This window comes from Phoxinus phoxinus, assembly GCF_949152265.1.
Source record: "Phoxinus phoxinus genome assembly, chromosome: 8".
NCBI classification, from domain to species: Eukaryota; Metazoa; Chordata; class Actinopteri; order Cypriniformes; family Leuciscidae; genus Phoxinus; species Phoxinus phoxinus.
Window position 1 is genome coordinate 13,542,606 of NC_136883.1, and position 72,089 is coordinate 13,614,694.

A 72,089-nucleotide genomic window follows, 5' to 3' on the forward strand; every position below is an offset into this window, starting at 1 on the left:
GTCATTGTCACGCTTCATTAATTCACTGACTCTTTCTCTCTCCCTGTGTGTGTGGGGGGGTGTGGCCACTGATTACCACTGATCTGATCATCAGCGCCAGCTGTATCTGATCAGTCTGGTCTATTTATAGTCATTGTCATTCGCCTTGTGTTTGTCAGATCGTTTGGAGTTCCCAGGGTCCGTGACATGTTCCCGGCTGTATTTTTGTTCCCTGAGTTACGTGTCTGGATTACGGATTGTGTCTTCCTGATCGCTCTTCCTTCTTCCACGTAGGATCGGGTTGCCCATTCACGTCCCTGCACTGCCGAGAGAGACTTTTTCCGGGCACCATCTCACCATCTTCATCTGACCTTCGGTGTCTACTCTTACTTTGTTCCTGAATAAACTTTATTGTTTGCACACTCACTTCTGAATCCTCTGTCATTTGTTACCTGACAGTCGTGACATGACGAAGCAACTGTTATATAATCAGGGGCAATGTTCTTCTCTCAAGGGTGGTTGGTACACCAGCAGACCTCACATACTGCATCACTAGACAGTGGTTAAATTAACGAAAAAATAAATCTTCAACACCAGACGTTTCCAAGCAGCAAGGTAGTAATGACGGCATTATGTATTATGTCCGGGGGAGTAGTACATGCAAATTCCACTAGCCAATTCTCATTGACCTTTACCTTTTTTTAAGTATCAGAGGTGTTTGGGGCTCCCAAGTGTGACCCCTAGTGTCAGTCCTTGACACCATGTCTCATTCCCTCCATAAGGGAACGAAGGTTATAACCATAATTGAGATGATTTCCATGCAGAAAACGCGGACAGAATCAGGGAATCCAGACACAAATGGAACTTACTGTATAAAGCGGATTGTCATGGACTTTTGGATGAATAAATCAAGTACAGCGCTGTACAATAAATAAAATAACAATATAGACTAGTGTTTGTGAATATTAAAGTAAAAAAAGTCTATTGAAGTCTGCATGTTCTGCATGTCTGTGTGGATGAGCACCACAGTTTTGTCTACTACACACATACTTAAGCACGCGTGACACTTGTGGTGTTTTCAGATTCTGCCATTGTGGAAAAAAAACTAAGAAATACCAGTCACAGCAGCAATCGTTCTTCCCTACCGCCATGTTTAAAATGTATGGCACACCCAAATCGGGAATCAAAATGATCTTATTTATTGTTTTCCAGTAGCAAATATGACTTGAGAGGGCATTTATGTTCCACTATTTCCTTGATAATTCTGATAACCCGTTAAGACAGGATTCATACTTTTGATAGTATTTTTGTCCCGGTTTAAGTGTTCATGTCTGTTTATAGGGTGGTTTTCTTGTTCTGTTAATTAGTTTGTCAATTCCGCTTTCAGTTTGTCACCATGGTGTCTGATTTGATTAGAGTTTGAGTTCAGGTGTGTCTACTTAATACGTTTCATTAGTTCCTCTGTTTGTAGTTTACAAAAGCCCTTTGTGTCTTTCTGTTCATTGTCAGTTCTACGTCGATTTATGTTGGTTGATATGTTCCTGAGATTCTGTTTTGTTAAGATTTGAGTTCATTTATAAATAAAGACTGCTGAACTTAGATCCTCTTTCATCTCTTCTGCAACCAATGCTGACAGAAGAACTGGCCTTCAAGGGGGTCATATTAAGCCCCTTTTTACAAGAAGTAAAATACGTTTCTGATGTGTGTATGTGTTTTAGCTCAAAATACCCCACAGATAATTTTTTATAGCATGTTAAAATTGTCACTTTTTGAGGGTGAGCAAAAATGCACAGTTTTTGTGTGTATCCCTTTAAAAGCAAATGAGCTGCTGCTCCCGTCCCCCTTTCAAGAAGAGGGCGGCGTTTCAAGAGCTAGTGTAAGTAGCTCCGATTACCTCAAGCAGACACACACTGAAAATGTCAGAAACTGTTCAGGTTTTAATGTTCAACCGGAGTCAATAATGACAATGATGGCGAGACTCACGAAGAAGTGACAACATATAGAATGCAACAGGATGTAGCATTCCTATGCACCATATTTCAGGATTGCTGGGATATTGAAGTGTATGTGGAGGAATTTGTAAAGTTTTGCCATCTAACGTCATGGAACAACCGTGATCTGATAGACTGTTTCCTGAGTGGTCTAGATCAGAGGTTTTCAAACTCTGGGTCCTGGAGAAATAAAAAATGGGTTGCCAGCATTATTTAAGAAATATTTTACTAATTTAATTAATTAAGTTTTCTAATAATAATAATGGTAATAATAATCATTTTGAATATACTGAAAAATAATTAAAATACATGCAAAATAAATACTCCACCTATGTCACCTGACCCCTTCATACAGGTTCTGGATGAAAATGCATCTGAAAAGCTAAAACCAATTCCTCTTAGTGACAATACAGTGTATTGCAGTCAGAATCCCACCTGAGCTTGAAGTAGTGATAACAGACATTGTCAAAGTTGTGAACTACATTAAAGGCAGTGCTCTTACCAGCCGACTTTCGAGGCCCTGTGTATTGAAATGGGAGCCAAGCACAAACATTTACTCTTTCATACAGACATGAGATGGCTGTCGAAGGGCAGGGTGATCAGCCGAGTGTACGAATTGAGAGATTAAATACATGCTTTTCTAACTGACAAACTGTCACCTTTCAGAAGCTGTCTTACCTTGCTGACATTTTTTTCTGATCTAAACTAATTGAATTTAAAACTTCTTTGAGTCCTTTGCAACTTCAGATGTCGTTCTGCCAATATCTGGCGCAGGCCACAGCTGATGGGGTCGGTTCAGCCAAGTCCTGGGACTGAGGAGCATTTTTACTGAATCTGCCCTGTTGAAAGTTTTAAATGACATCTATCTTTCCACGGACACTGGTGACTCTGTGGCTCTTGTTCTTCTGGATCTATCAGCAGCTTTTGATACTGTCGACCACTCTATCCTGATATCCAGACTAGAGTATGATGTGGGGCTAAAAGGTATCGTCCTCCAGTGGTTCCAGTCTTATCTCTCGGGTCGAACTTTCAGAGTAAAGCTAGGAAATTCCTCCTCTTCTGTTGCACATCTAACCTGTGGTCTTCCGCAAGGATCTATCTTAGCGCCTTCGCTATTTTCTCTCTACATGCTACCACTGGGCACTATTCTAAGAAGACATGGGGTATCCTTTCACTGTTATGCAGACGACACTCAAATGTATGTTCCAATCAAGAGAAATGATCCCTCCGCCCTTTCATCATTACTAGGCTGTCTAAACGAAGTAAAACTTTGGCTGGACCAAAATTTTTTATTTTTAAATGAAAACAAAACAGAGATCATTGTTTTTGGGTCCACTGCGAATCCCCAGGCTGCCACATTCGACCTAGGCAGACTATCGGCTTTTAGATCTTCAAGTGTACGGAACCTGGGCGTTCTACTGGATGAGTCTTTAAATTTTGAGAAACAAATTTCCTCTGTAATAAGCTCTAGCTTTTATCAACTTCGTCTGTTGTCAAAAGTCAAACCCTTCCTCAATCCTAAATCTCTTGAGATGGCTGTTCATGCTTTTATCACCACACGTGTAGATTACTGCAATTCACTTTATTGCGGTATCTCGAAAACTCAAACTGCTCGTCTTCAATTGGTGCAAAATGCCGCCTCAAGATTCCTCTCAAATAGTTGGAAAAGTGACCATATCACCCCAATTCTGAGGTCTCTTCATTGGCTGCCCATTAATCTCTGAATTGATTTTAAAATCCTTTTATTTGTGTAAAAATCTCTATGCAACCAAGCACCGAGCTACCTGTCTGAACTGCTACAACCATATACCCCGTCAAGAAGTCTGAGATCAAGTGACAAGAATATGTTATTAGTCCCGCACTCCAGACTAAAACGCAGAGGGGATCGAGCATTTTCTGTGGCTGGGTCTCGGCTGTGGAATAATTTGCCCTTAGAAGTCAGGATAGCCCCTTCCGTGATCTCTTTTAAGTCACTTGTTTTCTTTGGCCTATAAATAAGGCTGTTTTATTTTTATTTTTTATTTTCTCCTTCGAGTACGAAGCGGTATTTTCTATTTATCTAAGTCTGATACTACCATTTCTGCTTATTATTGATGAGTCTGACACTGTTTTGCGACTCCTGTTTAAGGCTGTTCTTAGCTTGATGTACTTATGTTGTTTTGCTGTTACGCATGGTATTATTGCCTTTTAATTTTTGTAGTTCTGTAAAGCACTTTGGTCAGTCGGTGGCTGTTATAAAATGTGCTATATAAATAAAATGAACTTGAACTTGAACTTGATTACGGTTTCCAGAAATCACTCAAACTGCGTAATCACTTGCTGCGTATCAAAACATTGAGCTACTATATGTTGCCAACAATGATGAAACACATTAAAGAAAATGATGTGTCCAAGAAATCGGTCGCTGGCCTGACGCGTCTCATTTAGTCACATCTGGATGCACTGATGGGAAATTTTTCTCGCTACTCTCCCCAAGAGAGTTCAATTAATTAAAAGACAAGCAGTGGGTGAAAAATCCCTTTGAATTTGAAACTACAGATTCAATTGCTGATCTGAATTTAACTCCTTCTGAAGAATCAGAAATGCTGCAACTAACCAGTGACAGCACTTTGAAAATTCGTCACAAAACAGAAATATTGTCTTCGTTCTGGATTGGCCTCTCCTCTAAGTATCCCATGCTGAGCAAAGCAAGCATTTCATTGCTACTACCCTTCACAACTACCTATATGTGTGAAACTGTATTCCCTGAATCCGTTCAAGTGAGAGAAGTTCACGAGTCTGTTCCTGTGAGAGAAGTTCACGAGTCTGTTCCTGTGAGAGAAATTCACCAGTCTGTACCCGTGAGAGAAATTCCAGAGCCCTTTCCAGTCCTCAAGTCAGTGCCTGAGAACACAGCGCTGACCATCATGGCCACAGCCATTTTGTGTGTGTGGGCTGCACTACCACAACACATGATGTAGTCAACGGGATCTGGGCTGTATCCAGAGCAGATGGTGGACCTGCACCTAGACACGACCACAATGCATCCCTGAAGTGTCTGCTGAGATTGTGTCAACTAGACTCTCCCTTGTGAAGGCCTCATCGACATGACAGCCAGTGGCACTAATCCTCAACAAACCCGTCTCCATACCCGTGTGATGACGACCTTCAACCAGATGGAACTGGATAAATATTCTGAATGTTCCAATCCAATCTGTTCTTACCCTCCAGAGGTTGTGGAGCAGCGGAAAGAGTTTAAGATGGTCATGTCGGAGTTGTACGAGCGTGGATTCAAGCCGGCCCTGCTCTACCCGGTCAGGCTTTATATAAAGATGGAGTCGGGAGGTAGGAAACACTTTCCCACGGTAGCTGAGGCTGAAACTTTCATTGTCTCCTTGCCTTTGCGGAATAACTAGATCATAGTTTGCAAATCCATGCAACGAGGGTAACAGACCTGCAGGCCACGGCTTACTGTTGTTTGAGCTCCTATCTTTTTCCGTTCCCCACTGATAGCGCACAGTAGTGAATTCTTGCCTCTAATTTGCGGTTTTGGGCGACAGTCTTTATATGACTTAATGTTCATAATAGCCTAACGTTACTTTCCTTTACGGGAACCTTGTTCTTAAGCGGTGAGGTGAGAGACATTTTGCTTTTCATTACTATGAAACCACCTTCATTTCTTTCTTCTTCTTTTTTTATTTTTTTATTATTATTATGTTTCTTTTTTTATTTTGTTTATTTTTACACTTTGCGAATTGGCGCGGACGACTGCGGCGTGGTACAAATTGTTTATACAATGGTACTAGAATATTTGTGTGTGTGTGTGTGTTGTGTATGTGCGTGTTTAGGTTGCTTCGAGTGTGTATTCCCAGAAAATTCCATGATCAACTTGTATTGCTTATATTATGGGTTTTGATTATTTCAATATTGTTGGAGATTCTCAGCATTGCATTGACATGGATGGCAATACTACTTATAATAATTTTGACACTGATAACTTAAAACAATTAAATTATATATATATAAGTATTCACTGTTACACTTAAATATCAGAAGTCTAAACAAACATCATTCTGATTTAGTTTCTTTACTATCAAACTCAAGCTGTTATTTTGATGTCATTGGGTGTAGTGAAACCTGGCTTAATGAATTTTCAAATGCAGATTTACTTAACCTTGATGGATTCAATCTACTCATTAAGAATAGATCAAATAGAACAGGTGGAGGGGTCTACCTATATGTTAAGAGTAGCCTCCAAGCAAATATATCTGTGATTTTTGCTTGGAGGATGATCATTGTGAGTCTTTATTCATTGAGATTAACAATTATGACAAAACATTTATCGTCGGTGTAATTTATCATCCACCAGACTCTGCTCTTGACACTTTTTTTTGTAAACTGGAAGATCTATTACATAAACTGAATAATCAAAAAAAAGACTGTATACTTCTTGGTGACTACAACATAGATGTTTCTAGGGAAGATGGGGCAAAACACGACTTCATGAACACATTGCATTCCTCCTCTTTTTTCCCCACCATTGATAGATTTACTAGAGTAACATTAGTAAACTGATTATGATTATTGACAATATCATTACTAATATTCAAAACATCAAGCTGGAGACGGGAGTCGTGCAGGGGTGCGTTTCCCGTACAACTATATAGCTCACTGCTTAACTACCATAGTATGATGCATCGTTGGAGAAATCAACTAGCTCGTCACGACTGTTTCCCGAAACCATATGTCGCAAAGTATCGTTCAACCACGCTGGTTTATGACGTCTCGCACGTGGTGGACTAATAAATTATTTTAATTAATCTGTTTGAGATCGAATTAACGCTAGATTTTGTCATATAAGTTACAGACATGGCATCTGAAGACCATTTCTAATTTTTCTCAGTTATTTTGCTTTATTACCAGACTCAATATTTGGCTCGTTCTTACATAGAGCGCGTTCGCACATGCGCAGTCTTCAAAAACGGTGTTTTAAATCTCTTGACAAACTAAAAGACGTAAATTACATTTGTATGTATTCTAAATAAATAACACGGGTTGTACTGAATGTCAGCTTGCTTATTTTGCTAAAGATAAGGATTTATTCAGTCTACATCTCATGTAAACTAGAAACTATGCTTCTAACCACAGCTCGAGAGCTGTCGCTCCAACCACACAAGTTTGCGATGCTGTTTGCGAACGTTCGTTGGAACGATGGTTTCGGGAAACACCAAATCGTTGAACTATGCTGATAACGACAGAACTTGCGACCATAGTTGGCTAACGATGCTTTCGGGAAACGCACCCCTGGCTGACATCACAGATCATTTTCCAATTGCAATATTTTTTGGCTCTGGCAAATCAGTCTCTCCTCCACCCTCTAAAATTAAATTCAAAATCCTTAATGAGAGAACCTTAGCTTTTAACTTGTAACTTACAGGCCAAGTTGTGGGTGGGCTACTGTTTATGACAGTTGGACTCCTGATGCTGCATATGACAATATGATAAATATCATTCAAGACTCCATCAAGGACACAATTCCTGAGAAGACTGTCAAATGCAGCACTACTCACCAGAACCCTTTGATTACAAAGGTAATTTTGAAATCTATTATATATAAAAGTAGGCTTTATAATGAAAAATCCTTCTAGTTTAAATAAAGAGAAATATATTTCCTATAAAAACAAATTAACGCAGATAATAAGAAAGAGCAAAATAATGAATTACACAGAACTTCTAAAAGCTTCACAGGGGGACTGCAGGAGGTCATGGAATGTGTTAAATGAAGTTCTCAATAGGACACATAAACCGAATGCTCTACCCGATCTTGGTGATGCCAAAGCTGATCTTGCACAGAATTGTAATAATAATTTTGCTTCAATAGGTGTAAATCTGTCTAAAAAGATAAGTCAACCCCAGGGAGTCACTTTTAAGCATTTTCTTCCTGGTAGTTACATTAATTCATTCGTCATGATGCCAACAGACAGCACTGAACTCCTCAAGATCATTTTGGACCTAAGGAGCTCATACACTACTGGTGTAGACGGAATATCTAGTAAGATCATGAAGGCCATTGCGAACGTCATTGTAGAGCCATTGGGTCATTGTATTAACCTTTCTTTATTTACTGGTATAGTACCTAAAATGACAAAAATCGCTAAGATAATTCCAATTTTTAAATCGGGTGATAGAAATTATATGAATAATTACCGGCCCATATCAATTCTACCCACTTTTTCTAAAGTAATGGAGAAGGTAGTATACAATAGACTTAGTGGCTATCTTGATGAATTAGATATTCTTGTTCACTCTCAATACGGATTTAGACAAAATAGCACAACCTGTATGGCAATACTAGACCTAATTGAACAAATTAATGACTGTACTGAAGAGGGAAAATGTGGTATTGGTATTTTCCATATACCATTGACTTTGATATCTTATTGCATAAATTACAACACTATGGTATCAGAGGCCTAGCACTTGAATGGTTCAGAAGTTATCTATATGAGAGGGAACAGTATGTCCATGTCAATGACCATAACTCTACTTGGGTCCCCCAAGGCTCCATATTAGGGCCACTCTTATTTATTATATATATAAATTATTTTGTAAATTCATCGACATTACTCCATAAAATCATCTTTGCAGACGACACAAATTTGTTTATATCACATAGTAACCCAATTATTCTACAAGATAGTCAATTCAGAGTTAATCAAAGTTGACTCTTGGTTTAAATGCAACAAACTGTCATTAAATGTAAGCAAAACTAATTTTATTATATTCAAATCGACCAAGAAAAAATTATTTAAAAATACTGACCATTGTCTGATTAAAATGAATGACCAATTGATAAAAAGAGTGCATTCCACCAAATTCCTGGGGGTCCACATTGATGAAGCTCTTACTTTTAAATGTCATATTGATTATCTTGTAAACAAACTGTCAAAGTATGTTGGCTTGTTTTATAAAATCAGACACGTTCTTCCCGTTGTCTGCCTTACTCTTGTTGTATAAAACTTTTTTTTGAACCACATCTTAATTACTGTAATGTGATATGGTGCAACACCTTTACAAGTCATCTTAAAAAACTTTCATCATTGCAAAAGAAAGCCATACGGGCTCTGTCCTGGTCAGAGATAAATTCTCCTACTCACCCTCTATTTTATCGCTTTGAGTTACTAAGACTAGCTGAGCTAAATAAATATCATAATGCCTGTCTTATGTTTCAAATTGTTAATAGTCTGAACTCTAGATTGAGTAGTCTTGTTCCTATCTCCAACCCCCAGCACACATACTGTACCAAACGAGAACCAAACCACTCATATTTGGGAAATATCGCCGTCATGTTCGTACCAGTATGAGCGTTGTCTATAGGGGGCCGCAGATTTGGAACGGCATTGATGATGGCCTTAAGGTGTTGCTACTGGGATGTATGTGTATGATTGTATGTGTATGTATTTTTATGCATGTACTGGTGCGCTGTTTCGTGCTTTCAGTACATTTACCTTCGTCTGATTGCTGGTGGAAATAGTGTACCTTGTCTGTACCACTTCTTTTTCTTTTCATAAACTATGGGCCCCCACCTATAAGCTTTTTTTTTAGCTTCTTTGGGGGACCCATTCACTATACCAAATTCTGATTTTGTACCCCTACTGTGTTGTAGAATTTGCTGGTAGTGGTATTTTGTGAATGAATAAACTGAAACTTCTGACCTGTAATACTGCTTGAATAATAATCAAACACTTTTTGTTCATTGGCCAGAAGAGAACTGGCCCCTCGACTGGTTTCTCCCAAGGTTTTTTCTCCATTCTGTCACCTGGCGGTCTCGGACCGATGGAAACCTGTTCAACACTGCACTCCTCCAATCAAAGACCAAGGTGCGGAAGGTTCTGATACGGGAGATGCTTTTCGCAGAAGATGCTGCCCTGACTGCACACTCTGAAGAAGCCCTACAACAACTCATCAACCGCTTTGAGGATGCTTGTAGAGATTTCGGCCTCACTATCAGTCTCAAAAAGACCAACATAATGGACTAGGATGTTAGCAGCATCCCAAATATCTCCATTGCTGACTACACCCTCGAAGTGTTAGATAACTTTACCTACCTTGGCTCTACCTGCTCCTGCCGATCAACTGTCCTGGACAGTTCATCTCCAACCCTAATCAAACACACCTGAAGCAACCAATTAAGGTCTTCAGGATCACTTGAAAATTAAAGGCAGGTGTGTTTGATTAGGGTTGGAGATGAACTGTGCAGGACAGTCGATTGGCAGGAGCAGGATTGGGCACCCCTGCTCTACCATCTCCATTAACCTCTCCCTGGATGCCGAGCTAAACACTCAGATTGGCAAGGCAGCAGCAGCTATGGCCCGCGTAGCAAAGAGAGTTTGGGAGAATTCCATGCTGACAACCCACACCAAGATGAGGGTGTATCAAGCTTGCATGCTCCGTACTCTACTCTACGGTAGTGAAGCATGGACCCTGTACTCCCGGCAAGAACGCAGACTCAACTCATTCCACCTGCGCTGCTTAAGGAAAATCCTGGGCATCACCTGGCAAGACCGTGTCAAAAAAAGGACGTCCTGGTCCAGGCGGGAATACCAAGCATGTTTGCATTACTCTCCCAGAAACACCTGCACTGGCTAGGCCATGTCAGTCGCATGCAGGATGGTTGCATACCCAAATATCTACTCTACATCGAGCTTGCTAAGGCTTCAGACCTGAAGGAAGGCCTGTTCTTCGCTAAAAAGACGTTTGTAAATGAGACTTGAAGGCAGGCAACATCAATCCAGCAGTTTGGGAAGCAGAAGCTGCAGATGGAGGCAAGCTGTCAAAACAGGCATCAAGGTGTCTGAGAAGAATAGATAGTACGAGTGGGAAGAGCGGAGAAAGCGCAGACGGCAGAGGGTTGCATCAGCAGATATAGCACCAACAGGTCCAGACCCAGGCACATACTACACCTGCAGAAACTGACACAGAGCCTGCCGCTCCAAAATCGGACTCCTTGACGCATATTCCATTGTCTCCAGAGACAGACGGATGCCAACAAGTCGCCTGGTGGAGTTTTGGTTCCTTGCCACTGTCACCTTTGTCGCCTTTGGCTTTTGGCTTGCTTATTTGGGGACACTTAATATTCAACAATATTATTGATCTGCCTGCATTGACACCATTATATGATAACTGAACTGAGCTGGACGATGACATCACTGTTTATTCCAGAGCGGCTGTATAGATAAATGAACTAAATTAATAACTTTTTTACAACAAAAATGAACCATCACTGAACTTACATAATGTATTACATCTATGACACTATTTTCTTCTAGATCTGCTGTACCGCCGAAACAAACTTTGTTGCAGTAGTTTCCTGTAATAAGCGCTATATAAATAAAGGTGACTTGACTTCTCCTAGCTTCCCACTCATATTAACAAGTTTGTGGTGGCGGACCATTAGGTCATATTTTTTTTTTATTATTATTATTTTTTTGATATAATTATTTATTTAATAATTGTATTAATGCTTTTGGTTTATATTTTTGTGTTTTGCTAAATAAATTAAATGAATTAATTTGGAGTCTGCATTCCTCATTCACTTCTGTTGCAATGCCTTTTAATTTAGTTTGGGCAAATGAGGACATAAATTTGGTTAAATTAATGCATGAATGCAATATTTGACTTATCACCAAAACTGCCTGCAGTGTTAGAAAACAAAAATTATGGCAAGAATGCCACAGAATTAGAAAACGATGACCACAGACTGTTATCAGGTAAGATTGGGCAAACATTCCACTTGCAAAACTTCAACAATTAGTATCCTCAATTTCCAAACATTTAAAAAGAGTGATTAAAAATAAAGGTGATGTGACAGTGATAAACATGCTTCTGTCCCAACTTTTTTTGGAGTGTGTTGCAGCCATTAAAATCAAAATCTGTTTATATTTACAAAATACACATAATTTGGCAAGTGAAAACTTGAACATAAGTTCACACTTCGATGGCTCGAACTCGAACCCCTTGATGTGTGGGTCACTCTTGCATTTGGAAAAACTATTTTTCTCAGAACATAAACATTTTTTGAGAGACTTTAATTTGATTTAAATTTCAAATAGAATTCATGAGAGCTACCGTAATTTGCACTGATTACATATATTAACTGTCAAAAACAGTGTGATTAATCAAACAAGTTAACAGAGCACACAATGCAGGAATTCAGTCAAATTGGAACACTGCAGAAGCATGTGTGAGGTAAGAGTGTGAGGTGATGAGCTGCACTTCCTTGTGAAATAAAAATGAAGATAAATTGTAAATTCCTTCCTTGATTTGGTAAAACTAACAAAGGCTGTAATTGAATACTTTTACAATTACATTGATGCAAGGTCATTGCATTTTAATCACAGGGCTATGCCACTCTGACTTACTGGTTTTAGTTGCTAAATAAAATGACCTGTTAAGCCATATTTAAATATTCTTGAAAACTAGCTGAGTACTTCCAGCTCTGCAGTTTAGATCAAACACACCTGATTCAAGTCTTCAGCTTGTTAGTAAAGACTCCAAGATATCAGATGGGTGTTGTGTAGTGTTTGGGGGGACTCCAGGACCAGGGTTTGGGAACCACTACTAAAGTGCAGGCAAAAGGAGATATTGAAAACCACTGTAGAATGACAAATTAATTTAAATGACAGACAGAATCAAGACGAATTGCAGCACACTGTACTGTAAACAAAATGCAATATAGGCTTTGATGAAGGCCCTGTCCTCAATGTCTCACTCTTGGTAAGCAATGTGTCACATGATACCTATTTTCAAAGATGCATCGCTGGGACCCCCTCTAAGCAGGAAATGCTCAAAGCTCTTTTTCCCACTGTGGTCTTTCACCCCAGAGCATGGCATTACGGACTGGGTTGTGTTACCCTTCCGAGGCATTCCACAACTCCTCATTCCCAACCGCTGCTCAACTATCAGTTCCCACAGAGCATGAGGATGTGCCCTTGGGTTCAAAATTATTTGTGTGTAGTCTACTTGGCTGTCATGTTGTGATTTAGCAAACTTGTAGCAAAGAAAGAAAGAAGAAAGAAAGAAAGAAAGAAAGAAAGAAAGAAAGAAAGAAAGAAAGAAAGAAAGAAAGAAAGAAAGAAAGAAAGAAAGAAAACAATTATAGAAAGAATAGAAAATTACAGCACAACCAAATCTAAACATCAGTCTCTTTAATAATGGCATCAGGTTCGATTATGGTTGGTCTGTGGTTTAGTTCTCTGAATAGCTGCATTAAAGTTGTTTTAGGAATTGTTGTTTAGGAATTTTTAATTATTCACTTGGAACTGGTCCTCAAACAAATACACTCTAATACAAAAAAATCCCCCTCAACAGAAAGAAAGAAAGAAAGAAAGAAAGAAAGAAAGAAAGAAAGAAAGAAAGAAAGAAAGAAAGAAAGAAAGAAAGAAAGAAAGAAAGAAAGAAAGGGAAAGAGGGAAAGAGGACAAGCCACCAGATTATATAAATACAAAACGCATGCAAACTGGTTTCATGCTCTCATCAAACTCAAATCACTCCTGGACAAACGAGTCCAACCTGCACCGGAATGTTGGTGGGCCTCTCTCTCTTCTCTTTAAAGTCTTCTCTGTCTGGTCAGACACACATCTGTGATGTTTCCTAAATGACGTGCAGTGTGAAGTCAAGGATAGTGCAATGTTTTATTCCAGGAGCCTAGAACAAATGCCAAATTGAGTCGCAAGACTGCCGGCGGCCATGTGTTCAGCTCCACAGATGTCTGGTCCACAGCAGCCCACCTCTGCCCACCACTGGCCCTCGGCAGAGATAGAAAATTTCAATTTTATAGTGGTCTACTGGTATTCTAGCCAGCAGATAAATTGCGATAATAGTTTTTTTTCCTCCATGGCACCCAATTATCTTAGATAGAACTCTGTCAACCAACCACAGAGATTCCTGCTGAAGGTAAATACCATATAGGCATTGACGCTCATGACTCCCAGAGACATAGGGCAGTGATTCTCAACCCTGGTTCTGGAGTACCCCCAACAGTGTACATTTTGAATGTCTCTCTTATTTGAAACAATCAGCTGATGGGTTGAATCTGATGCAGGGAGACATCTAAATTGATTGGGGTCCTCAGGGTTGGGAGTCACTGTAATACACTGTACAAAATTATCTTTATTTCAACTGTAAAAGACTGTAAAAATGCTATGGTAAAAAAATATTTATTGATTAACAGTAAGTTGCCTTACTTTATAAAGTGAACAACTGAAATAGATCTAACCTACATTCAATGTAATTGTACAGTAAAATGCCTTTACATTTTCAGTTTTTGGGAATGAAAAAGAACAATGAAGTACTGTGAAGACTCTTAAGGTATAACTTAACTAAAGGTATACCATTTCTTGGTGTGTTCCCCCCGAACCATATCTTAGGAAGCTGCTTAAGATATACCTTCATATACGTGCGACGTTACCAGGTGCTGACCATGTCGATGGTGCTAAATTGGTTGATATCGATGGCTCGAGAATCTATTATTCACTCGTGCAGGGGCTGCTTCATTACATTATGTGAGAAAGTGGTGTTCTTTATAAAAGAAGCACTTCAGAAATAGTTGAAATTGCATTTATTAGGACTCATGGGATATTATAAAAAATAATCCAAACTATAATAGCCTAGCCTACATATTTTAAAATTGTATCATATATTGCTGCCACAATAACCATTTCAATTTTTTACGTGCTTTCTTCTCTTTCCCATTTTTGTTCACTTTACATTTTATGTATTTTCGTTGAAATAACTGTTTCTTGTTTTTTTCTTATCAATTGTAGATTAGGGTTTTATGTTACATCTAATGTTGTTAAATGAATGTTTATTGCTTTACTTTAGTATCATGTGTGTTACCATGACGGTGTTTTGTGTTTGTGTGAATGGCTCTGTGCACCATTTATATATTAGTATTTACTTTCTAAGCTTGTGGAAAAGCTGCTTGTGATGAGCTTTGATTCATCAAGTGATTTTCTCATCACCACCTGTTTTTGGTGGTTGTCAGTGTATTACAAAGGCACAAAACAAACATTGTTACTTCAAAAGGTTGGTATATTAACATTATATCAGTTAATGAAATACAATTTTACAGTAAATGTAAGTTAAATTTATAAAACCTAAAATGTTGCTATCGTCTTTTTTACAGTAAATTTCTGGCAACCACAGCTGCTGTTTTTTTATGGTCAATTTTACAGTGTAAAATAAAAACACTTCTTCTTTTATGTTTTATAATGCATGTTAGAAAGGGGTAAACACATACATTCAAGACTGTATGGTTGCAACAGTAAATCAAGGTAACGTATTGTCACTATTGCACTAATTAAAGAGCATTTTTTGTTCTAATTCAACCATTCATATTATTTCTTCAATTAAAACAAATAAACATGAAATAAAATCAAGACCATATTTCTTTACCATTACGTAGACTATCAATATCCTTGTTCTAACAAAAAGTATTGCACTTTTATTTTGCATTGCATTTGCATTGTAATTTTTATATTAATTTAAAATGAATTATTAAAATTAATTAAATAATTAAATAATTAATACATGTTATATTTATTCTGTATATATGTTCAGTGTTTTTATGTAAACAGTCAATATTTAATTTATAAACTATTAATAATAATTGGTGTAAAGGCTGTATCTTTAAATGCATTCATTGTATATTAAGTTGCCAGTCCTTGTTTAGGATGCATTGCAGTGTTGTTTGAGGTTTTTATGTCTTTAATGCCTGCCAAACCCTAAACACAACAACCCACTGACAACATTAGGCTACTAATTAAATAAACTAGAGATTAGACTATTATGCGCGAGGAGGGTCCACTAATTTTAATTAGAATTAACAGAAATACCGAACGGCTAAAACATCAAGAATTAAAAATGGTTCTACGAAAAACAAACGAATTTATTGACTTTAAGTGTGTGTGTGTGTGTGTGTGTGTGTGTGTGTGTGTGTGTGTGTGTGTGTGTGTGTGTGTGTGTGTGTGTGTGTGTGTGTGTGTGTGTGTGAAGCCGATCATCTCTTCTCTTCAGTCACTTTTAAAGATTACCTTTCAATTATCAAAGCTCCATTACTTGTGACCGTCCGAAAACACTGTCGGACTCTTTATATTTTCCCATACCATACCAACATTGTACATAAAATATTATTTTATGCTAATGATATATCACATATGCCTTAGCAACTTAAACTTGTTTTACACATAGGCTACAATTAGTTCAATTACATATACATTGGTGTATAAACGATGTCTGAAACTTTGTAGCCTATTACCTGCATTTATCGTGTTTATTGCCTCTTTATAATGAACCGCTTGTTGTCCTCGTTTGTAAATCGCTTTGGATTAATGCGTTTGCTAAATTAATAAATATGGCCTAGGAAATTATTAATAAAAAAACGTGTTAAAGATTTTGTAAGCATATTGCGTATTGTGCTCGGTGTCAATGGTTTTATTTGAGATAACGCAATGAAATATGTCAAATTGTGCGGACAAATGTTTGGCCAGTCTATCATACAAAGAACACATGCAAAAACAATAGAAAACCAACAAAATATGAATAACTGATGGTCTATCAATAAGTAATATTAATATAATAATAATTACTTATAGTCAGTGTTTTTCCTGTGAGCTTTTTGCTTTTCTTTGCATTTTTGTTGTTGCTGCATTGGCTATAGCGACACACTTCAAACCTGTAGATGCTATCTTTTCCTCTAATGCTCCGATCAGTCATTGACATGTTCTCGCCAAGTAAATTAAAAAGCCGCATCTGCCATGATTGTTCTGATTACAGCGGCAAATCTGCGCCTAAAATCAATTAACCCAATCGGAGTTGTGTGTGTGTGTGTAATCCCATCCTTTCCAATTCACAAACAGCATTTCAACAAAAATATACGCACCCAAAGAGATAGTTATTATATAATATATAGTCTCGTTATTTTACGACTAAACACATTTAAATCACATATAGCCTAATGTTGAAAAAAAAAAAAGATCGTGGAAGCCAATAACAATATATTTACTGGCCTATATAGGATTATGTCTACAGCCGACACAGCTTTTATTTAGTGTTATAAAACAGTACAATACAAACATTATTTTAACGAAGGAGAAATCTTGGTTAGAGATTTGAAATTATAAAGAAATATTGTATTGTAATATTGTCCGAACTTACATTCAACATTAAAACATTATAGCCTGTCAGACAGACAGTTTCTTTTTCAGAAATATCAACAAGGCTAATTATTTTTCTTTCTTCTTCTTCTTCTTCTTCTTCTTTTTTTTTCTTCTTTTTTTGCAGAAAGAAAGGTTGCACAAAATTTGCTTTAAACCATCTACATATAATACTTATACAAATAGTCTAAGAGTAGTAGATAAAAAAAAAAATTCAGGGCACTACAATAACTACAATGATCGCTACAATATTACTTTCCATATGTGCGATTGTGGAAGTGTCACACGGCAGTGAACTTGTGGAACCCTTGACTGGTCCGTCTGTCACGCTTCCTTTCAAACAATTCATGGCCAGTTAAGTGATCCTTCAGAGTTCACCGTGCTCCAGAATTAGCTCTGTTTCCCAACCAAAAAAAAGTTAAAAATAACCCTCATATAGTTGTCTTTAAATCTGAATTTAAGTAGCCTAATTGCCTCAATAAATGTATAGGCTGAATAAAGACCACATTTCAATGTTTCATTGATGTGTAACTGTGGTTATATCCATCAAATCTTTTGTAGACATGAGATATTTAATTTTAATTGTTCCAATTTTGTCATTAATGAGATCTAGCTACAATAACGTGAGTTTTTAGGTGTTTAGCGATTCAGACAGAAAATGAAAATTAACATTAAAAGAGAAGCAAAACTTGACTTATTTATGAGTTTATTTAGATGTGTTTTTTACTTTTTACACATCCGTGACTGTATACGTTTTCCTGTAAAAAGTATTCTCTAAAATGTAACAATAAATATTGCTTTACAGCTATGACGCCAGTGTTCTAATGATGAATTTTTGCAAAACTGAGTTATGTCATGCTAACGTGACTAGTCGAACAATGTGGCTTTCCTCTTTTTAAGTGGCCATGAATTTCAAACGGGCAATGTGTCAAATATTTTATTGGAAGACGTCATGGAAAATGAAAACACTGAGACAAGACAACGAATTAGTCTATTAACTTAACTTATTATTAATATGTATATTAATTGTATTATTGATGTTGTTGCTATCATTGTTGTTCATTATAATCTTACTTACTACTACTAATAATAATAATAATAATAATAATAAACAACAACAACAATAATACTAATAATAAGAAAAACAACTAGGCTACATTTAACTTAATTTAGGTTTTCAACAATGTATCCATTTTTATAAGCTCAGTTATTGGAAGTGTTTGAGCGAGCTAAAAAAAACGACGTAGGCTACTATTTGTTTGCACATACCGAGAGAGTGAACTCCTAGGCTACTGCATCAATCACAAATGAGTTTGCGATGGCGTTGAAGAACTTTTGCATACTTTACTACATAAATCGATTAAAAATATATATTTTTTGGTATCCACAGATGTATATTCTGAGGATACTGGATTTTTAAGGGGTGATGTGAGATTAACATGGGACATCAGCAGAGTCGCGTTAAAACTAAAGGCCCTTAACAAATGAACACATCAACCTTAATTAAATGCAGAGGGCGAGACCAAACTGGGTGGTCCATAGCACTTGATAAATGTACGGGCCCCTTTCCAAGTCTTAAAACAATACCCCTATCAATGTGCATTCCTGCATTGAGCAGCACCATGGTCCAAAACCTTCAGGGTATTAGCTGATAACGGAGATATACTCCTGAATGAGCTTGCATTTCTTGTGCCATGACGGCAAAATATGTCAATAAAAAAAATAAAAAAAATTAGATTAGTCAATTGTTGTTGTTGTTGGGTTTTTTTTTTTTCAATTATTCAATTACATTTGAAAGTTCTGTGCAAATTGCAAGTTAGATATCGTATCTTATAGCCTATTAATCTATGTGCACTTCACTCTCAAAGCATGAATGCATAGAGATCAAACATATACTGTAGCCGGGCGAGAGCAAATAACCAAGATTTCTAGAAAGAAAGAAAGAAAGAAAACAAGAAAGAAAGCAAGAAAAAAGAAAGAAAGAAAGAAAGAAAGAAAGAAAGAAAGAAAGAAAGAAAGAAAGAATTTCTGCAGCAATAGTCCTGATACACTGTTACATTATTATATACTAGGCTACATTACATGACGCATTCCATGTCGCGTGTCCAAAACATTCACAATTAGACAATAATCATATGTCAGTCGTTTGATTTGATTTCAGCAAAGCAAAAACTCACGCGGTACATAAGTGAATATAGATGTGTCGTGTGAACGCAGTCTTCAAGCGAGTATCCATGAACCCGATACGACCCCAAAACCCCCATTCTTCAGTTCTTAATCAGCTCAGAAATCTTTAAATGTACGTGTAAAACTCAAAATGGTGACGTGGCTTTGTGGATTAGCTGCACTAGAGATGCTTTTTGCTTGATATTTGATTTAAAGAAGCTCAGGGGAAATGTTTACATTTTGCAGTATAAACATCCTCTCGTTCCTGCCTATCTGAGAGAGAGAGAGAGAGAGAGAGAGAGAGAGAGAGAGAGAGAGAGACTCTTGACACTTGCTTTTCATTCAATTAAGGATTTAAAAATGGTGTTATTTCTTTTTTTTTAAAGCAAGTTCGTATACGCCTTTTTGCAGCTTCTAAACATCCCCAAAACCCGCTGTCATTTTTTTATTCATTAATATGCGAATGCTTTAAAATACAAAGTTATTAAAGTAGCAAACACATTAATTCATTAATTAATCATATATACATCATTAATATGATCAAAAAGACCCAAAACGCAGTGATCATCCAGCTGTATTACCGTATGCTATTAAAAGTTGAATTTATTATTAGTTTAAAATAATTTTGTATTGTTCGAAAAAAGTCTCGATACTAATGTGGACTGAATATGCTATTTTATTTTACAATAAATAAGACCATAAACGCGCTTTATTTAATAGTGTTCTAGTTGTGCAGATGTTGGTGAAGCCCACCCCAGCAGAGCTGACAGTGGGAGGGACACTGGGCGGCCCCTGAGCGACTCTGACTCAAGAGCCCGAGAGGAGCTGATGGAAACAGATAAGTAAAAGCCCAACTACATACTGGAAGAACAAGAAGACAGGATCTGAAGCAGAAACAATCTCTTTTCCCTGCAGTTTACAGTTTTATGGTGGGTTTTTACAAGTAGTGCGCATTTACGCATAACCAGAGAAAGAAGAGATCATTCCAGCATCGCATTCCGTTATTAATGAAAGCAGCGTAAAATCGCAGTCTTTTAAAGGTGGATTTTGACGTGTGCGTGAAGAATGACGGCTGAGGTCCAGCAGCCCTCCGTGCAGACCCCTGCTCACAGTAGCCCCATGTCGGAGAAACCGCACGGACAGACGCCTGTGATGGAGACTTCCTCTTCCTCCTCCAGCACCAAAACTAAAAAGACGAACGCTGGAATTCGTCGTCCTGAAAAGCCCCCGTACTCTTACATCGCTCTCATTGTCATGGCTATCCAGAGCTCTCCAACCAAACGACTCACTCTGAGCGAAATTTATCAGTTCCTACAGAGCCGCTTCCCGTTTTTCAGAGGCTCGTATCAAGGCTGGAAAAATTCGGTGCGTCACAATCTGTCTCTCAACGAGTGCTTTATCAAGCTGCCCAAAGGTCTGGGTAGACCCGGTAAGGGCCACTACTGGACCATCGACCCAGCCAGTGAGTTCATGTTCGAGGAGGGATCTTTCCGCAGGAGGCCGCGGGGATTCAGGCGCAAATGTCAGGCGCTCAAACCTTCCATGTACAGCATGATGAACGGGCTGGGGTTCAATCACATACCCGAGTCCTATAACTTTCAGGGGGGCGGCGGGGGCCTGTCTTGCCCTCCAAACAGTTTATCTTTGGAAAGTGGAATTGGGATGATGAATGGACATTTGGCCAGCAATATGGAAGGAATGGGCTTGGCAGGACACTCCATGTCCCATCTATCAGCGAATAGTGGACATTCCTACATGGGCAGTTGCACGGGATCCTCAGGGAGTGAGTACCCCCACCACGACAACTCCGCATCGCCGCTTCTCGCCAGCGGGGGAGTGATGGAGCCGCATGCGGTGTATTCTAGCACGGCCTCGGCCTGGCCTCCAGCGCCCCCGGCCTCTCTAAATAACGGGGCGTCTTACATCAAACAGCAGCCGCTCTCTCCGTGTAACCCGGGAGCCAATCCATTGCAGCCCAGTTTACCCACACACTCTCTGGAACAGTCCTACCTGCACCAGAACGGCCACGGCAACACCGACCTTCAAGGTAAAGTTTTCAAGATGATATGACCCCGACAGACATATTTAACAGAAATATATCGTTATATGCGTTTAATTTCATGAATAGGTGAGAGGTATTAATTAATAATTTGTAAAACAACACAAATTAAGCTAATGTCTTGCCAACAGTCCAGCTAAAGTTATGCAACATAACGACACAAACATTTGTACAATTATGCTTTATTCAATTAATGTGCTGTTTTTTTTTTTTCATCAATGCTCGTGTATTTTGTCGAGAAACTGGTGAATACAGAAAGACTGCATTTAATTCGCGTAAAATGGGAACAGTAATGCAAAGTGTGATCAAACTTTATCTTTGGCATAACATTAAAACGTTTATGGCTTTGTTTTCTTGATCATTTGGTCAGTCTTTAGTAAGCTTCTAGCTCACATATTGACATAATTCTGCACATGCATAATTAGAAGTGATTTAAGCCCGATTGCTGTAATCTCTACTGGGGCAATAGCAAGAAGAACCACGCCACGAGCCCCGCAGCAATATGTCCGTGGGGAATCGCGTGCAAGCAGTCGTTTTAAAACGATCCCACCCAGATCTTAAGACTTTCGGGTCTCCTCCAGGTCTCTCACAGCACTCCAATAGAAAAAAACGTACTATAATCAAAAGCTATTTAAAATGATTTAAAAAAAAATTTATATATATATATAGCCTATATATAGGCCTAAATTGTTAAAGTTATTATCGAAAGTAAGTTTATGTTATATTCCTGTATAGCTATTATAGCCATTTTCAATCTTAGAAGACCTTCAAGAAATGTTTATAACATTTTTCTCTCTTTCGATCCTCTAGATAAACGAAGGTCGACAAATACCCGACGTTTGATTCAGTCAACAAGCGCTAAATCTACAAACAAACAAAAATGTGGATTGGAGTATGATGTACTTTACGATTAGAAAATTTTACAAGATACAGAAATATTTTCCCATTGAATGAACGACTGAATGTCACAGGCGAATGTGTAACTCATAAACATTTTTCTCATTATTTCTGTTGTAGCAGTAGTAGCTAGTAGTAACAATAACTGTTTGGGGTTTCAAATGTCAAGACCACTACAACAACATTAGCCAAGTTTTTTTTTTATATATAGGCTATATATATATATATATATATACATACAATATCATATATAAACTAATGTGCCATATTGTGTGTCCCCGCAGGTATACCCCGCTACCATTCCCAATCTCCCAGCATGTGTGACAGGAAAGAATTTGTCTTCTCTTTTAACGCCATGACCTCTTCATCGATGCATTCACCAGGGAGCAGCTCGTACTACCACCATCAGCAGGTCTCATATCAGGATATCAAACCCTGTGTGATGTGACAGCATAATTACAAAGAAGACTTGACTTAATGCAACGACGAGCAACAGAGTAAACTCTATTAGTGGCTCTTTTGGAAAGAGACATGGAATTAAGAATTGCCGTTTATTACAAATCAGAACTATCTGCGAATTATAAGATCGAGGACAAAAAAATGCCACAGCATCTCGTTTCCAACAGCTCGGTACTAACTCTGCTGGCGGATGACTACGACACTCAGAGATGCAAAGATGAGTGAAACGCTCCGATGTTGTATATTGTTTTTAAAGACGAGTTTGTATCGTTTGGATAAACGTTTTCCTACAATCATTTTCATTTCGCTTAAAATTGTGAAAACCATAAGCACGCGAAATGGAGGCACTTTTAAACCCTAATGCGCAACTTATTTATTCTGTTAAAATGTTTAATTTTAGGCTACAATTATAGCCACAGTATTGACCGCTTTATTGGCAATATTTGCCCAATGTAACATTAAGGTTAAATATAAGCACTGTTAGTTATTTTGATTGTTTATTTAGTTGTACATACCTATATTGACACGTCTTATTTCTCAAACACTGTATAAACTGTACATGGTGTAAGACATATCTTTTAGTAGGATTCTTTTGTCCCTTTTAAATGAATTTAAATATTAGTTGATGTAATCCTTCAGTTCAAATGAAAATTAAAGTAATGGCATGGAGTTTGCAATATCTGTTTAAAATATGACTTTTTTAAACAATATATATTATGTATTGTGAATTTAAATTTTTAATTCTATAGACTTGTTGACTAAATTTCTGCGTTATTCATCGAACCAGAAATTAAGCTTATTGTAAGTAGAATTTAAAGACGCGAATTTAAAAATAACGCGAATTTAAAAATAATACGAAATAACTACAATAATAGGCCTAATGTTAAAATTTTAGTACCAGCAATAACAACAATAATAAACGACAGTTATTATTTTGTGCCACATTATTCATGATTAATTTTATTCCTGGAGAGAAAAGTTGATCGCAAAAAGCTTAGGGCTACACACATTTAATAAAAACAAATATACGTACAAAACCAAAGAAATGGTTCACTAATATAGGCCTAGCTTAAAATTAAAAACCCTTTTTTCAGTTAATCCATTTTCTTTTAATATAATCCGCTAATGGTTAAGACGCCAATAATTAAGTTAATAGAACAATGTTGTCTGGGTGGAATTGAAAAAGCTGATGAGTCACTGCAAAGATATTCCATTAATATATATTCATATACAGAAAAAAAAGAAAAAAAAAGCAAGTTAGCAAAATTACTTCATTTTCAATACCGAACACTCAGATATTAACGAAACAAATATATTTCGGTAATATATAGGCTGTGGCTGTGTGTGTGTGTGTGTGTGTGTGTGTGTGTGTGTGTGTGTGTGTGTGTGTGTGTGTGTGTGTGTGTGTGTGTGTGTGTGTGTGTGTGTGTGTGTTGCTATGCAAGGTAATAGGCCTATATCTCCCGGGAACAGTCGATGCACACGATCTCATGAAAGTGCGTATCTAGCCTATACGACGAATGCTATTTCTCGTACCATTTATACGCCAAAAATGTTTTTGCGTGCATATGCTACGCACTTAAACCCCTTGGGTAGGATTAGGGATAGGGAGTGCGTGCATATTAAACGCCATAAAGTGCGTATCATATGCACGCAAAAACTGCGTATCATATGCACGCAAAAATGAATAAATGGCACGAGAAATAACATTCGTATAGATACGCACTTTCGTGAGATCGGGCTGGTCGATCCAGTCAGTGTTTAAGTCTTGTATAATATTGAATATTTAAACAGACTAAGTCATCATAGAATTGTTTAGAAAAATAATAATAATATACGGATAACACATTCGAGTCATATTAAAAAATAAATATTCTTTAGGTTCAGCAAAGATCCCTTTTCTTATTAAAAAACATTGTGTAATGCATCAGTTTATTGGTTTATGGTTTAGCCTATACAAGAACAAGAGAATACATTTTCTTTTTCGAAAAGGTTATCCATAGGACATCCAACTTTAAAAACATTAACTGTTAACAACTTTAAAAGTTGTAAACAACTTTAACCACTTTTTTGTTCTAATTCGATGTTTTATTTTTTATTTTAAAAAGTATAGCCTATCCGGCTAAAATTAGGAAACAAACTGTCAAAATAAATCAGTATTGGCAAAGCGTCTGGAGATTTTGCAGGGGTCCTGAAACGGACACAATGTTGACCCCCGCACGAGAGCACACACGAATCAACTGGCCGTGACCATGAGCTGAACTCGTAAAGATTCCCATAGACACATGATCTTAGAGGCCACACATGAGCAGAGCAAAGTTGTCACACTTATTACTCAGTGAATGTTTCTCAGGGCAAGTGCATTATTGACACAACTTGAATTATAATGACTACTAAAATATCTAAATTTTATCATAATACTAAATTATTGACTACTGATATCTACATTTAATAGTAGGCCTACACGTCGCCTCTTGTATGTTGTGGCACTGTATGGGTTAAGGTAATTCTGCCTGGTTTAACCTATACAAACTATTTTTAGGTTCAGCAATATTAAAGAATATTTTTGATATTAGGCTACATAATATTATCAGTAAAACCAGTTAATTTAGATGCTAACATTTTCGGTTACCATTTATTCCAGTGCAATCGTACGAATAACGATGCTTTTGGAAAACAGCCAACAGTAGGCTTAATAGCCGACTTGAACATCGCCGCAGCAGGCCTATATGATTTTCAATAGGCTATAGTGCTTTGGGCCTCTTTTACGACCTTTGTTTTACGTGCGTTTCCCAAAAATGCACTTAACATCTACATGCGACTATGTTAAGTGGTATCATTAGAGTGTTACTGTTACTGTCTGTTCATGAAATGCTGATATGTAAATATTTGGCCTATATACAACTTTATGCGTAACGGTATAAACTACATAATTTACTTATGGGAGATGGTTTAATATATTTTTATTTTTTATTTGATATATAATAAAAATCAATCAAATTTTCTACAAGAAAATATACTTTAGTTATTTTGTGCTTATACACAATTACTGATGTATTCGTCTGATTACAATTTGCAGAGTTTAATTTGATTAACCAGCTGATAGAGGCACGAGCCTACAGGATCAGTGGAGACAGCGGTTAACTGATCGATCACCCTGTGACTGATACTGATCGTATCTCTAGCGGAGTCTACATTGAAGAACACTTTAGTGACATATTTGAAAACCAAGCGGTGGTCTGATCTTTATTCCGCAGAAAAGATAATGTGACACCAACACTGAACACTGTGTCAAAGTGGAAAAATGAAGGGGTTGTTAAAGATGTCATGGAAAAGACGCGAGCCACTCCTTCAATGAGTAGAACTGTAATGATGTCTATACTGGTGATTGAGGTGCACAATTATTAACTATTTATTTCTACCAAGCACTTAATAAACATAACTCTGCGTGAAGTAGGCGTAAAGGTCTTAATATAATATTTATTTTAAATAAAATGCTACCGTTTTATGCACATGTATTTTAAACACTTTCTTGCTCCATCCATCCAATTCACAAATTCACACTTCACTTACATATCATTAGATTGAGTAAAGCTTTATTTGGCGTGCTGTCCGGGGGGGAGAGCTCCGAGCTCGGAATTTGGCCCGAACCCAGAGTACTCCCCCGTGTATAGAAGTGATTAGAACTAGAAGTGTGTGTGGAGAAGGGGTGGTGGAGGGATGCTGATAAACTGTCAAGGAACGGAGGTAGGGCTGACGTACCTGTTATCGTTGATTAACTGAGTGCTCTCTACCCCTGTTAATTATCTGAATGTGCTCCTCCCGAACTTTGTTAATAAAACATCATTAAATGCACGCCCAGGTTGATCCAGGTTTTCTAGCGTATTTAATACTAATTAACAAATGCTCTAAATTCTCCTCTTTTACACAAAGCTTACATCCCATCCCCACTGCTGGATTTAGGTGCTGTAGCTATTGCCCTGTGAATAATCCTCCACTACAGATCCGATGTTTGCTTCTCTACTGGAGGTTTTTACAGGGCCCTCCACCTGTCTCTCACAATGAGTTCTGGTTTCAACAATCCATGGCCATCTTGAAACTTTTTGTCCTCTGGTACCCCTTTTCCACCAAAGCATTTTGAGAGCGGTTCGGAGCCAGTGCCTACTCGAGAACCAGTTCTTTGTGTTTCGACAGCCAAATAACCGGTTCTCGGACAGGAAAATTGGTTCCAAAGCGGCACCAATTCTTTTGGCACCAACTAGAACCGTTCTTTTACCACGTCATGCTTACGTGAGGGGCTGGGGGTGGGGTTATTGTGACCAACAACACGACGGGAAAGGTTGGGAAAGCCAAGATATATGGCGACGTTCACAGTGACGTAACAACGTTGTTCGCTGGGCTCTCTAGTCATTGGGGGAAAACAACGTCTCAGGTTACTGCTGTAACCATAGTTCACTGAGAAGGGAACGAGACGCTGCGTCGAAATGACGCCATGGGAACGCCCCAGCATGAATGCGTCTGAAGCATCTATGTCAACTTAGTCCAACGGAATAATTGAACATCACAGGCGGGTTACGTCATGACCAGGAAGAGATAAAAGCACATCCGGTGCAACCAGCATTAGCTTCGGAAAATGCAGAAGCAAGTCGATCGCAGGGATGCAGGAAGTATGGCAGGGCGACGGAGCGTCTCGTTCCCTCGAACTATGGTTACAGCAGTAACCTGAGACGTTCCCTTTCGAGGGAACTTGCGCTCCGTCAAAATGACGCCATAGGAACGAGAATACCCTAACCACCAGACTTACAAATGCCTGAGTGTCAGACTGTTTTCAAAACTAACACTAACCAGTAAGTACCTGAGACCCCGGGGCAGCATCCGGGTCCAGGTATAAAACCTCACGAATGTGAGCAGTGAGGACCAGCCCGCCGAATCACAAACATCTTGGAGAGAAACCTCAGGCAAAAGGGCTTTAGAGGCCGCCATACTCCTAGTAGAATGAGCTCTGACCACCAAAGGGCATGGCTGGTCAGAGGACTCATAAGCAAGAGTCAAATACTCAAATAGCCTCGACTATCCACTTGCTAACTGTCTGCTTAGAGGCAAGAAGACCTTTCTTGGGTGATCCAAAGCAAACAAACAGCTGATCGGATTTTCTCCAAGGAGAAGTACGATAAACATATGGTTCAGCTTACCCTGGTCTGGAGAAGTAAACGGGGGAGGAAAGAAAGCCTGCAGCACAATAGGCCTCGGAATAATGGTGGGCACCTTAGGGACATCCAGGGGGGCTGGATGAGTGAGGGAGAACCAAAGTGGACAGTGCGTCGTGTGATGAGACGCGAACAAATCCACCTCTGCTTGGCCGTAAAATTCCCATATCTGCTCCACCGCCTCGGGGTGGAGTCTCCAATCCTCTGGCCTCAGCCCCTGCCTCGACAGGGTGTCTGCTCCTATATTCTGGTCCCCTGGAATATACACTGCCCTCAGAGAGAGTATCTTCCTGAGGGACCACAGGAGGATCTGGTGTGCCAGTTTGCAAAGTGGACGCGATCGCAGACCCCTCTGACGATTTATATAAGAGACCACCGCAGGGACGACATCTTGATGAAGAACCGCCAACTGTTCTGATTCCGCTAGAATCAGCCAGTTGTCTATATAATTCAGAATGCGTATGCCCTGCAGCCTGAGCGGGGCCAGAGCTGCATCTATGCATTTCGTGAATGTGCGGGGTGATAAAGCTAGACCGAATGGAAGTACCCGATACTGGTATTCTTTGTCCCCCAAAGAAAATCGATCTGTTTGAGTGTCAGAATCTTGAACTTGAGTTTCTGTACTGTACGATTCAACAGACAAAGATCTAGAATAGGACGCAACCCTCATCCTTATTTGGAACAATGAAATAACGGCTGTAAAAACCCGATTCTATGTCAGGTGAGTACACCCGCTCTATAGCCTCTTTCGCTAATAGAGATTTCACCTCTTGCTCCATTACCAGACCCTGCTCGGGATGTACTACCGTGAGCAACACCCCGTTGTAGCGTTGTGGACGAGATCCAAACTGGATTTTGTAAACCTTTTTGAGATATGGGTCTAAAACTTTTTGTAGACCCATTGAGATATGTTTGCCAGATTCTTCCACTCTGTCAGAAATTCTACTTACTGTGCATTCACACCAAACGCGTATAGAGCGCCAAATTCGTGTCTAGTTTGACGCTGGAACATTTTGAATGCATTCGCGCGTCCAAAGCGAAATGGAAAAGACAGCGTAAAAAGCAAGCGTTTGAAGCTAAATTGACGCGCGTCCGAGGCGAAAACCGCTTTTCTGGGAGAGCCAAGTGCTAGGCAGTGGTCTGTTTGCAAGAAAGGCCGTGAAATTTTAAAATACTACTGTTATTGTGTCACGAAATGTAGTTTTAAGAGTTGTTCAGTCGAGAATGTAGTTGTTTAAAGCTCAAATCTGTGGTTTATTTATAAAGATAGCGCCAATTAAAAAAATTGTATCTGACGTTTCGGAGTTATGAGATCCAGGCGATCACCGGGCGCTCAGCGCTCATGTAACCCGCCTGGAACAGCCTTACCTCGGCTAGTCCTCCTGACGTTTGCCGTTGGTAAACAAGAAATGTTTAAATTCACAATCTATAGCTTCGGATCTATTATATGAAACATATAAGTTAAAATACATTAATGACTCGTTATAACGTAGGTCAAATGACTTCTTTAATTATGTGAGTTTGTCTTCATCTCATTCAGAAATGTAGCCTATGACTGCAAGTGTTCAGTGTCACATTCATAGTTAACATCTGAACAATGTCATTCCTTCTTTCACGCGGGCATTTAGTCATTACAAAATAATTTATTGAGGCCAAACATTTAAAATGACATTATAATTCGAAAAGCGGGCCTGCCCCCGTTTATCACATCACTTCACCACGTGACAGCAGCAAGCAGGCTCCGATTGGTTACCACGGTGCGAATTGACGCAGAAGTTCAGATTTTTCAACTCGGGCAGCAGGCGCAAATTCGTGTCAAACGCGTGAATGCACAAAAAGCACTACATAAAATAATTCGCACTTAAAGGTTGGGTAGGTAAGAATTGCCTAAAGAACTTTTTTTTCAAATTGGCTTAAACTGTCTTTATATACCAATACATACTTAAAATGTAAGTACTTTGAAAAAGAGAGTATAAAAATCGAGTGACTCTAGTGTATTTAATCTTCAAAAAACACAGCTCATACTTGCATTTTAATTATATATTGGTATATAAAGACAGTTTAAACAAATTTGAATACAAGTTTTTTTAGACAATTCTGACCTACCCTACCTTTAACGTGCCAGACGCTCAATTCGCGCCATTCGCATGAAGTTGATGCCCGAATGAGGCGTATTCGCAACTACCGCGCCGTACTCTACACCTCATTCGTGCCGCAGGAAGTTTTTTACGCGCGTAACATGTATTTGCATTGATTTAACATTGAAATCACTCGCGCCTGACGCGCTATTCGCGTCCGGTGTGAACGCACCATAAGGGTACCAGCCTCTCGAGGCTGGCCTCTGGTATAATTGAGACAGCCAGCTCAGGGACCTGAAGCATACTGGCAGGAACAACCCGATCTGACTGTTTTTGAACCCCCCTCAGAGGGCGCGAGTCCAACGCAATGTCGAGTTGACACTGCGCCAGAGACTCGCTGGAGACCGCTGTGCCCCGAGGCACCAAGGGTGGCGGGGTTGGCAGAATGGCCCCGTGAGAGCACCAAAGTGGAACGGGCACTGTATACTGAGGTGTACACCGCTCCACCCCGGTTGGGGCTACTCTCACAGGTCTGACGCTGGTGGCGTCAGGACCTCTTTTGAGCCGAAGCCTTCTTCGTTTAAAGAACGGTCCTCAGATCCGGCTTCTGCTTAGATGGGTCTGTCTCCAGTATTTGTGTAGAGGAGCACGAGACGCAACACTCTCTTTTTGTTGAGCACCATATAATAAGCTTGACAGCTGAGGCTGCTCACGTCCAGCAGCCTCAGGGGGTTGAACACGGCGAGGGAGAGGCCTCAGCCTGTTTCTTGACCGTCTGGAATCTTTCAATGACCGAATTAACGGAGTCGCCGAAGAGACCATCAGGCATAAGAGGGGCATCTAGACGGAAAGTTCTAGTCCTTGTCTTTAATCTCCGCTAAATTTGACCAGAGATGCCTCTCAGTAGCTACAAGCGCTGCCATAGACCACCCAATTACTCTAGCGGTCTTCTTGGTCACCCTGAGAGACAAATCTGTGGCCCGACAAAGTTCTCAAACTTCCTCGGGACAGACTCCCTCACTCCTGTCCAAATCCCCCAGCAGGTCAGCCTGATATGCCTGGATTACTGCCATAGTATGCAGACAGGCTCCGGCTTGACCTGCTGTCGTATATGCTTTTCCCACTAAAGTTCAGGGATGATGCTGAACCGAGAGACAGATAGCTTGCGAGCGTCTGTTCATCCGGCAGCATCTTCCCATATCCATAATCTTTCAGTCCCCTAATATCTGAATATATATGGACTTGGGGACTGAAAAGACGGGACGAGTATGGCTTATTCCACGATCTAGACAGCTCACTGTGCAGATCGGGGGGAAAGGAAAGGCCCCGCGATGGAGGTGAAATACTAGAAGAGAGAAAACGCTTGTCTAATTTGCTTTTGGGACGAGCGCCAACTCTCTTGGCTGGCCAATACATTTTTAATTTATCCACAGCTCTAGTAATCACCTCCACCAGCTCATTATATGCTGGGGAGAGAGATGGCGAATCCTCTTCCTCCGTGATTGTGTCACCTTGAATGCTTAGTACATCTACCTCCTCGGAGCTAGAGCACTGAAGCATTTGGCTCTCTCTCCGGGCGGAAGAAGCCACGGGACGGGCTTCCGACACCGGAGAAAGAGCGCTGGATCCCCTAGGTAAGGGAGGAGATAAGGTCCTCGGACCCGTCTCCAACCCCGCTGACAGGCCCGGATCTACCATACAGGCAATCTGAGCACGTGCCCAGGGGCCCTTGCGCAGAGAGAGGCCCTCCGTGATGGGAATTTTTTTGTGCTACATGAAAACAGTTTAGGCTACACAAGGCTTGGCCTCGATCTTGATAATTAAAACATGAAATCAGCGGCAGGCTTTGCTCCGTCTTGTTATAATCAGTGCGTTCTTCATTCCTCAGCGCACGTCAGAAACAGGTGTGTGTGTGTGTGTTCAACTGAGCCTCATTGGTCTGTCACTGCTCGTCAATGTCAGGATATTTCAGATGACCAATCAAATCACAGTAGGCAGGCTTTATGTTCACAGAAGCTGCTGATCGCAAATTTTAGCAGCGCGACTCAACGCTTCAGTTTACGGTCAAGTGCGAGATAAGATGTAAGTAGCTAAACTAAACATTTCATATTTGACAGCTGTTCAAAAATAATCAAACTAATAAACTTTTGTCTAATTTTGCCATTTTTAACTAAAAAATGGGCTATGTAACGTGATTCATTTAATGTAATAATTAGTTTACTGTTATTGTGACTTGTGAGGGGACAAGAAACATTAACAAATCTGTTTTCATCATATTAGGCACAATAGTAATGAATGTGTACATAATAAGAATTAATATAATACAATTTGTAGTCTTCAGTAATAAATAAAAAAGCTCAGCTTCAGGAGGGGATAGGGCAGGATAAAGAGACTGAGAGAAAAAGAAAGAGTGATACAGATGAGGAGAGTGCAGGTATTGACAAATAATCTGCTGCCCTCTGATATGGTTTTAAAGCTATTTCTTATCCTTTTTTGGCCTTCAAACGTCTTGAAATGCACATCGGAGAAATCTAAATTTCCTTAGGGTGAGCCCCCGAGCCCCCTAAAACTTCAGTTTAGGACCTCAGTGATTATAAAGCCCTGCCTATGGCCCTGTATTAGGCATACACTCAATAATTAATGTGTGTTGTGAATGAATTTAAGAAACTTCGTTACCTAGCTTTCCTGAGGCCTGTTTCAGAAAGGAGGTTAAGTGAAAACTCTGAGTATGTTAACCTTGAAATTAGTGAAACTCTGGGTTTTCCGTTCCAGAATGGGAGGTACAGTATATCAAACCCGAGAAAGCAGAGTAAGTCAAGCCCGTTTCTGAAAGAGAGGTAACTTATACTCAGTTTAGTTTAACTACTACCTGATGTTTTAGTTTAACTTATACTCACTTATAGTCAGTTTCCATGGTAACTTACTCTGTGAACCTAACCTGGTCGAAAGGAGGTTCCCTTTCGAAGGGAACTCGACAATACGTCATCGACGCTTTGGGGAACGCCTCAGGCGTGACAGGTGTCTGAAATCACAATCAAATCACGGCAATCATATTGACCGGCGACAGCCCGTGAATCATTAACGTGAATGATTAACGTGCGACCTGGAAGTATATAAGGGCGCCTTGCAAACATGACAAATCATCTTTTCGTCTTCAGGGACTGTATGTTTGAACGCAAATTCAAAAAAAGCGGAGAAATGAAGCGTGCAGCAAAAGCTAGTTGCTTTCAAAAGTGTGCCGACCCGTGTCCTAGGTATTTGACGCCGGAGGACACACACCAGCTGTGCGTTTTCTGCCTGGGTGAAGAGCACGCACGGGAGGTTCTCGAGGGAGCTTCCTGTGCAAACTGTGAGCGTTTTTCCTTGAAAACGCTCCGCTCTCCTCTGTCCCTCTTCTCGAGTGAAGGGGGGTCAGCATCTGGAAAGCCTCGTGGTTCAGGTTCCGCTCGTGCCGAGGCAGAGCGGCGACTTGCGTCATGGGGCTCCCAGATGGAGCTTGTCGATCACCTTGAGAGGGCTGTAAACCTCTCAGATGATTCGACAACTGACGAGGGTGAGGTGCAGGTGGATGATGATAGCCTTTCGCCGACTATTCCTGCAGCTAGTGCTCTTCAGGACGCGCAGGAGATGGCTGAGGAGGTTGACAGTCAGGTGGATCCTGAACCCCCTCAGCCATCCTGCCCTGTGTATGCAGAGCTGGTGGATGTGATGGAGTGCGCCGCCGGGAGGCTGCAGCTGCCATGGCAGCGCGCTAAAGGAGAAACCGCTCGTGGCAGGCTTGACGATCGGTTTCTCCCCGGCCATAGACCACCAGCTCAGGTGAGCCTTCCATTTACATTTACATTTACATTTATTCATTTAGCTGACGCTTTTATCCAAAGCGACTTACAATTGCTATATATCAGAGGTCGCACGCCTCTGGAGCAACTAGGGGTTAAGTGTCTTGCTCAGGGACACATTGGTGTCTCACAGTGGATTCGAACCTGGGTCTCTCACACCAAAGGCATGTGTCTTATCCATTGCGCCATCACCTCCCCATTTTCTCCCCGACCTCCACACTGAGGTCGAGAAGGCATGGAAGAATCCATACTCTGCCCGTATCCACCGGCATCAGCGGGCTAGTTTCGCTGATGTCGAGGGGATCGGAGAGTTTGGATATGTGTCGATGCCGCCCATTGACGAGACGTTTGCGAACGATCTCGTCTCTGGACAGGCGTCGACACTAAGAGCTCCAACCCTGCCATCCAAACCACTGAAAACAACGGCTCATTTGAATGGCAGAGCATACTCGGCAGCAGGTCAGGCTGGTGCTGCCCTGCACACCATGGCGGTCCTGCAGGCGTACCAGGCCGACCTGCTGAGGGATCTCGACCAGGGGGCAGGATTGTCCCCTGAGGCGGTGGCTGAGCTGCGCCGCACCACAGATCTTGCTCTCCGGGCCACCAAACAAACCGCTGCTTCGATCGGCCGGTCGATGGCAGCAATGGTGGCCACGGAGAGACATCTGTGGTTAAATCTTGCCGACATCGGGGAGAAAGAGAAGTCCTTTCTCCTCGATTCGCCGGTTTCGCCCTCTGAACTCTTCGGTACCTCCGTAGAGGCGGTGGTGGAGAAGTTCAGGGAGGCAAAGGCACGCTCAGAAGCATTTAAAACATGCATACCGCTGAGATCCGGGTCCGCGCCCAGGCAGGCGGGAGGACCTGGCCCATCCCGGTCTGAGGACCAGAGGCGGGGCCAGCGAGCCAGTGTCACCTCTCGTGCGCCCCCTCCAGGTAGGAGCAGGGCGCAGAAAAGGCGTGACTCCCGCAACAGGAGGGATTTGAGGGAAGTTATCCAGCAGAAGCGTCAGCGCCGCTGAAGGATAACTCCTTCCAAGGGTCATCAAATCTGCCCTCTCCTGCTTCCGACTCCCCAGGCGTTCATCACATCAGGCCTGGGGCGGGGCCTATGATGAGAACGATGTTCTGATGGCCCGCCTAGGTTTGGCCTGTGAGAGCACCTCTTTCAGGCATGTAAAGTGATGGACCCCAGGTTCATAAGAAACTACCTGGCGAGTCTTCACTCCGCATGCCGCAGGTGAGCTGTCTGGTCTTCCTAAGAGTAATTTCTGAAGAATGTATACTAATATGTATCTCTCTACAGACCTCGTTCCCTGTATAGAGTCATGGGCATGTCAATGCAGAAAGAATAAGGTAAGGAGGAAAAATCTGGATTATTGGGGCCCTGAAGTTCCCCTGTAGGTGGCTTTAACGATAGGAAGAAGCACCATCTGTTGGGGCTTCTTTTGTGAAATTTGTTGGCCCTCGGGCTCTTTGCCACCTTAGGGTAGAGTAGTTGGTCTCTCTCAATTAGGATTTTTTGATCTGAGTTTGACTGACGCTAGAGCTTCAGACAGATCTATATGTCCGGCCCACGGGACCGTTTGACTTCCTCCCTGAGTACATCGCCCCCTTGAGCTCTGTCTGGGTTTTCATTGGGCTGAGCGATTCTGCAGCCAGTTGTGTGAAATAATAATAACTATTTTTCTGTTAGGCTGTGGCTCCTCCGAGCCCTCAGGTAGATCTATGCTTGCAGGTTGGCCCTCACCAGGGCCGCCTCTGTAGCTGGCCTAGGCTGTGCCAGGGATAGTGGAGGCGCTCTGCTTAAGCATTTCTGCCTCTGAACCTTCACTGTGTGAATTTAGGTTCCTAGCATCCCTGTATGACAGCCTCCTCCAATGGAGTCGTTAGGCCAAGGCCCGCCCCCTTCTCTGCATTCTGGGGCGACAAGAGTAATGCAGCGTGGTGCAGAGGCATGGCTTATAAAGATCCTGGGTTAGGCCTCAATTAGGCCTCCCCGGTACAATGTGTCTTTATTGAGCAGGGTGAGGCCGCCTTTCGCCTCACGAAGAGGCTGGGTCTGTCTGCCCGACCCTGCCGTGCAGTACTAGCATACGGAGTACTCCCCTGTGATACAGGGCAGGTCTGATTCCTTCACTTTCAGTTCTGTTTTATCCTACCTCGCACCACTGTGGCTCGGGTTGAGCGGGAAGTTCTAGCCTTCACTTCTTTTTTGGTCGAAGTACGCTCCCCTGAAGCCAGAGCATTGCCATGAGCTGATGCCCATGCTTACAGTTGGTAGGCCCCTGAATCTAGGGCCTCCATTGAGGCAGAGTGGCGTATGTTGTACTCCCCTTGCTCAGAGGGTGCTAGCGCTCTTGCTGAGTACACTGCCATGGGCAATGTGATTAGGTACCAGATTGCTGTAGGCGCTGTGTAAACAGCTTATCTGCCAACGAAGGCTGTGCCATTAGGTAGTAGGCCTCAGCAGGCCTCCTGAATGGGCAGCTCCCAAGAGGGCGCTGTAGGCCAGCTCACCTCATGTGGCTGGCCTTGGTGGTTCGGGCAGTTGACTTACTGAAACAGGCCTCCTCGGAAGTGAGTCCCAACATTGTTACTTGTTGGTGTGGTATGATTCCCAACAGTGTACCTTTGGAGCAGATTGACTTGCTGTCAGCTAGTAGGCCCAACCAGGCCTCCCTGATAAGCGAGTCCCCAGTGGGCTGGCCTTAGCAGGCCGCCTTCAAACCGTCACCCAGATTCAGGGCTCATAACTACCAGTTGTTTAAGATTACTGTCAGGTAGTAGGCCTCCTCAGGCCTCCCTGAAGGTGAATTCCCTAACTTACGGTAGCTATCAGGTAGTAGGCCTTACCAGGCCTCCCTGTAGGCAAGCCCAAAGGACAGGCAACTGGACAGCTAGCCTGACCTACGATCAGGTAGTAGGCCTCACCGGGCCTCCCTGAAGGCATGTTCTCACATAATGTGATTATCAGGTGGTAGGCCGCTCCGGGCCTCCCTGAATGTGAGCTCCCAAGTATCGTGGCTGTCAGGTAGTAGGCCTCACCAGGCCTCCCTGAAGGTAGTTCCTACATACTGTGGTTATCAGGTTACAGGCCTCACCAGGCCTTCCTGGTCATGAGCTCCCACATGTTGGGGTTATCAGGTAGTAGGCCTCACCAGGACTCCCTGAAGGTAGTTCCCACATACTGTGGTTATCAGGTTACAGGCCTCACCAGGCCTTCCTGGTTATGAGTCTCCACATGTCAGGTTACAGGCCTCACCCGGCCTTCCTGAATGTGGGCTCCCACATATTGTGGTTATCAGGTTACAGGCCTCATCCGGCCTTCCTGGTTTTGAGCTCCCACATACTGGGGTTATCAGGTTACAGGCCTCACCAGGCCTTCCTGGTTATGAGCTCCCACATACTGTGGTTATCAGGTTACAGGCCTCACCAGGCCTTCCTGGTCATGAGAGCTCCCACATACTGGGGTTATCAGGTTACAGGCCTCACCAGGCCTTCCTGAATATGAGCTCCCACATACTGTGGTCATCAGGTAGTAGGGCCGGCCAGGCCTCCCTGTGAGTGGTCCCCCAACGATGCTGGGTTCTGGAAGCTAGTGGCCGCTTGCTATCAGTTCAGCTGGCCTTATTAGGCCGCTGCTAAAAGCGAGCTCGTGCCCTGGCTCAACTAAGGTGTTCGTCCTCTGCTATTGGTTCCCTCCCGGAACTTCTTATTCTGCCTACAGCCTGGTTTCCTACCAGTCGGTCCATTGCTCCCCTCACTGAGGGTCACTATGAGTGTTTGGACTCCTGAGTCTGGTCAGACGGTCGTAGGCCTCTCGTGAGGCCTCCCAGTTAGATCAGCCCCTAGGCCTTCACAGGCCTCCTCAGTGTTTCAAACACAAACACTGGGTAGATCCGTGGATCGAGTAGAGAAACTCCCCTCTCTAGCAAGGGTTTAAAGCACTATGCTGAGTCATACTCTCCGGGATATCCCGCCTCTGAGATCTGGGCTGAGGTTCACTGCCAGCTTCGCAGTCCCTCGGGTTGGATGCTTTACCTAAGGCAAATGTCCAGAGGCTCTGTCTCCGGACAAACAGGAATTTGGCCAGACTGAAGTGTCCGACGTAGTGACACCAGGTCAGGCCGTCCTGGTGGCATTTTGGGTGGTATATTCCCCCGTATAGTGACTGGCTGGGGTTCCCTCGGGTTTCCTAGCCACATTCCCTAGAAGGGACCCCTTCTAAATTTAAGTTGTGGTCCTAGGCCTTTGAGCAGGCCCAGGTAGGCCTTCGGATTACATATTTGGAGTTCCTCCTGTTAGGCTTATAGCTTGGGCTACGACCGTAGGGAATGCTGTCACTGACAGCCCAGTGTGACCTGAGGGTGAGTGGTTCTTGCATTTCATTGAATTTGCTGGTTCTGACAGTTGTCACTGCCTCCTGGCATGCACTCCCCTCAGCATGGTGGAGTGGGTATTTCGTTCCCCAAAGCGTCGATGACGTATTGTCGAGTTCCCTTCGAAAGGGAACGTCTCAGGTTACAACTGTAACCTATTTTCCTTGAGAACATGGAACGAGACAATACGTCTCCCTGCTATGCCTCGGGGCCTGCCTACCAAACAGTCCCTTCAGACGAAGGATGATTTGTCATGTTTGCAAGGCGCCCTTATATACTTCCAGGTCGCACGTTAATCATTCACGTTAATGATTCACGGGCTGTCGCCAGTCAATGTGATTGCCGTGATTTGATTGTGATTTCAGAGACCTGTCACGCCTGAGGCGTTCCCCAAAGCGTCGATGACGTATTGTCCCGTTCCCTGTTCTCAGGGAACATAGGTTACAGTTGTAACCTGAGACGTTTTCTTCGGTAAACCCAGAGTTTCTTGGGGCCTCCTCCCCTTTTTTAAAGAGGAAGGAGTGTTTAAACACCTCTTCATTCTTTCTGTACATTTATTAATTGCTGTTTTTACCGCTGTTATTTTTTTTTTAAATTTTTTAATAAGATGAAGTCTATACAACTCCTTAACTGGCAACTGAAAATACAGTTACATCATGTAGTTCTAAACAAATTATACAGAATTAAACTGTGGCATTTACTGAAAATCACTGAAGTGTGTTCATCTGTGCACCAGAAGTTGATGGACCTTTCTCCTGCTGTTATAAGAATGTCCGTTTATACTTAGATATAAACTTAGATTATATAGGCTACTCCACATACAAATGTGAATGTGTAGATTGTCTGATGTGTAGACACATACTATTACCTGTAGGCATCTCTGTGGCAGCAGAAACTGTGTCTTCATCTCCTGTGAAGATGAGTATTTGGTTGAGTACACTTTATAATAGGCCTAGTATTTGTCATAATTTCTGGTATATTGAGTAGGGTCCACCTCAAAGAGCATGCACAGAGAAGTCCAAATTAAACATGACTTAATGACTCGTAAATGTAAGTACACATTGATGGCCTAAGACACGAAACGAGCGGTTTGTGTGAGAAAACGAACAGTATTTATATCGTTTTTACCTCTTGTAACACAGCCACGTCCAAAGTGATCTGAGGGCGCGAGCGCATCCTTCTGTGTGACGTGTGCGCAGACTGGTGCATAGATGTATACACTAGATGTCGCCTTGGCTACGGCAGTTCATTGGAACGAATGTCTTTAATGCGACATCTAGTGTATATATATATATATGTCACCAGTCTGCGTACACGTCACACAGAAGGAAGCGCCCGCGCCCTCAGAGTACTTGGACGTGCCTGTATTACAAGAGGTAAAAACGACATAAATACTGTTCGTTTTCTCACACAAACCGTTCGTTTCGTGTCTTAGGCCATCAATGTGTACTTACATTTACGAGTCATTAAATCATGTTTAATTTGGACTTCTCTGTGCATGCTCTTTGAGGTGGACCCCATAGACCTGCATGATATGACTGTCAGACAACAACGGTTTGACCTAAAAATATAAAAATTGAAAATACTGTGGAAACAAAGACACCTACATCTTGGATGCCCTTGAGGTAAGCTAAAACATATAAAAAATTAATTTCAAAGTGAACTATCCCTTTAATTTACATTAAGAGTTGTAAACTGTATCAGGATAAAAGGTTTGAGATTTGGATGTTCTGGGTTCATTCTGACGCCGGTGAACCCAAGGTGCTATTGTGTACCTTGCCACTACTTTGCTGTAATAAACTTCATTTTTTGAGATCTTCGACGTCCACATAATTTTTTCTTACACATGCTTGCCCATGGGAAGATGCTCTTGATTTCTTTTGAAAACTCCTCAACATTCTTGACTAGGAATGGAGATGGAATGCAGAGCAGCGCTTGTCTGCCTACATTGAAGCCCTCAAAGCGCATCCTGAAATTTTCAGCTAGCTTCTCCAAAAAAGGAAAGATGGTGATTGCCATTAGTCTGCTGGAGAAGAGTTGGAAAGTGGATATGTGGCCATGTGATGTCACTCTTAAAGATCTCCAGCCGCCTTTCAAAGGAGCGTACTGCTGCCATCAGATCACACACTGTGTTGCCTTGGCCCTGGAGCTTCAGATTTAGTTCATTTAGATGAGATGTTGTGTCCACTAAAAAGGCCACAACCTCCATGGTGTCATTATCCCTCAGAAAATTCAAGTAATGGCTTTGACATTCTTCTGCTGGGACAAAAACATCTCCAAATCTTTCCTGATGGCCCAAAACCTTTCCAAGACTCTTCCCTTACTTAGCCACCTAACATTGTTATGGAGGAGTAAGTCGTCATAAGCAGCATTTGCCTGATAAGAGAAAGAAAAAAAATATACAAATAAATAAATACATTAGCTTTTTGTGTTGCATAAATATTCATAAAGTGAACACAAACACCTTTGTAAATGCTGTAAATGTTTAAAGTCTTTCGTAAGTAGATTTAGATTTGTAATAGTTCCAAATGCATATAATTACATTTTATTCACAATTAAAAATTATTAAATAAATAAAGGTTGAAATAAGGTGAAATAATGTCACATAAAGGTGAAATAAGGGTTGACTTATCATCAGTCAGTGGGGAGATTGTCAGCTTTTTCTGCATTAATTATGCCTTAGTTACACATTGATTAAAATTGTTAAAGATGTAAATGCTCTTGCTCTGAAGCAAATTATTTTTTTTGCCAGTTTTTTTTTGTGTGTGTGTGTGTGTGTGTGTGTGTGTGTGTGTGTGTGTGTGTGTGTGTGTGTGTGTGTGTGTGTGTGTGTGTGTGTGTGTGTGTGTGTGAGTGAGTGAGTGAGTGATCAACACTTAATAAACCCCTATTGACCCACGCGCACAAAAACAAAGTAGAAGTAAAAAGTCAAATAAATTTCTCACCTTAGTCAGGAATGCCCGCAGAAGACGGTGCTGAAGGGCAGAGGATGCTCTCAGGTAGTTCACAAGCTTCATAATAGTTTCCATGACGTCTGAATATTATTTTCCGAGGCTAGCACACAGCACGGACTGGTGTATTATACAGTGGTACGTCAGCAGGTCGGAGTGCTGCTCTTTCAGACGTTGAACAGCTCCCTTCTCCTTCCCTATCATGGCTGGGGAACCATCAGTAGTGATGGACACAATATGCTTGACATCAATTCCCCGTTCATTAAGCATCTGCATGATAGCTTCATAGATGTCCTCTCCTCTAGTGTGACAGAGTGGAGTAAGGCCCAGTATGTCTTCACAGAATGTCCCCTTTGCCTTGCTGAAATATCTGACAAACACACATAGCTGGGCTTGGTCTGTGCTATCTGTTGACTCATCCACCGCAAGTGAAAGGCAGGGTGCATCTTTGATATCATCAGTTAACTGCTTTACTAAGTCATGGGCAAGAATCTCTGTCCTCCTGGTTGAAGTGTCATTGGACAGTGGAATTTTCTTTAATTTCTCTGACATCTCCTGTCTCTCCTTTCCCTCAAACAAAGCATCTGTTATCTCCACTAAACACTCCTTAACTATCTCTGCATCAGTGAATGGCTTCTTGTTTTTGCCTAGTACCCAGGCCACTCGGAAAGATGCTTCTGTAGTTCTCTCTTGCTGTGTCACAGCTCTCACAAGCAACTTATTTGCTGATTCTTATGAAGACTTTAGCTGTCGTAGTTTTGCTGTATGTACCTCTGTATTTTGTGGATATTGCAGTTCAAAATGACCGTGTTTTGTTTCATAATGCCGTTTGACATTTCCACTCTTCACAACTCCAACTGTCTCGTTACAAATCAAACAGAATGGCTTCGTGCTGGATTGGGGCAAAATGAACGCATACCTCTCTGTCCAATCATCTTTGAAAACTCTATTTTCTGCGTCAACTTTTCTTTTCCTGGACAATGACATCCTCCACACCCATTCAAATGTACTGCGGTGAAGTGTCGCGTCGCGCGGCTCACGCCCGATTACGTCAAAAGTATACACTCACTGGATGTCATGGCAACTGAATCACGGAGGAAAACTTTAAATATCTCGCCTTCACTTTAATTTCGGACCATCTCCAAAAAGACATAAAACACTAAACAAATGATTTTGACATATGTTTATCAAAGTAGGAAATCCAGACTTTTAATCCCTTACACACAATTACTGCTGTTGAAATACGAAATGGAGGCAGGTCCGGATTGAATTCCCTCCGGACCCGGACCGGAGTCCGGACTTTGAGAAGTGCTACTCTACATCATCACTCTCCACTCTAACTACCTGCCTGGAGGAGACAAGGGCATGGATGACTGTAGGGATGGGCGATATGGCCTAAAATCCATATTGTAAATATTGCACATATAATAAAACCATTTCAGAACAGGTTACACAGACCCTAACTGTATGTTCACACCGCCGCCGACGAGAGCGGCAAAATTCGCTCTAGCCGCCCTGCCATCGATGCCGTGAGATTCGGGGACTCTCTGGTGCTCTCACGTAGATTTTAGAATGCGTGATTTTTTAAAAACTTTATTTAAAGGAGCCGCAAAGCAAATAAGAACTGAACATAAATCAGTATCATATTTTGTGCATACTGGCTACACGTAGGGTATAAGTTAACGTATTACAATCTTTTAAATGTCAAAGTAACAAAACACCAACAATTTAAGACACCTTTTTCCATTCGTCGTTCTTTTTATCAATGTCCCTGTATGTAAACAGGGACACGTCGTACAATAACCCTCGCCGGAGGCCGCCGCCGGCTCTCATTGAAAATGAATGGCTTCCGGCCAATTTGACGCTCTCGCCGCCGGCGGTGTGAACGTACAGTAAAAAAAGCCAAACAACTGCTAAATTTTTTTTTTTTTTTTTAAAGAAAGAAACGGTGTATGTTGTTTTTGAGAACATTTATTGTGCAAAACTGTAATTATACAACATAACGACATACAAATTGGCTTTCGAAACGGTCAGTCACAGCCTACTACTATCCAAGATGACATCCTTTAACTTTTCTGCTGAGACAGCTAGCTGGTTTGCATCTTATCTTCAGGACAGACATCAGTGTGTTAAAGTTGGTCAGGATAAGTCACCACTCTTACGCATTCAAAGGGGTATATCACAGGGCTCTATGCTGGGACCTTTGATGTTTAGTCTTTTTATAAATGATCTGCCAAAAATCTGCCCGGATGTAAACTGCCAACTTTATGCGGATGATGCTGTTTTGTATGCACCCGCTAAGTCACCGGAACAGTCAGCGGAGGTTTTGACCACTTGTATGGCTGAGGTCAGTAAATGGCTCATTCAAAATCAGTTGGTGATAAATTCAACTAAAACTGTAGCAATGTGTTTTTCTATTAAAAGACAAGATGTGGAACAACATTTTCAGATTAATTTGCAAGATACAGCTTTAAAATTGGTAACAGATTTTAAATACCTTGGATTGATCCTTGACCCTCAATTAAAATTTGACAAACATCTTAAGAAAATTTCAAAAACCATACAAAGTAATCTAAACTGTTTCAAACAAATTAGACAATATATTCCAAACCAGGCCGCCCTCCTGTACATGCATGCTATGATATTCTCTCATATATCATACTGCATGACAGCATGGGCACAGGCCACGCCTGCAGCAACTAAACATATCAAGTCATTATATAATCAAACAATAAAGACTATGAATAAGAAGCCAATTCGCTACCATCACTGCAATATTCTCCAGAAGTATAAATTGCTAAGCTTTGAAAGCTTTAGTGATTTATGTTTTCTCAAATTAACTTTCAAATGTCTCAATAATATAGCACCCGAGCCACTCAGTTCATTTATGCAGAGACAAAGCATCAATAGAGTCACCAGAGGCTCTATCAATATCCACTGTACAGTTCCGTACCGCAAGACTTCATTTGGTCAGTCTGCTTTTTCATATAAAAGTGCAAAGTTGTGGAATTCATTACCCACTGAATTTAAAACCATGACTGAGCTTAAAATGTTTACTTCTCGAGTTAAGTCTTGGATGAAATCGAAACAGGAATGTACCCATTTGTAGTTAGCTGGTTTGTGTATGTAAGTGATTTATATGGAGTTGAAAATTAGCAGTAGCTATAAACTCCTTTTGCATAGCATCAGTCACAGACTTGTTTTGTACTATGTTTAATTGCAATGTCCATGTCAAATAAATGAATAAATAAAATAAATAAAAATAATGTTGCAGATAAATAAAATTCAAGAACACTAGCTGCAGAGACTTTAAGTAGCCCTAATGCTTATATTATGGCTAGCAGCTTATAAAAAACCCAAATTCTAAATTAGAATATTGTGAAAAGGTTTTCATAAAGCTGTAAGCCATAATCATTAAAATTATAACAAATAAAGCCTTGTAATATCTCACTTTGCATGTAATGAGTCTATATAATATATTAGTTTCACCTTTGCATGATATTCTAATTGTTTCACCTGTAGGCTATACGTCAACTAAAGAAAATGCTTCAAGTATAAAAGTTTATTTACAGTAGTGCCATGCCATAGACAGTAAAAAGTGCAAAACAGTGCATAAGGCACTCCAAATCAAATGTAGTTTTAGTTTGGCTATTTTTTTAAAGGACCCAAAAGATGCAAAGAGCAGAAAAACTGATGTCTTCTCAGTTAAAAAGCAACACAACAACGAATCTTAAAATCGGGCACACACAGAGATTTTGTGTTTACACCATTTTGTGAATACGCGCTGGTATTCAGTGACATGTTTCGTTTTGAGGTGGTAGAACAGATTAGTTATGTGTGTTACCGAACTGTTGTCTCACGCACTCTGTATAGTTTGCTACTGCTCGTCGGACGGCTTAAATCCGAACCAAGTCCAAATACTAGTCCAGCATTGAATGGCGGCGCGCCCGCACCAAGGGGCAGAGCTAACAATGACGCATGACCAGGTGGCATAAACAGTTTTTAAATAGACAGGAATCAGGTGTTGATAGGCTGTCACTCTAAATACATGGGAGGGGGCTTACTCACCCTACCACAATCGCTTAATTTCCAACTTTGCAGTTCCAAAAGATAAAATTGAACCTGCTAATGTAACCCCTCTGATTCTTTTATCGATTCCCCCGGAAAGGGCCGCACGAAGACATAATGCTGAGTTCACTCACACAGCGCATTTACTGGAGATACATGAAAAAACACCAAAGCAGGCATGAATTGTTGGTCACTCGGTCACAAAACTGCCTATCCCCATGAGAGCTCGGCTCACAATTTAACAATCAATAAATTACTTTTACATGATTATGAACTCAGTCCTTTTATTCATATGCTTTCGTGAACACACACAAAAAAAAAAACATTATACAAACAATAATACATTATACCTGGAGATACATGAGAAAACGTCTCAGGTTACTAATGTAACCATTGTTCCCTGAGAAGGGAACGAGACGCTGCGTCGAAATGACGCCATGGGAACGCCCCCAGCGTGAACACGTCTGAAGCATCTCTGTCAACTTAGTCCAATGGAATGAATGAATGAACATTCATTCACGGGCGGATTACGTCATGACCAGGAATTGATAAAAGCACATCCGGTGAAAACCGGCATTAGCTTTAAAGTCAAGTCAAGTCACCTTTATTTATATAGCGCTTTTTACAATACAGATTGTATCAAAGCAGCTTCACAGTGATAACATGAAAAGAATACAAAAAACAATTTCATCATCGTCCACCTTTAAGGCAGATCTATAATATTGTTGAATATTAAATGTCCCCAACTAAGCAAACCAGAAGGTAAGGCAACAAGGAACCAAAACTCCATCAGGTGACAGAATGGAGAAAAAAACCTTAGGAGAACCCAGGCTCAGTCGGGGGCCAGTTCTCCTCTGGCCAATGAGTGAACAGTGTATGATTATGATTCAGGAGCATTACAGGTCAGAAGTTCAGAATGAATCAGAGTATTTGTCCAGTTCCGGTTGGGTGAAGTCAGAGTGGAGAGGAGGAGAGACTGGTTGACACTTCAGGTCAGCGGCGTCGTCGTGTCCTGGCGCTGGTCCTTCATCAGATCTGGATCCGGCCTGGTTACGGTGGACAGCGGTAAACCTCGGGATAGACAGAGAGACTAATATTAGCGTAGACGCCATCCTTCTTATGATGTACCAAGTACATCAGGATTTACGGGAAGTGTTCCCGGTCCCGGCTGTTCTAAACTATGCAGCCTAACATTGAATTATAGAAGTCTATAATGTGTTATGTGTATGCTAGGCCGAAGAGATGTGTTTTAAGTCTAGATTTGAACTGACAGAGTGTGTCTGCTTCCCGGACAATGTTAGGAAGACTGTTCCAAAGTTTTGGTGCTAAATAGGAAAAGGATCTACCGCCAGCAGTCGATTTTGATATTCTAGGTATTATCAACTGGCCGGAATTTTGAGATCGCAGTAGACGTGAAGGACTATAATGTGTTAAGAGCTCGCTCAAGTACTGCGGAGCTAAACCATTTAGTGCTTTGTAAGTGATCAGCAATATTTTAAAATTTATACGATGTTTAATAGGCAGCCAATGCAGTGTTGACAGAACGGGGCTAATATGGTCATACTTCCTGGTTCTGGTAAGAACTCGAGCTGCTGCGTTTTGGACCAGCTGTAGTTTGTTTATTAAGCGTGCAGGGCAACCACCCAGTAGAGCATTACAATAATCTAGCCTTGAGGTCATAAACGCATGAACTAATTGTTCTGCATTATTCATTGAGAGCATATGACGTAATTTAGATATATTTTTAAGATGGAAGAAAGCGGTTTTACAGATACTAGACACATGACTTTCAAATGAAAGATTGGTATCAAAGAGCACACCCAGGTTCCTAACTGACGACGAAGACTTAACAGAGCAGCCATCAAGTGTTAGACAGTACTCTAGGTTATTACGTGTGGAAGTTTTTTGTCCAATAATTAGAATCTCTGTTTTTTCTGAATTTAGTAGTAGGAAATTACTAGTCATCCAATTTTTTTATATCAGCTATGCATTCCGTTAATTTTGTGAATTGGTAGGTTTTGTTAGGTTTTGAAGAAATATACAGCTGAGTATCGTCGGCATAACAGTGAAAGCTAATTCCATGTTTCCTAATGATACCTCCTAATGGTAGCATATACAGAGTGAACAGCAGCGGTCCTAGTACTGAGCCTTGTGGTACGCCATACTGAACTTGTGATTGATAAGACATCTCTTCATTTACTGCTACAAACTGATAACGGTCAGATAAGTATGATTTAAACCATGCTAGTGCAATTCCACTAATGCCAACATAATGTTCGAGTCTATTTAAAAGGATGTTGTGGTCAATGGTGTCAAATGCAGTACTAAGATCAAGTAATACTAATAGAGAGATACAACCACGATCGGATGATAAGAGCAAATCATTTGTGACTCTAACGAGAGCTGTCTCGGTACTATGGTACGGTCTAAATCCGGACTGAAAATCCTCGCAGATATCATTTCTTTCAAGAAAAGAACACAGTTGTGAGGATACTGCTTTTTCTAATATCTTTGACAGAAAAGGCAGATTAGAGATCGGCCAGTAATTGACTAGTTTTGTATGATCAAGTTGCGGTTTTTTAACAAACGGTTTAATCATAGCTAGCTTAAAGGTTTTTGGTACGTATCCTAGAGACAAAGATGAATTAATGGTATTAAGAAGAGGATCTATGACATCTGGAAGCATCTCTTTCAGCAGCTTAGTCGTTATCGGGTCTAACATACACGTTGTCGATTTAGATGATTTGACGAGTTTGCAAAATTCTTCCTCTCCTATAGCAATGAATGAATCAAATTTTCCCTCAGAGAGACTACAATGCACTTCCTGATGCGATACTGTATTAGACGGTTGCATAGTTATAATTTTGTCCCTGATATTATCGATCTTATAAGTGAAGAAGTTCATAAAGTCATTACTGCTGTGTTTCTTGGAAACTTCTGGGCTTGAAGCTTTCTTTTTCGTTAGTTTAGCCACTGTTTCAAATAAATACCTAGGATTATGTTTATTTTCTTCTAATAGGGTTGAAAAATAAGCAGATCTAGCAGCTTTTAAAGCCTCTCTGTAAGCAATCGAGCTCTCCTTCCATGAAATGCGAAACACCTCTAGTTCTTCTAAGCTATCCGGGATGCTGAGATGATGAAACTGATTAGGAAGATTATTGATAAAGCCATCTTTAGTGGTGTCACAGCCACGCCCTCATCATCACTCACTCCATCCTCATCATCACTCGCTCCACCCACTCGTTCACTCTCCCCTGAATTCTAATCACCTTCACCTGGCCACTTCATCAAGTCACACCCTTTATAAGCCACTCTCACTCACCAGTCATTGTCTGGTCTCGTCAAATACCACTGACATACAGACTCACCCACGCTACTCACCTCAGAGAAAGCGCTACTTACCTTCCGTATCCTGGGTATCCGATCTTCCGTCTTCAGCCATCCGTCTTCCATCCATTGAGAACCTCTTGAACCCTTTCGCCTGCATCTACAACAAGAGACATTGATTACCATTCAGTTAAGTCTAAGTGAACTCTATCTTCTATTGAACTACTCCCCATTGCATCCCGGATCTGTTTGCACCTTGTTCAATAAACTACATTTCAACTTACCACCTGTCTGCTTCCGTTGTATACCTGACAAGTGGCAGAAGTGATAGGTCTAACATATTTATAACACGGAGTCGGCTTTGCAGCCTTGGCTAAATGTAATTTACACGAGACTAGATAATGATTTGAGATGTCATCGCTCTGCTGCAGTATTTCAACGGCATCAACATCTATTCCATGTGATAGTATTAGATCTAGAGTATTATTACGGCAATGAGTAGGTCCTGACACGTGTTGTCTAACTCCAATTGAGTTTACAATGTCTTTAACCTGTTAACCTTCACCAGAGCGAGGACGCTCTGAAGCGTTTTTTTTTTAAAATAGTTCAAAGTTACTATCAGATTTAATGTTATTACCTTGACAAACTATACATCATTACAAATATATAAGTCTCACGTTTCAGTATTTGACCACTATTGTATTCTGAGAAACTTATAGTGACAGTTATGTCTTAATTTGTGTCAGGATTTATGTAATAAAGCTGCTCCATTCAGAAAAAAACTCCGGTGCTGTTGTCTTGAGAACGCGTGACAAAACAACGTTCCTCAGGGCTTTTGGCTCAAAAATGTGCAGATTTGGAGAAATATTGATATATTATCATAGGTTTACATCATATTTCTATAGACAGGAATAATATTTATTGAATTTATATCCAAATGCGTCGATGTATACATAAAGAGCGCTGGATACTCTGATGTACTGTGTTTTCAATCCATACAGCAGGCTGAGGGCGCCATTTGCACAGTTTTTTCCAAATATGAAAGCTCACGAAGAAGAAATAACCTGTGACCTTCCAGGACGTCACTGACATAAACACAGCTAACGTTAGCTTTCAGAGATCGCTATAACATGCAGATAAAGATGTTTTGAAGACAATAAACATGATTGCAATGATATTTGATTTACCTGTGTTCTTCGAGCCATGTCAGGTATTTTTATAATAATAGATTATATGTATAATGTAATGCTAATCGGTATAGACTTTACAATAGTGCAGAATAATATCAAATCATATATTTTCTGTCTGATTTTCTTTTCTGAAGCCAAATAAGCTCATAGAAGATTATTTAAAACACTCGACTTGCACTATAAAGTAAGTTTGGAGCACAAAAAGGGTTTTAATCTCATAAATTGTCGTGTATTGATGGTGTGCTAAGCTAACATGCTAGCTAGCTCTCTAGTTGCACCTGCCATCTCAACCCAGTCTCACGGCAGTTCGTGATATGGTCACGTAATTTAATCTATTGATTCGTGGCACGGGCACGTTTATTTCGTTATTTTCGTAATTCCAGCACGTTTTTTAAAACTAATGTATTTCAATGGGAAGCATCTTTCGTGATCAAAGCACGATTCTAACTGCCTATCGGGCTGCAGTAGAGAAGCTGTTTAATCAACATTTATTCACGAGATCTTATCATGGTTTATGTATTTATTTTAATTATATTATTTCGTTCTTATTGCCAGGGAAGCTGGATTGCTTTGCTGTTTATTGATATTTAAAAAAAAAAATGTATTAGTAGGAAATCGCGCTGAAGAAGTCTCATTCCGAACACCTCGCGATATTTGGCATCAGTTCACGTGTGCCAGATGTTGGTAAGTAGTCGTAAATACGCTGTCCTAATAATGTTTGATATAATGTATTTTCTGTGTGTCGAAATTAATCAGATTAGCTCAAGTTCAGTCACTGCATTATATCTGTCATCTCAACGGAGGCTTTGCGTTTCATTGCTTTCTATGAAAATGGTTTCTATGGTGATTAAACACTGTCTGTCACGTGATGTGCTATACAGTAGGCCTAGAGTAGACCTTCAATCAGTTAATCATATTCATATCAGGTTTTTAAGTTGTACAATTAGTTCCAAAGTTGTATGTGTAGTAGAAGCACAGTAAAAACAACACCATGCTTTTACCACAGTAACATTAGTTTTACTGTGATAAGTGTAGTAAAAAGACAGTAATCACACAACTTACCATGCTTTTACCACACTATTGGTAGTTTTAATGTGGTACTTATTGTAAATGCACAGTAACCACAACACTAACCATGCTTTTACCTCAGTAACCTTAGTTTTACTGTGATGGGTAGTAAAGGACAGCAATCACAAAACTTACCATGCTTTTACCTCAGTATTGGTAGTTTTAAAGTGATAATTGTTGTAAATTATGCATATTAACCACAACACCTACCATGCTTTTAATGCTTAATAATGTAACATCCAATATTTGTAAGGAAAATCAGTACTTTTTCCTTTAAATAATCCTATATATTATACATAATGATATTTTATTTTCTCTGTTTTCAGCTGAAAAGACCAAAAGGGCCTTTCGAACTCAGTCAGCCCATTATTGTTTGAGGACAAGTAAACGGAGGAGACGGACCGCTGCAAAGACAAATATTCGCAATGGTACGTATGTGTTGGTTTTAACCCTAAATCAAACATTTTATCAAGCATTTGTTGTTTCTTAAACCTGTTCTTACAAAACCCATAGCCCAATCAGTATGAACAGTCTCAAAGTCTTAATAATTCACAAGATTTAACAAGTTGTCAAATTCGTACGATACTAGTACATATTTGTATACTCGTACATAATCCTGCAGCTTTTACTCCTAGTGCTCATTGGCTACTGCCTCAATTCCTGTACATATTTATCGCGATATTTGTAAATCAGTTGCGCCCCTTCTTGGATAGTAGTCTGATGTCCCACACACTGTCAGAAAGTTTATATTAATTGCATTGTGTATTCATTAAAATTATTACAAATTAGTCCCTGTCTGTTGTGTTCATGTTCCAATGTCCAATGATACATGATGTCTCTCCACACCTCATAACCTACCTCTGTTTGCAAGAGTGGAAAAGCTAATCTGACTTGTCACATGACATCAGATACGCGATTATTTTGTCGTAATCAGATCAGTTACACTGCTGATAACTGTCCCGTTTGCATGTAAATCATGTTATTTTTAAACGAGTTCATATGATTATTGCTTGCTATTAAAGACATACTTTTATTCATAGAAATGCCCACATATCAGTGAACGTATAACATAAAAATGTTTTTAACATTTAATTATGCAACACTCTTTACAGAAATATATCCCACAGTTATGGATAAACTCCCAACATCATCATCAAGTCCTGTGCTGGGCACATTGGGCAACAAGTGTCCTCCAACGTATTCGATCCGTGGCCAAGTTCTCCGCATCTTCCCATGGGACACTGACATTGTTCAGGTCTTCGTGAAACATCTGTCTCCATGTCTTCCTTGGTCTTCCCTGTCTCCTGCATCCTCCTGGTGGTGTCCACTTCATCACTGTCTTTGGGTGGTGTTGTTTGGGCATGCGTCGGATGTGTCCAGCGAGGTGCACCCTTTGCTCTGTCACAGTTTCTGAAAGTCTTCATGTGAAGTCCCACTCCTCCTCAGGATCTCTTTGATATATGCAGAACCAATATTGAAAATAGTGATTTATCTTTTTTCCATATTGTTAAAGCATTTTGTTTTCTCTTTTCAGCTTCATAAACGGTGCTTGATGTCTGCCTAATGCCTTCATCAAAGAAGTGTCAGTGCGCATCAGGTGTTTTGCTAAAGGACATATTCATTGCCATCCTAGCCATCGTTCTAGTCATGCAGTGACTTCATGATGCAATAGACACATGTATATTTCTGCAAGTGTATAACAGGTGTTTGTCCGAACAATTGAAGATAGTGAGAGTGTTCAGGAAAACCTTTAGAAAACAATCCATATTTATGGAAATCTTATTGGTGCTGAAAGAATATTACAGAAATGAGACACTTGACATAATGGACATTATTCTGAGTTTGTTACCTTTACATTTAGATGGACTTAATGTCTTACATTTAGCTTCATTAAACCTTTTATTACAGTGGTCACTATAGTAAATGTCCACCATAACTACATCTATGGTATCATCATTACATCACTACCTGGTTAATGTAAATGTAATATACCCGTGAATGTATTTTATTGAAGCATTTTCTTACTGACGTTTATAATCATTAACTATTTTAAGTTGCCTTTCATTTAGTGACAATAAAAGTGATTAATGATCACAAGGATATAGAATTAAAGGTGAGAATGTAAAACGTTGTGCTTACGTTTTTGCCTATTTGTTCTTTAAAGTGAAGAAACAAATATATTTTCACATAACAAAGTTGAATCTCATCTCTTGGTTTGTAAAAATATAACTTTGTTTTAACGTTACTGTATATGTCCCTATAATAGATTGCCCCTGTATCTTATACCTGTTTTTTTTATATAATTAACTTATTTTTATACTGTTGTGCAGTAGGTTTGGCACTACATTTGTCTTTAAACAGTTTGACATTAAATATTGGAATATGCTTTCAAAATTGTGTGCATTCATTGGGATTTTGTTACATTTATTTGAATATAATTGATATACCTTTGATATACTATACATACACTGTAAATGTTAGAAGCACTTTAGTATATGTAATTATCTTTAATTAAAATACTGCAAAACTACCCCTGCTGTAGGCCATTGCTTAGAAAAAAGTTTATCTTTCAAATGTATTTATGAATTAGTCTAATCAAATAAAAACATTTGTGTCATTGATCATGTGATCTCGTTTTTGGATGGTAACCACACAAAGGAGTCTTTTGTTTTTAAATGTGAGTTTTATAATTTAATTTAGAATTAATACATTACAGCCCAAATATTGTTTGGGTTTAAATATGAAATATTTAAGGTATCTATCCCTGTAGCCGGAACCAGAAGAGATCTGTCATCATTTACCATAAATGGGCAAGTAAGTGTGACGCATCTGGACAGCTGGATTGTTATTGGCTGTGACTTTTTCGCAGAACTCGCTGTGATTGGACTATCGTTTAACCCATATAAAACGGCGCTTCATGTTACAAAGTATGTTTTGGTGTTATTATTGCGTTAGTTATACATAAAGTTAATGATAAAGTGTCTCTGTTTTGTGAGAAATTGCTCCTTTACTGAGATCCCCACCCTAACCCTAAGCATGGCTGCACATTTCAATGAACTACAGAACAATGTTTCCTGTTCCATTGATAGCATGACAGAGATATGTGGGTAATGTAGTTTAAAACGTTTAGTAATGAAACAATAAATGTTAAATACATAATATCTTTAATGGACAACTGGATATCTAAATTTGTTCATTGTGCAAACCTTTATGACATATACGAGGGACAGGCTGAAATTTGATAATTTACTGTGAGCACTTTAAAAATAACCTTTATGCCAGCTTTCCGTAAATGTCAGAAAACTGGGCCCAACATTATTTAGTAAACATAGCATAAGCAGTTGTCCTGCCGATTTTCTCTTTGATACACTAACCGGACTGTGAGTTACAGCCATTTGAAATGTGCAGTTTTTTGCTCTTCTGGGGGCCGCTGGGCCCTTGGGGGTGCAAGTGCAGTACAATCTACACAGATCTACACACACTATTACACAGGGATAATGCACCATTCAGTAAAACAAACAAAACAAAACAGTGCCTACATTTCCTTTTCACCCCCTCTGGTTGCTGCTTATATGCCTGACATCAGTAACGTCTATGCTTTCATTTTAAATGCAGTAGGCTAGTAGATGTACTAGAATGATCAACATGGATCATCTTCAATTATGCTTGAAGTGTTTATAGCAAGATAGCCACTGCAGCCTCTTGTTATTCACATAGCTTCCCTTTATTTCACTGCAAACATTGCAGTTGCAGCTTATACATGCAAGTATGTGCAACTTTTGTTGCATTGTTTTGTTGCAACTTTTGTCCCAAATATCATTAACCAGATCTAAATGTGTATGTCCTAAGAAAAAGAATCATGGTAATTAATTATATGTAGTTGTTTTTAAATTATGAACTAAACTAAAGAAATAAGAAATTAAACATTTTCAAATATTGTTTTTATTTACTGTACCAAACACCACTTTCAATAAACAATATTCACCATACTTTATTACACAACACTTTATTGGAGGACACAGCATAAAGTTGATAAAGTAGCATAAAGACTATGAGATTCAAGATAAATAAAAATGTGTCTTCAAAAATACATTAACATCATATTAATCCATTCACAGCTGCTGAGCCACAAAATGAGTGCCAGAGAATCATATTCAGTCACCTATGATACAGAAAATAGATTTGATATTGTGTTGGAAAATAAAGATTCATTTATTACTAAACTGGTTTCTTGCTCTTCCCTGAACATGTCTCGATCATGTTCATGTTCTTCTTCCTCGTCTAAACAGTTTGTTCAGGTGTACCCTACAGTACAACAGAAGAACAGAAGATGTGATCACTGATGTGGTGTAGCTTTTTCTCAACCAGAGGAAGAAGTCTCAACATCCCATTGTCAGGCGTTCTCCAGTCCTGGTCTGAAAGTAAAGCAAAAAACACAAACAATACAAATTAAGTTGTTTAATGGACAGTCAGGTCAGCTTATGGCTACGTTTACACGTGGATGGCTATTTTCATAAACGGACATTTCACCCCTCTTCGTTTTCAAAAATAACATTGTGCACACGAACCCGTGTATATGCCGTCCAGAGCATGCCAAACCTGTAGGTGGCAGTGTAACGAGAAGCTCAAGCCCACGTTAGCCAATCAGAATCCCGAAAATAGTCTCATATTGTGACGTCGCTGCCTAAAACTCAGTTTTTCTCAGTTTACATGCAAACGTGCAAACAAAGTTTTCCAAAATCTCCACTTTGGCCGGAGTTTTTAGAAATAATCGTTTTCTGTGATAAAAACTGGGTTTTCGTGTAAATGAGAGGCCAAACCGCAGGGAAATATCAGTGTCTTCACTTCGTGTAAACGGGGCCTATGTTCTGCGATATATTAAGCAGTGATGGGCTACTCTGGCCCTTAGCGTTCACTGTCCTGCGGTTTTAGCTCCAACCTCAAACCCTCCTGCCTATTGTCTATAAGTAAAGCTGAAGACTTTCATATGTGCTCAATTAGGGTTGGAGGTAAACTCTCAACCTTAAAAAGGAGAACGCAAAAGGGCCAGAGTTGCCCGTTCCTGATTTAAATTTACAAAGCAGCAGTCAGTACATTATATAATATACACATTGATTTATTTTATATATATATATATATATGTGTATAAAATAAATCAATGTGTATATTATATAATGTACTGACTGCTGCTTTGTAAATTTAAATCAGGAACGGGCAACTCTAGCCCTTTTGCGTTCTCCTTTTTAAGGTTGAGAGTGTATATATATATATGTATATATATATATATATATAATATTTCAGCACATTATATAAGCTAAGTACTGAACAAATTTTTTTTTACCCATATCAACAGCAACCTAATTTAAAATATCTTTAAGAAAGGCATGGTCTCTTTTGCCTTTGCAAGTGATGCTTGATTTTTTTCAAGACAACATACTCTTCTGTCACTTGTTTCAAGAGCTTCCTGTAACCTGTACAATGTAAAATTGTCAACATCAAATTATGTACTACATATTACAGCATTGTTTCAATACAAGACATACCAATGGATTTGCGCACCTTTCTGTCTTCTTTGGGCACCAGATGTTCCTTCCTCACCCGAAACAAAGGACTTATTCGATTAGCTTGTGTTGATATAAGGACTGGTCTTCCTTCTCTGCTGTAAAACAAGAAAGTATCTACTTACTCGTGCAATTACTATTGTTCTTGAAACATAAATTAAGACAGTTATAATTTACCTTACGATTCAGGAGAGAGCATTTGATGAGTAAATACTGATTGAAATGTTCTAGAAACTTTACCTGGGAAGGGCTGATCACGGCAAGATCCGCTGCGACTCACTAGTAGCTCTTGTGAGGGTTGGCTCTTAAAAGAGCTGTTGAGTTTGATGTTGTAGAGATCTAAAAAAAAGGACAAAGTAATCCTGCAATACAGAAAGGAAGGTAATTTTATTACATTACATGCAAGCAGTCAGTTATACAACTGTAGGATATATATCTGTAAAGAGTGTTGCATAATTAAATGTTAAAAGCATTTTTATGTTATACGTTCACTGATATGTGGGCAATGGGCATTTCTATGAATAAAAGTATGTCTTTAATAGCAAGCAATAATCATATGACAAAATAATCGCGTATCTGATGTCATGTGACAAGTCAGATTAGCTTTTCCACTCTTGCAAACAGAGGTAGGTTATGAGGTGTGGAGAGACATCATGTATCATTGGACATTGGAACATGAACACAACAGACAGAGACTAATTTGTAATAATTTTAATGAATACACAATGCAATTAATATAAACTTTCTGACAGTGTGTGGGAGTGGGACATCAGACTACTATCCAAGAAGGGGCGCAACTGATTTACAAATATCGCGATAAATATGTACAGGAATTGAGGCAGTAGCCAATGAGCACTAGGAGTAAAAGCTGCAGGATTATGTACGAGTATACAAATATGTACTAGTATCGTACGAATTTGACAACTTGTTAAATCTTGTGAATTATTAAGACTTTGAGACTGTTCATACTGATTGGGCTATGGGTTTTGTAAGAACAGGTTTAAGAAACAACAAATGCTTGATAAAATGTTTGATTTAGGGTTAAAACCAACACATACGTACCATTGCGAATATTTGTCTTTGCAGCGGTCCGTCTCCTCCGTTTACTTGTCCTCAAACAATAATGGGCTGACTGAGTTCGAAAGGCCCTTTTGGTCTTTTCAGCTGAAAACAGAGAAAATAAAATATCATTATGTATAATATATAGGATTATTTAAAGGAAAAAGTACTGATTTTCCTTACAAATATTGGATGTTACATTATTAAGCATTAAAAGCATGGTAGGTGTTGTGGTTAATATGCATAATTTACAACAATTATCACTTTAAAACTACCAATACTGAGGTAAAAGCATGGTAAGTTTTGTGATTGCTGTCCTTTACTACCCATCACAGTAAAACTAAGGTTACTGAGGTAAAAGCATGGTTAGTGTTGTGGTTACTGTGCATTTACAATAAGTACCACATTAAAACTACCAATAGTGTGGTAAAAGCATGGTAAGTTGTGTGATTACTGTCTTTTTACTACACTTATCACAGTAAAACTAATGTTACTGTGGTAAAAGCATGGTGTTGTTTTTACTGTGCTTCTACTACACATACAACTTTGGAACTAATTGTACAACTTAAAAACCTGATATGAATATGATTAACTGATTGAAGGTCTACTCTAGGCCTACTGTATAGCACATCACGTGACAGACAGTGTTTAATCACCATAGAAACCATTTTCATAGAAAGCAATGAAACGCAAAGCCTCCGTTGAGATGACAGATATAATGCAGTGACTGAACTTGAGCTAATCTGATTAATTTCGACACACAGAAAATACATTATATCAAACATTATTAGGACAGCGTATTTACGACTACTTACCAACATCTGGCACACGTGAACTGATGCCAATGCCAAATATCGCGAGGTGTTCGGAATGAGACTTCTTCAGCGCGATTTCCTACTAATAAAATATTTTTTTTAAATATCAATAAACAGCAAAGCAATCCAGCTTCCCTTGCAATAAGAACGAAATAATATAATTAAAATAAATACATAAACCATAAGATCTCGTGAATAAATGTTGATTAAACAGCTTCTCTACTGCAGCCCGATAGGCAGATAGAATCGTGCTTTGATCACGAAAGGTGCTTCCCATTGAAATACATTAGTTTTAAAAACGTGCTGGAATTACGAAAATAACGAAATAAACGTGCCCGTGCCACGAATCAATAGATTAAATTACGTGACCATATCACGAACTGCCGTGAGACTGGGTTGGCCATCTAGCTGTTATTTTTTATGTTTTTTTTTCTAAATCGGAATGCTTACTGAAATATTTCTTTATTTAAGAAAGGCATTTGATACAGTTTCAAATGTGAAGTGAAGATTATGAAAGAAATTAGGGGGTGAAACACCGTGATTAGCCAGTCGTTAGCGATTATAATGGAGACAAAGGAAAAGAATATTTATGGCCATAAGCCGGCTGGAAAGGTGTAAATGTGTGCAGGAGAGACTGACACTGAATGGGGCTCGTTTGCACCACAAAACAATAGAGACAATAGACTGAATAGATGCTAATAGATGACAATAAACACAAGTTTGCAGTTTAGAGTCAATTCAAAATAAAGTCATTTGAGATGATCTTGAAAAACATTTAACAAAATACAGAGTTTTAGACTTATCACCTTCAAATTTTAAATATAACATGGTCAGACATGTGTCTTTAGCTGGAGTGCATTTCTAGAGTGCTGACGGGCCAACTTCAATTTAATTTTCATGAAGATGTTTCATAAAAATAAATTTCTAATAACTTACACAACTTTGAAGCTATTCATAATTTTTTTTTCATTATGACAATAATTCATTCTACATTTCCAATAAAGTGCCAGGTGTCAGCTTTCAAATGAGACCGTACTTGAGCTTTTAGGACAAAGGGTCAATTAATTGAATCTTTTTTAGGTTGGGTATGCTATTTCTGGGGATTTTTCAAAAGTGGCGCTGAAGGCTAACAGGTTTTAAATGCCAATCCCAATGCATCTTTTTCATTATCAATGTGTATATTAAAATCACCAATTATTACTTTATCTGCAGCCAATACTAATTCAGATAGAAAGTCAGCAAATTCTTTGATAAAGTCTGTATGGTACGCTGGTGGCCTGTATACAGTAGCACGCAGAATTTTCAAACGTGATTTATCGTTTACACTATATATTTTTACATTAAGCACCAACACTTCAAAATAATTATATTTACAACTAGATTTCTTAGTGGTTTAGAAAATATTACTATAAATTACAGCAACACCTCCTCCTTTGCGTTTCAGACGAGGTTCATGTTTATAACCGTAATCTTGTGGGGTTGACTCATTTAAAGCAATGTAATCGTTTGGTTTTAGCCAGGTTTCTGTTAAACACAGCACATCTAGGTTATAATCTGTAATCATATCATTAACTATTAGCGCTTTTGAAGTAAGAGATCGAATATTCAGCAACCCAAGCTTTATCATTTGCTCATTTGTATTATATCTGAGCCAAATTACTAGAGAGAAGAGCAGCACCATCCCAGGAGGGATGAATACCATCTCTTTTCAACAGGTCAGGTTTGCCCAAAAAACCTTTCCAATTGTCTATGAATTCTATATTATTTCGTGGACACCACCCAGACAGCCAGACATTGAGTTAAGACAATCTACTAACTATCTCATCACTCCGGCGAACAGGAAGGGGGCCAGAGCAAATTACAGTGCTTGACATCGTACTTGCAAGTTCACACACCTCTTTAATATTAATTTTGGTGATCTCCGACTGGCGGAGTCGAACATCATTAGTGCCGACGTGAATAATAATCTTAGAGAATTTACGTTTAGCATTAGCCAGCACTTTCAAATTTGCTTTGATGTCAGGCGCTCTGGCTCCCGGCAAACATGTGACTATGGTGGCTGGTGTCTCTATTTTCACGTTCCGTGTAATAGAATCGTCAATAACTAGGGCACAATCAGAATAATTCTCAGTGGGTTTCACTGAGCGGGGAAAATCGATTTGTTATCGGAACGGAAAAGTGTTTTTTTGATCCGCGACTAGAGCGATCTCTCACTGTCACCCATCTGCCCTGCTGCACGGGCTCTACTTCAGCCGGAACCGATTCATGTAAATAATTAACTAGGCTAGGCGTATCCAAAATAGTATCTAAAGCTCTAGCACTCTTCTTACTATTCTCGATTAAAGTTTGGATGCGTGTCTCTAGTTCTGAAATCTTCTCCGTCAGCCTGACTGTCTCCTTGCATTTATCACATATAAATCCTATATTGCCGACAGAGAAGGCTATGGTAAACATGTGACATGAAGTGCAGGTGACAATAACAGGAGAAGACATTACTCACCGTGTTTGTTGACTGATTCTTACTCACCTGGGCTTTTATGAACTCAAAGGCGCTGGCGCGCAAGAGAAAAATAAATAACTGAGCGCACGGGTGGTGCGTTAAAAGGCTAGCGAGTTAGCGTGTTGTGCTGACAATAACGGAAGCTAGCAATGTCAGGTTAATCTGAGATGTTGAGTAAGCTGTATTTGTAGTATAAACAACTAGAATTTATAATAAATGATGGTTCAAAACAGAAAGAAATACGAAGCTAATACGAGGCTTAGACGCAGCAAACAAACTCACAACAGCAGCAGTCACAGCGAGGCAGTGACCTCTGAATTGCCGAAGCAAGCCGATTAGGGATGCAGGAAGTATGGCAGGGCGACGCAGCGTCTCGTTCCCTTCTCAGGGAAAATGGTTACATTAGTAACCTGAGACGTTCCCTTTCGAGGGAACTCGCGCTGCGTCGAAATGACGCCATGGGAACGAGAATACCCACACCGCCAGACTTACAAATGCCTGAGTGTCAGACGGTTGTCAACTAACACTAAGCAGTAAGCACCTGAGACCCTAGGGCAGCATCCAGGTCCAGGCAATAAAACCTCACGAATGTAAGCGGTGAGGAACAGCCTGCCGCATCACAAGCGTCTTGGAGAGAAACCCCAGATAAAAGGGCTTTAGAGACCGCCATACTCCTAGTAGAATGAGCTCTGACCACCAAAGGGCACGGTTAGTCAGAGGACTCATAAGCAAGAGAAATAGCCTCGGTTATCCACTTGCTAACTGTCTGCTTAGAGGCAGGAAGACCTTTTTTGGGTGATCCAAAGCAAACAATCAAACTGATCGGATTTTCTCCAAGGAGAAGTCCGATGAACATATGTGTTCAGTGCTCGCACTGGACACAAAAGGTTCAGCTTTTCCTGGTCCGGAGAATTAAAATGAGGAGGACAGAAAGCCTGCAGCACAATAGGCCTCGGAATATTGGTAGGCACCTTAGGAACATATCCATGTTTGGGGTATAAGAACGCCTTGACCATCCCGGGTGCAAGCTCAAGGCACGTGGGAGAAACCGAAAGGGCCTGAAGGTCTCCAAATCTTTTGAGGGACGAAATAGCTAGCAGAAAGATGGTCTTAAAAGTAAGACATTTTTCTGAAACCGAATCTAGGGGCTCGAAGGGAGCCCCGGACAGGCCTTCTAGCACTATAGAGAGGTCCCAAGCCGGCACCCTAGTGCGAGTTGCAGGCCTTAGCCTCAAAGTGCCACGAAGGAAACGTATAATCAGGGGGTCTCGACCCAACGATGTACTACCCACAGGGGTGTGGAAAGCCGCAATGGCTGCCACGTAGACCTTGAGAGTGGAAGGACATAGACCTGACGAAAAACGATCTTGCAAGAACTCTAGCACTGTGTTCACAGAACAGTTAACTGGGTCCCGCTGAATCTGGTGGCACCAGGAAGAAAAAACTCTCCACTTTAATGCATAAAGTTTCCTCGTAGCTGGAGCTCTGGAGCTTAGAATGGTCTCAACAACCTCGGTTGAGAGACCACTCCCTATGAGTCGGTCCCCCTCAGAGGCCAAACCCATAGTTTCCACATCTCCGGCCGGGGGTGAAATATTGTGCCCCCAGCCTGAGACAGAAGGTCTCTCCTGATCGGGATCTCCAAGGGAGGGCCGTCGAGGAGATGAATTAGGTCCGCAAAACAAATTCGACTCGGCCAGCGTGGTGCTACAAGCCGTAGGCTTATTCCGTCCTGGCGGACTCTCTCCAGAACTCCTGGAAGCAGAACTACAGGGGGAAATGCGTACAGGTGAAGCCTCGGCCAGGTCTGTACCATAGCGTCCAACCCCAGGGGGGCTGGATGATTGAGGGAAAACCAAAGCCGACAGTGCGTCGTGTGATGAGACGCGAACAAATCTACCTCTGCTTGGCCGTAAAATTCCCATATCTGCTCCACCGCCTCGGGGTGGAGTCTCCATTCCCCTGGCCTCAGCCCCTGCCTCGACAGGGTGTCTGCTCCTATATTCTGGTCCCCTGGAATATACACTGCCCTCAGAGAGTATCTTCCTGAAGGACCACAGGAGGATCTGGTGTGCCAGTTTGCAAAGTGGACGCGATCGCAGACCCCCCTGACGATTTATATAAGAGACCACCGATGTGTTGTCTGTCCAGACGAGCACATGATGGCCCCTCAGGTCTGGGAGGAAATATCTCAACGCGTTGAAGACAGCCATCATCTCCAGGCAGTTGATGTGCCAAGAAAGATGATGACTCCACCACAGACCCTGAGCTGAGCGGCCTTCCATTACCGCTCCCCAGCCAGTGAGGGAAGCATCTGTCGAGATAGCAACTCGATGGCAAAGAGCTCCCAACACCGGACCCTGGGACAGGAACCAATGTTTCTTCCATATTACCAAGGCGCGGAGGCACCGCCGCGTGATCTTGATCATACGGAGCGGGTTTCCCCTCGGGGAGAACCCTCTGGTCCTGAGCCACCACTGCAAAGGTCTCATGTACAGCAGGCCAAAGGGTATCACATTGGACGCCGCTGCCATGAGGCCTAACAGTCTCTCGAACTGTTTTACAGTGCGCGACTGGCCTAGCTTTAGCTCTTTCGTGGCTGAGAGGATAGCATTTACACAAGCGGGTGATAGAACGGCCCGCATCGTGACTGAATCCCAGAACACACCCAGAAAAGTACCTTTTTTTTAACCTAGAGTACTGCCTAACGCCGGTTTCACACCGCAAGCGTCAGCGGCGCGTGAGCTGCGCGTATTTTTTTCGGCGTCCATGTTATTCAATGAGTGCTTTCACACCGCACGCAGAAGCGGCGCGGCAGCGCGTAGCAGGAGCAGAGCAGGAACAGCAGTGCCGAGATAGTTTCGGCGCCCAGTCTATTTTTAACGCGCCGCTTACGCTGAATTAAAGTGACCATGTATTTTCCATGGCCAAAACACACAGCAGTTTCACCCAAAAAGCACATTGATGAGATCTCTTGTGTTTTAAACAGTCAATCAAATTACCTTCATCAATTTAAAATTAAATGTCCAAAACAAAATTGTTGACCAAACTACAAAAAGTTTAATCGATGTATACTGCCAGTTTACAGATTAATTTAATATATGTATGTATATACACACACACACACACACATACATACATACACACATATTATATATATATTGCCATAAGGATGTCATGCTGACAATCAAATAAAAGCACATGGCATCAGGCGTGGTCGAGTGCACCTGAAAATATAACTATGGACGACACTCGTCTCATTGTGGAGGTTGAGAAACGTTAAATTATTTATGATCCAAGAAACATACTTTATAAAGACTCACAGGCAAAGGAAAAGGCATGGGAGGAAGTTGCAGTGGCTCTTGGTGCAGATGGTAAGTTTTTAAGTTTTTTTGACAAGTTTAAATGAAGAAAACCTTTCTCCAAGAAACAACAAATTTATTAAATTACCCATTATAGAGTAGGTTACTCTGTCTGTAGCTACACACGCCGCGGTTCAGTTTCGCGTGTCAAACGCTGCCAGTGTGGAAGCAAAACGCGCGTGTCCTGCTTCCGCTCACTGTACGCACTGCTTATGCGCTGCTGACGCTCTTCTAGCGCATGCAGTGTGAAACCGGCGTAACACTTGATGGCTGCTCTGTTAAGTCTTCGTCGTCGGTTAGGAACCTGGGTGTGCTCTTTGATACCAATCTTTCATTTGAAAGTCACGTGTCTAGTAGGGTTGCCACCTTTAGTGTGGCAAAATAAGGGACACCCATTCACCCCCCCCCCCCCCCCCCCCACCCACAAATGCTCAACTTTGACAAAGTCATTTTTATTGTTATAATTGTGATTTCATAATATGTAGATATGAATCCAACTAAAAGCTATTGAAAATATGTATTTTAGTCAAATAGCAAATGGTGTAGCTCTGCAGCCATCTACTAAAGTGATAATTTCTTTACTTTTAAAACAGCATTTTCCAAAAGATGAGCAAAAATCTTACACTAAACCATGTCAAATTATCTATATCCATGAACGTTAGAAATGTGGGTCTTTTATAAAGTGAATTTAACTTTTTTTTTTTTTACTGTTTTTGTTTAAAAAATATTTATTTATATAGCCTAAAGTAAAAAAAATATAATAAATCCTCCTAAAACTATAAATCCTAAAAAAAAACTTTTATGTTTCAAAATGACATTTTGTTGAAACAACACAAGTGTGACTTTTTTCCCCCACACTAACATAAAAAACAGATATTATTCAAATTTATTTAATTTTTTTTGTAGATGTAGAAAGTGTTGTCAACCGTGCGAAGTCTCACATCATTTGGACAAATATGTTTTATTTATTTCAGCAAACGTCATTTGGGGTCGAGGACCCGAACAGCGCACGAGGGGTTAAAAAACGTGCAGGTTTACAGCGCATGTTCACGAGACTCAGTCGCTATAGAAACAAAGACGCTAAAATGCAATCACGCAATGAGCTTCTCTACTAAGAAATTGATTTCTTTATATTTGCTATTATTATCCATACTGCAAAATCCTTATGTTTTTATTCAACTATATGTGGGCCTAATGTAAAATACGGGACAAATCACGTCCCTTATTGATTTGATACGGGACGCATCATCTTACTTGTAAATACGGGACGATTCCGTATTTTAAGGGACGGGTGGCAACCCTAGTGTCTAGTATCTGTAAAACCGCATTTTTCCATCTTAAAAATATATCTAAATTACGCCATATGCTCTCATTGATAGATGCAGAACAATTAGTTCACACTGTTAGCCCAGACAAGTTGAATCTACTTAAAAAATGTGAGCAAACTGGTTGCCCTAAAATATTTAAGTAATGGTAACTTTAAAAATTCAAGTTGATTTAACTTAAAATCCTTTGTAATATCAATTACTTTGCAGTTAGTACACATAGTATATTTAAGTTCAATGTACTAGCCCGTATACTTAAAAAATGTGAGCAAACTGGTTGCCCTAAAAAAATTAAGTAATGTGTACTTGATAACTTCAGTAAAATAAAAATAAAAAGCAAGCAAATAATTTTCTCTCTCTTTTTATTTCAATTGAAACATATTCATTTCAAAATACAACAGTGAAGAAACAATTTCTTGCCTTCAAGTTTAAGAGGTTTCTAACTTTTGTAATAAGACTGTCTACTCAGAAACTAGCTGTGGACTTTCTGAATCCAGGCATAGGATTCCCACTGGAATTTGGTGGTACGAGTCCTGGTCATTGACATCCTAACAAAGAAACAGATTGACACGGCATTGTAATGACAGTTAGATAATACTGTGTTGTCAACTAAAATGTATATTCAATACAATGTAAACTACACTGAAATGCATTAAAAAAAAGTTATCACTTTCTTCATTAACTGGATATTTTACACACTTTCAGCCCCAGTTGTGCACAAGCTTTTATGGTTAGCTGCCAAGCCACATTCACTGCACTTTTGCTACAAATACTTGTAATGTATAAATATATTTATGGTAGCACTGTACTTCAAAATCAAAAGACATTAGTAAAAGGTATTCTTTTCAGTTGTACTTAAAGGCTTCGTTCACCCAAAAATTTAAATTCAGCCATTAATTACTCACCCTCACATCATTCCAAACCTGTAAGACTTTCGTTCATCTTCAGAACACAATAAATATATTTTTGAAAGATATTCAATATCTTTGAAATCTGAGAGTTTTCTGTTCCTCCATTGACATTCTGCAAAACTATCACTTTCAAGATCCATAAAGGTAAAACCTCATTAAAGTAATCCATATGACTCCAGTGGTTTAACCAAAATTTTATGAAGTAATGTGAATGTTTGGTGTGCACTAAAATAATAAAATGTTGTTATTTACAAAATATATATTTCCAATGCACATTCACAAGAGCACCATGACGCATGGTTAAACCACTGGAGTCACATGGATTATTTTACTGATGTCTTTACAACCATTCTAGGGCTTGGAAGTGGTAGTTGCGTAGACGGTCACTGAAGGGACATACAGAAACCCTCAGATTTCATTTGTGTTTGAAAGATGAACGAAAGTCTTACAGGTTTGGTAGGACATGAGGGTATGAGTAATTAATGACCAAAGAATGAGTAATGAATTTTTATTTCTGGGTGAATTAATCCTTTAAACTGAAGAAATAAATATTTTATTTTGAGCCTATTTCACATTTGAAGACAAATATTTTCAGTTTTTCATTTCATTAACCAATATTACAGATATTCCGAAATATTAAAAATACTGAAAATAAATGTCTGGGAGATACTGATAAACTATTCTGAACATTAGTAGCAGACAGGACTCTAATGGTAACAGTAACATTTAAAACCTATTAAAAACTTACAGAGCAGGTCTTAAAGAATGCAGAAGGGTCATCCCCCAAAATGACCGGCAGTCTACGAAGGCAAAGGGACCGAACATCTGTTGGCTCGGTGGTCTGGAAGATATTGGAGATATTGAAGTTTGTTAGGGATGCTCACCCAAATTTCCCCCAAATTTGTCAGATTTTGGTAAGTAAAGAACAGGGCAAGACAAGATGACAAACAGGAAAGGAGAGAGCAGAGAATGGAGGAGTAAAGGAAAAAAGACAAAACAAGAAAAGTGGAAGAGTATAGTGGAGAGGACATGAGAAAGAAATTTGAGATTTAAGAATGGAAAGAAAAAGAAAGTGAAGTCCAGAGGAAAGAGGAGAAGAAATTAGAGAAATTACAATAGGAAAAAGAGAGGGTAGACTGATGTAGACAAGTAAACCCACCTTTGTCTGGCGTAAAAGCTCAGCCAAAATCAGATTTGGAGAGTAATGATCAAGTGCATCAAAGAAGTTCTCTCTGAGATATTTCCCCACCACTCTGTTGAACTCATAATAAACCTAAATAAAGGTAAACATAGCAAACAATATTGGCTGTCACCACATCTATGACCACAACATGATTTCAGTCACAGTTTATGACCTAAGTGGTCATAAATACCCATTTTCATTTATACATATGTTTATTCAAATACTCAATTTAAAAAATTAAAAACGTAGCAAAATGTACGTTTTTTTTCTAACTTAAGCTTAAATTCACTCACCAGATTAAGTAAACTGTGGTCGGTCGTCGTGTCTCACTGGAAATCTCGTTGTATCTGTGTCGAACATGCAGGGGTTAAAATGGGACCGCCATTTTTCTCACGAGTGAGAAAACCACCTAGTTAACAAGTGAAAATGTCACGACCTGTTTAAAGCATGTTTTGCTCACAAACAGCCCCTCAATAAAATAAAATAAAAACTCAAACCAATAACGTTAAATAGACGAAAAAAGTCAGATTAATTCGCCAGGAGATCGAGCGGGCTTCGTGTTCGCTGCACTCAAGTGAAAATGGTTTTATGGGGCATATTTTTGTCCCAAACGGTTTAAAACAATGTTTATACACTACTCACAAAGATCATTTTGATGGAGAGAGAGAGAAAAAACCAAATGAACAGACGAAACTATGTCTGCTAAATTCGCCTGTGTTTCAAGTTCAAGCGGGGCTAACGTTAGTGAAAAGAAGTCCAAAATTACTTAAAACAACGTTTTCACAACTCAAATAATAATCGGTGAAAAATAGAAACAATAAACCTGACTAAAATATTTGTTTTAAACTACTTACCAACAGCTCTACGAATTTGCATGCACTTTTCAACCACGAGAGAAAATGGCGTTGCTTGCCTGACTTGAAACAACTGTGTGTGCGTGCGTCACGTGTGTGTGTCCTTGTGGCGAGTGGGGGTGAGGGGCGTGGTCAGTACACAAACTCTACAATTTTAATCCATTAAACTTAAAGTTTTCCACACATTCAAATATGTCTACAAAAGTAGTAGAATTCACTTACATCTTTATAGTAATGCATTCAAAATTAAATAATTTAAGTGTACTGTAATTAAATTGTTAATTAGATATAAAATCCGGGCTAACAGTGCATGCGTGCATGACCTCAAGGCTAGATTACTGTAATGATCTACTGGGTGGTTGCCCTGCACGCTTAATAAACAAACTACAGCTGGTCCAAAACGCAGCAGCTCGAGTTCTTACCAGAACCAGGAAGTATGACCATATTTGCCCCGTTCTGTCAACACTGCATTGGCTGCCTATTAATCATCATATAAACTTTAAAATATTGCTGATTACTTACAAAGCACTAAATGGTTTAGCTCCACAGTACTTCAGCGAGCTCTTAACGCATTATAGTCCTTCGCGTCTATTGCGATCTCAAAATTCCGGCCAGTTAATAATACCTAGAATATCAAAATGGACTGCTGGCGGTAGATCCTTTTCCTATTTATCACCAAAACTTTGGAACAGTCTTCCTACCATTGTCCGGGAAGCAGACACACTCTGTCAGTTCAAAGCTAGATTAAAGACACATCTCTTTGACCTAGCATTCACATAATGCATTATAGACTTCTATAATGCAATGTTAGGCTGCATAGATTAGGTCAGCCGGAACTGGGAACACTTCCCTTAAATCCTGATGTACTCGTTACATCATAAGAAGAATGGTATCTACGCTAATTTTAGTGTCTTTGTTTATCCCGAGGTTATCCCGCAGCCAGCCGGATCCAGGCCGTATCCAGATCTGAGGAAGGACCTTCGCCTGGACCCGATGACAACGCAGTGCTGAAGTGCCAACTAGCCTCTCCCTATGGAGGATCCCTTTACCACTCTACAGATAAAGCATTCTGGAAATGTTGCGTATCTCCCCGTAGTGATAAAATTAAATTAAATTCTGTATCAAATTTATAGGCAGGACAAGTAGTTTAAGGCTTGGTTTGTAGAGAATTACAAACATGCGCACATATATTCAAATGCACATAACTATAGAATTAATCCTTGATGCGCACGTGAGCGCCATCAGTGTTTATCACAGGTTCGCGTTTAAAGTCTGTGTAGAGAGAACGGTGTCGTCTTAGCGGCCCCTAATATAATAACAAATTAAATTATTCTTTCGACGGAAGTGAATCAATCAAAACTAACTTTAGCTGGAAAATATTATTATTCAAGAACCGCTATAAAGCCAAAACAATCTGTTACCTTAAATTATACGTTTATCTCTGTAAAGCTGCTTTGAAACAATCCACATGTTAAAATAAATGAAGATGACTTGAGAGAAAAGAGATCACAGATAACGCATGATTTACGATGAGGTGAAGAAAATACCACCTCTCAAATAAAGACAGTGCCTAATTGGTCAGAACTCATCCAGGAGGCTGGACAAACATTTGAGCTTAAAACCTTAGAACCCGAACAAAGATTCAAAGAAAAAGAGGCAGAAAAAGACCGTTAGCGGAAGAGAAGATTTACACCAGACAGACAAGTAACCATGTAGACGAGCGGACGAAAGTACCCAAATCAAGATCAGAAGAACATGTGTTAAACAGCTTCAGTCAAGCCATAACTACTCGTCTCACTTTTCTTTCTTTTTCTTAGTTTTCTTTTCTTTTCTTTTCCGTTGAAAGTCTCGGTTCTAAGTTAAGTTTTGCTCCAAAGTTTCGTTTAAACGATTCGACAGCAAAGCCCGCTTCGAACTCCAAAGACTTTCCATCCACCCGCCAAAACACAACGTGATTGGCCACCCAAGACATCTATCCAGCCACGAGAAGACTGCCAGCCAATCAACGAACCTGGAAAACCCCCTTTTACGCAGACAAAAGGAAACCCCAAAGAAACGCAAGCAAGTAACCTCCGGACTCTTAACTGAACTGGTGCATTAATATAAATTTAATAACCCGCCTAAGAAACGATAGAAGGGTTAAATTAAGGATTGATGGTTCGTTCAGGTCATGTCTTATAAGTGCATATAGAAACGTGGGATTTCATTATCTCATCCTTAAAACTCATTCTTTCCTCACTCTCTCTCTTTCTGCAACTCGTATGAATGTATATGTGTGCGTGTGATTGTGTTAGATATTAGTTTCATGTGTTAGAATAATAAATAAAGTCTTGCTTGTATTTGAAAGATAATTGTTCTTGTGTTATGTGCTTACGAATTTAATGTCTTAAACTGCTGATCTAAGTAACCTTGCTAATAAAGAGTGTTTTCACTATAGTTTGGATATTTATATCCGCTGCAGAGCTGATAGTTACGGCCCGTTCAAATGATAGCTGGACGAGTCATTTGCTCGGCCGTATGAATGATTCTTTTAAAGATTCCCTATAAATTAATTAATAATTCCTTTGAGCTAAATTGACCCTTACAAACGTATTATACATAGTACGTTTCCTAACAGTAGCTCTTCGCAGTAACCCTAAGCATACTTAAGCAACACTTCAGTGAGATGTCTTATTCCAGCATGCCACTCACTGATTTTTACACCACATTACCTAGACATGGCGAAAATCCTGTTGACTACTGGAGTTGTCTTAATAAAGCAGCAGACATAGCTGATGAGTGTCTCAGAGGTCAGGGTAGAAGAATGGACAACTTGAACTCCGAAGTTGCAATGATGTTTGTGAGAAATTGTCCAGACCCTGATCTAGCACATACTTTTAAAGTACGTCCGTTAGAATGCTGGACTGTGAAAAATGTTCAGGAGCTCTTAGACAGTTTCCAGCGTGAGCTTAAGTGAAGAACAAGCACCAATGCATATTCAGTCATTCAAAATACACAAATAACTACTCAAAGTTGTGGAAATCCTAATGTTGTCCCTGAGTCTACACTAATGTATCTTAAGCAGGGGACCAGCTGTTCTGCTGAATCTAAACTAGATATGAAGGAGCAGTCTGATCTGAATCGGATGGCTGACATGATGGCCCAGTTGATTGAAGCCCTGAAGAATAAGGAGGAGAGTACACCAAAGTATGTCTCTTCTGTGAGAGCACAGGGAAGGACTGCAGCTGGGCAAAGGAACTGTAAGATTTGTGGTGACTACCATACAGAAGAGTCCCCACTTCACAGTACCAGAAGTTATGGGTAGCTTTGAATGAGATGGAGGAGAGGGGAGGAGAGGTGAATAATCCGTAAGTCGGTTAGCGAGTTTGGATCGCCGTTGGTTCTGTGCTGGAAAAAGAATGGTGATCTCCGTATTTGCGCAGATTTCCGCTGGCTTAATGTGCAAACTGTGAAAGACGCGCACCCCCTACCCCATCATGAAGACTGTTTTGCAGCGCTTGGTGGCAATTCCTTCTTTAGCACTATGGATTTGACTTCAGGATTTTATATTGTCCCATTACATGGCTGCATGAATATCACAGGCTCCCACAAGGTCTTTGCAACTCACCCGCTAGTTTTATGCGAATGATGACCAAAATTGTTGGTGACTGTAAGGTCGGAAATAATC

At 40.1% G+C, this 72,089-nt stretch overlaps 1 protein-coding gene and 3 long non-coding RNA genes across 8 annotated transcripts; 2 read left to right on the top strand and 2 right to left on the bottom strand.

Moving 5' to 3' along the window:
• The first annotated feature begins 20,166 nt into the window (after nucleotides 1-20,166).
• foxf1 (forkhead box F1) lies at nucleotides 20,167-24,156 on the top strand. The gene is made up of 2 exons (XM_079620166.1): nucleotides 20,167-21,377; nucleotides 22,571-24,156. Exons 1-2 carry the CDS (start codon nucleotides 20,396-20,398, stop codon nucleotides 22,732-22,734), a joined length of 1,146 nt encoding a protein of 381 aa, XP_079476292.1. The 5' UTR covers nucleotides 20,167-20,395; the 3' UTR covers nucleotides 22,735-24,156.
• A 25,226-nt stretch (nucleotides 24,157-49,382) lies between these two features.
• LOC307002984 lies at nucleotides 49,383-53,030 on the top strand. The gene is made up of 3 exons (XR_013798591.1): nucleotides 49,383-50,468; nucleotides 51,179-51,280; nucleotides 51,965-53,030. It is a non-coding gene; the product is annotated as an uncharacterized lncRNA (long non-coding RNA).
• A 2,077-nt stretch (nucleotides 53,031-55,107) lies between these two features.
• Nucleotides 55,108-58,317, bottom strand: LOC307003308. Of its 3 annotated transcripts, XR_013798668.1 has the most exons (5): nucleotides 58,288-58,317; nucleotides 57,476-57,577; nucleotides 56,654-56,775; nucleotides 56,396-56,511; nucleotides 55,108-55,267 (listed from the first exon to the last, which is right to left on the bottom strand). It is a non-coding gene; the product is annotated as an uncharacterized lncRNA (long non-coding RNA). The 3 variants fall into 3 exon arrangements; XR_013798669.1 differs by lacking the exon at nucleotides 58,288-58,317 and having other exon boundaries at nucleotides 56,412-56,511; nucleotides 57,476-58,279; XR_013798670.1 differs by lacking the exon at nucleotides 58,288-58,317 and having other exon boundaries at nucleotides 57,476-58,279.
• Nucleotides 58,318-65,883: 7,566 nt separating this feature from the next.
• LOC307003124 lies at nucleotides 65,884-68,484 on the bottom strand. Of its 3 annotated transcripts, XR_013798627.1 has the most exons (5): nucleotides 68,423-68,484; nucleotides 67,862-67,915; nucleotides 67,545-67,658; nucleotides 67,134-67,226; nucleotides 65,884-66,022 (listed from the first exon to the last, which is right to left on the bottom strand). It is a non-coding gene; the product is annotated as an uncharacterized lncRNA (long non-coding RNA). The 3 variants fall into 3 exon arrangements; XR_013798628.1 differs by having other exon boundaries at nucleotides 67,545-67,915; nucleotides 68,423-68,479; XR_013798629.1 differs by lacking the exon at nucleotides 68,423-68,484 and having other exon boundaries at nucleotides 67,545-67,932.
• Nucleotides 68,485-72,089: the final 3,605 nt, after the last annotated feature.

Bases quoted from the DNA above. Each gene is read 5' to 3' on its own strand.
- foxf1 (XM_079620166.1), top strand. From the start codon at position 20,396: ATGACGGCTGAGGTCCAGCAGCCCTCCGTGCAGACCCCTGCTCACAGT. The intron at 21,378-22,570 runs GTAAAGTTTTCA...GTGTCCCCGCAG, and splicing joins CGGCAACACCGACCTTCAAG to GTATACCCCGCTACCATTCC.